We start from the raw sequence: 72,089 nt of genomic DNA on the forward strand, positions 1-72,089 counted from the left end.
ACTTAAATCCTACTTTCTGTATTTAATAAAATCACTTCTTACTTATTAATTAACTCAGAGTATGTGTGAATACCTGGGTGGGCAAAGAGCTGTGCATATCTCTCTGTCAGTGTTATAGAGGGCGAACAATTCAAGAGTTTACGCTGTATAAGCTTTGTGCAGGGTAAAACAGATTTATTTGGGTTTAGACCCCATTGGAAGCTGACTATCTGAATGTTAAAGACAAGAACACTTCTGTAAGCTGCTTTCAGGTAAGCCTACAGCTGTTAGAGGATGTGATTCAGACCTGGGTCTGTGTTGGAGCAGACGGGCGTGTCTGGCTCAGCAAGACAGGGTCCCGAGCTGGCAGGGAAAGCAGGGGCAAAGGTAGTCTTGGCACACCAGGTATCAGCTCCCAAAGGGGCTTCTGTGATCCAACCCATCACAATCCTAAAATGCAGATATCCATCTAAACTTTGTTCTTGGGCCTGAGTCAAAGGCTGACCTGTAAAAAGAGAAGGTAGATGTGCTCTTCCAAACTCTACTCATTGCAGATGCCAAAAGGAGAGGCTGCACTCTGCAGATTGCGCATATGTTCAAAGTTTGATCAGACATGGTCTCTGAGCCTCTTGGGTTTAGTTTCACTTTAGTGGGATTCAAATGCACCCAGAGGCTTTATCAGCCTCCTGGGCTTGGTTCTCTCTCAGGGTACTTCTATGCTGCACAGAGGTTTTAGTCTGACACCTCCACCCCCGACCATCCATATAAAAAAAAACCTGTGACCCAGCTTTAAGTTCAGGTTATCTTACCCCACTGGGGATGCAGGTTAGACTTCAGTCTAGAACCTGCCCCTTTGCAGTGAGAATGTGGTTAAATTACTCAAGTTCTGACAGTCCTCCAGTATCTTTCCCAGATTGGACAACTGACAACTAACTGGAAAAGAACTATAGAATATGCCTGTAGACACAAATTGGCCACTACAGTGGGGATACTCATGTCTGGGCTGAATTTATCTGGCTGCTCAGACCCAGGGACAAGTCAGGAGTTATTTAGCTGTGCAATGTAGACATAGCCTGGGTGGAATGTGAAATGTCCCCTTAGGCTCCTGGGTTTGGGCACCTTTTTGATTGGGGAAAATAATTAGTATGAGTACTCTCCCTCTTGTTGCCTGGCAACAAAATGAGCTGTTACTGGCAGTGAAATAGTTAAAGTTGACACTTAAAATATCCTCACTGGCATCTGAATTTTGAAATGAACGGGGCAATACACACTTCTGAGCTATCTTTTCAGGCACTCTGCAAATTCAGGTAGACATTGCTGCTTCACATATACTTGGTTTGTGTTTTCAAGGGATTTTGTTTTGTTTTGTTTTTTGCAAAGTAACAGCTAGAGGTTTATTTTTCTAAAATGGAAGCTGAGATTCTGTAGAACAAGAAGGCTTCCAGGAGATGTGCCAGTATGCCATACTACTGTATACCAGACCAAATCAATTCCTGAATGCATTACTTGCTAGAAAGTCTTTGCACACAATGATATAAATAGATCTTATTTAGAAGCTGCAGCTTTCATTTACTTGAATAGCTTTTAGTTGTGAGTTCCATCTTGGGAGTTTAATAAATAACCTCTGCCACTTGCATAATAAAGTTCCATGACTAAGCGAGGGCAGCTTCTATTGAAAGCTGCATGGAAAAGGCACAGCTACTTAAACGATTGCTATTACTAATGCAGGGCATTTTCTAGATAGTATACAGTAATCTCTCTATAAATATACAGAATACCAAACCATGATAATTTGTGTAAAGAAAATGGCATGCATTTCTATTTCTGACATTGCATTATTATACTTAATTCTGAGACTCAACATCAGTTTTTCATATTTGGATTTCATTTGCATGGTTTCAAGGTGTCAAGTATACATTCAAGGCATCTACGATTTATCTTCCTACACGTTCTTCTGAATTGTCTGAAGTTGGTTCATTATCTTCAGGTGATAAGAATGTCTTCAGCCTCTCCCATAACTTTCTAAAAACAAAACAAGAAAAAAAAACAAAACACACAATCAGTACACTAAGTGAGGAGAAAGCACAGGGTAACAGTGTCACAGAAAACATCTTTGACAGAAGAGCAACCCCTCTATGAACTCTTCCATTGTCAGCAATAAAAAAGGAAAGAAAGGTTATTTTCCTGTACAGTAACTGGAGTTCTTTGAGATATGTGGTCCCTATCTGTATTCCATTTAAGGTATGCATGTGCTCCATATACTGAGATGGAAGATCTTTGCTAGCAGTGTCCATTGGTCTGTGCTTGCATCCCTCTACTCCTCATGCTTTGAACTGAACACTTAAGTGGCAGTGTGGCCTCTCCAGTTACTTTTCTACTGTGAATGGCTGTAGGATAAGGCTCCACAGGAGAGGAGCAGGAGAATGGGTGGTGGAATACAAATAGGGACCACACATGCTGAAGAATTCCATTTACTGTAGAGATAAGGAGAGGTCATTTACCTTGTGTAGTAACTGGAGTTCTTTGAGATGTGTGGTCCCTATGAGTGCTCCACTTCAGAACATGCTTGCACCCATGCACGCTTGATCAGAGATTTTCATCAGTAGCGTCTGTGAATCTGTGCCTATGACCTGCATATCCTTGTGCTGCTGTGCAAGGATATACAGGGGAAGTGGACCTGCTGCTGCTCCAGTTCCTTCTCAACCAATAAGTCCAGAGAGAAAGACTTTGAGGCAGAAGGGAAAGAAGATAGGGAGTGGAGCACTCACAGGGGCAAAGTTTCTTGAAGAACTCCAGTTACTGTACAAGATATGTATCCTCTCCTCCTTCTTTGAGTTATTGTCCCTGTACGTGCCTCACTTGATTCCCATGCAGTACCTCAATACTGAGGAGGGTACTGAGGAGGTAGATTCCCTGCAGACTGTAGAACAGCATCACCGAAAGTTGTGTTGGCTCTGAAAGCAAGTGTGAGAGAGTAGTGCTGGAAAAAGATGTGCACTGAAGATCAGGTAGCAAATGCTTGAGATGGATGCTTTTTAGTAGGGCCACAAAGGTTCACTGGACCCTAGTAGAACAAGAAATCACTCTGGGAGAGGGATGCACCCTCAAGACATTGTAACAGGTAACAAAACCCACTTAGACAGTCTTTGAGTGGAGATCAGACCAGATTTTTTCTGTGATCAAGATGAAAAGTCTAGGACAAGCTCTAAAGTGCTTAGTCCTGTCAAGGTAAAAAGCAAGCGCTCTTCTGACACCTAGTGTATGAAGGGTTGCTTCTTCTCTCACAGAGAGAGGCTTGGGATAAAACACGATGAATGTCCTGGTGAATAAGGAATTCTGAAGAAATTTTAGGTATGAAATGAAGATAGGGATGCAATATCAGCTTGTCACAATAGAACACCATGCATGGTGGGTCAGCCATAAAGGCTCCCAGCTCTCCAACCCTCCTGGCTGAGGTAATGGCTGTTAGGAATGAGGTCTTGAGGGACAAACAAAGATGGGAACAACTGCCCAGAGGCTCAAACAGTGGTTTACTCATCCTATTAAGAATAAAATTGAGGCCCCATGGTGAGTAGGTTCTTTGACAGGAGAAAAAAGGTTGAACAGGCCTTTAGCAAACCTCATGGTAGTCAGATGAGCAAAGACTGAAAAATGTTCAATGAGGAGATGAAAAGCTGTAAAGGCAGCCCAGTGAACTTGGATTCAGCTCAGTGACAATCCTGTGGTTTTTAAATTCAGTAGGTAATTCAGAATATGTGATAGACAAGACTCAAGAGGAGGTGCAGACTGATGGCTGCACCAAACTTGAAACTGTTTCCACTTCTGCAGGCAGGTTTTCCTCATAGTAGATTTCCTGCTATAGAGCAGTACTGTTTATATCTCTGCTGAGCAAGCCTGTTCTGTGCCAGTGAGCCATCTAGTAGCCAAGCCTTGAGGTAAAGAACTGAGAGGCTGGGTTGGTGAAGAATCTCAACTCCTGGGTAACGAGATCCAATGAAGGTGGAGAGGTGGCTGCAGAGCCAGACAAATCAGCTCTGGGAACCACACCTGTCTTGGTACAACAGCGCTATGAGGATGGTTGCTAATTTCTCCTGTTTCAGCTTGTTCAGGACCTTGCTAAGAGATGGCTTTGGAGATCAGCATATAGCAATATATGAGGCCTAGAAGTGACTAGGGCATCTCCCATTGAGTTGCAGCCATGCCCCCACCACCAGCAGAGTCATCTGCACTTTGCATAGGACGGTGTTGGAAGAGATGTGTCTCCAAGTGACCCCAGGTAAGACATATCCTTCAGAATATCGCATTGTTCAGCTCCTGCTCATGGCTTAGGCAGAAATGCCTGCTCAGGGATTCCACTATTGTTGTCTGCAATCTTGGCAGATAAACCACAGAGATCAGGATGCGGTGAGATACGCACAAGTTCCATAGTGTTATGGACTCTGTGCATAAAGACTGGGGTCTTGCTCCTCCTCATTGATTGATATAATATATTGCTGCTCTGTTGTCCAGCATTATTCTGATTGGGTGGCTCCTGATATGGGAAGCGATGACAGTGAAATTGACTACTCTGAGCTCTAATACATTGATGTGGGGGTTGCCTCCTGGCGAGCCTATTTGTTGTGAGCTGTGAAGTCCTGAAAGAGTGCACCCCAGCCTAGTAGAGAGACGTCTGTGGTGATCTTTACAGGGGGGAAGCTGTGAGAACAGAACTCCCACATATACCTTTTGAGGATCTTTCCATCAACTGAGGGAGTTGAGGACCCGCTGAGGTATGGACACCTGCTTAAGTACGCAGTTACAGGTATAAACAGTTCTCAGCCAGGCTTGAAGACACTAAGAGTGTAGTTGCTCAGGATGTTACAAATGTATAAGCTGCCATATGGTCACGGGCCCAGGAGTTGCAGCCGACCTCTTACTGTAGTTTTTGGGTTTTGGTGTATTGTAGAGATGAGGCTGAACACAATGTTAAACCTGTGGGTGGGGAAGTATGCTTTGTGGTAATGGAGTCCAGAATAGCCCTGATGAAGTCTGTTCCTTGCATGGGTATGAATGCAGACTTCGGTGTGCTGAGGCAGAGGCACAAGAGACGGGGCTTTGCTGGTTGCTGCCTGCACCTCAAGAAATGAGCAACCCTTCAGAAGCCAGTCGTCCAAGAGGGAAAAAGAATTATTCCCATCTGACAGAGATGGGCTGCGCCTGCTGATAGGACTTTGGTAAAGTCCCTTGTGGCACTTGAGAGGCTGAAGGATGGGATGTGATATTAGTAGTAGTCCCTGCCAGCCAGGAAACATAGGAAATGTGTGTGAGGGGGGTGCATAGCTATGTGTAAATAACTGTCCTGAAGGTCAGGGGAGTTAAACCAATCTCCGGGGATCCAGAGAAGGAATTATCACTGGTAGGGTCACTATCCTGAAACACTGAAAGCAGACAAAGGTGTTCTAAGTCCCTAGATCCAGAATCAGTCTCCAAGAGATGTTTATCTTGGGCACCAGGAAGTATTGGAAATAGAACCCTTTCTCAATGAAATCCAGAGGAAGAGGTTTGATTCCAAGTCCTTGCATACAACTGAAATCAAACTAACAAGCCTGTAGCTTTGTGGATTACTTTTTCCCCCTTTCTTAAAAACAGGAACTATAGCAATTCTCCAGTCATAGGGTATAGCCCCGAGTTTAGATTAATTAACAATCCTTGCTATTGGTCTTGCAAGTTCAAGTGCCAGTTCCTTTAATATTCTTGGATGGAGATAATCTGGTCCTCTTGATTTAATCCCATTAAACTGTTTGAGTTTGACTTCCACCTAAGATGTAGTCATTTCTACTTCCGTATCCTCATTCCCATTAGCCACACTGCCACTACCCCTAAAATCTTAATTAGCCTTATTAAAAACTGAAGCAAAGTATTAGTTTCGGCATTGGGCCATCCTAGATTATCTTTAATTTCCACCCCATCCTCAGTGTTTAGCAGTCCCACTTCTTCTTTCCTTGTTTTCTTTATATGGCTATATAATCTTTTACTATTGGTTTTAATTTCCTTTGCAACGTCCATCTCTGGCTTTTGGCTGTTCTCACTTTATCCCTACACTTTCTGACCTCCAAGAGGTAGCTTTCCTTGCTGATCCGTCCAATGCTCCATTCTGTGTAGGCTTTATGCTTTCTCTTAATCACCTGTTTGAGATGCTTGCTCATCCAAGTTGGTCTGCAGCCTTTCGCTATGAATTTTCCCCCCTTGCTTGGGATGCAGGCTTCAGATCTTTTCTGCAACTTTGACTTAAAGTAATTCCAAGCATCCTCCACATTCAGATCCTTTAGTTTTTCAGTCCAGTCCACTTCCCTTACTAATTCCCTTAATTTTTTAAAGTCTGCACTTTTGAAATCAAGGACCTTCAGTACAGATCTATTTTTGTTTATTCCACAATTTAGTTTAAACTAAATTAGCTCATGATCCCTAGAACCAAGGTTATCCCCATAGCCATATTTTATATGAGGTCCTCACTACTCACCTATATCAAATCTAAAATGGCATCACCTCTCTTTGGTGTAGCAACTCTTTGGAGAAGAAATCAGTCAGCTATCACATCCAAGAAAATCTGGACCCTTCCATGTTGCTGTCATCCCAACAATATCTGGTTTCACATTCTGTACCAGTGGTTCTAGTTCCTCCATTTTGTTACCCAGCCTCCATAGCTGCTTCTGCTTGGCTTCGCCCACATTCCTACCCAATTGGATACAGTCATTCTACTGCCAGTATCACCTACCTGACTGTTAGCTCACTGATATTGGCACTATCTTTTTTCTTAACATCCATTCCCCTACCCACTGCTGTTCCTTTCTCCATTGTTGTATCCTTTCTTACCTGATTTTCCTCCCACTCAATCTTACTATCAGGTATGGAGATTATATGTGCATCACCCAGCTATCTTCCCTGAGTTCCTAGTTAAAGCTCTTTTAATCAGTTGTGCAAACCTTCATCCTATAAGTCTATTTCCCTCACTGCTCAGGTGGAGTCCATCTTATGAGACCACTCCTCTGTCCATGGATGTCTCCCAGTGGTCAAACATCCCAAAGCCCTCCTTATAACATCACTGCCTGAGCCATGTGTTGATCATCATAATCTTGTCTCACCTTTGTTCTCCTCCTCTAGGGACAGGGAGAAGAATCCCATTGAAGATCTATTTCCTTAACCATCTTCACCAGCCTGGCATAGTCTTCCCCAGCCTGGCAAGAATCTAGCTGTATCCTTTGTTCATCCAGCTGTATCATTTGTGAAGGACAATCAGTGGATTCGTTCCTACTGCCTCTGACTCAGGCGTACATCCCATATCTTAGCTCCTGGCAGCCAGTATACTCTTCTGTTCTCCAGATCCAAATAGTGCCAGCACTGGTGGCCAGTGAGAGCTCAGTAACTACATTGGTACCGGAAGCCAAGACTTCAGTGGAAGATAAATTGGTTATGGAGGATAGGTTAGTACTGGCTGAAAATCCCTCTCAGCACCACTAAACGGAGCTACTTCAAAAGGTCTGAGTGGAGCCAGAAACCACATCGGTACCAGAGGCTGAAACATCATTGCAAAGTGTGGTATGACCAGAGGGTCAATCGAATCTGGAAGGTAAGTCAATACCAGCAGGAAATGTGTCTTGATATCCCTCAGCAAAGATGAATGAGGTTCAATTAGGACTGAAGGTCCTCATGGGAAAGGAGCCTGGATGGTACCAGGGAGTCTGGATAGGGACTGGTCTCAAGTTGCAGTGGGGGAGGCTTAGGTTGGATATTAGGAAAAACGTTTTCACTAGGAGGGTGATGAAGCACTGGAATGGGTTACCTAGGGAGATGGTGGAATCTCCTTCCTTAGAGGTTTTTAATGTCAGGCTTGACAAAGCCCTGGCTGGGATGATTTAGTTGGGGATTGGGCCTGCTTTGAACAGGGGGTTGGACTAGATGACCTCCTGAGGTCCCTCCCAACCCTGATAATCTATGATTCTATGATCCTCAGAAGTCAGAACACTGTGGGTACTGAAGACTGTCCTGATGTGAGGTCCATGTGCTCAACCCAACAGCCTACAGAAGATAGTACTGAAAAATTTTTTGCCTTGATTTCAGAAAATCCTTGTGCTCTGAAGGCACTGAGTCCAGTGCTGATTCCGATGCTGTTTCAGGAGGACTGCTCTGCTGAAGGATGTGTCTGCTATAGAAGTTTGTATCATGACATAATGACAGTTTTACAAAACTCTGCATGGAGTCTCATGCTGCAGATCCCCAGAAGAGGGACATCTCAAATTAAGCTACAGATGCAGCCTGGTTTCTAGTCAAGAGGAGCCTCAAACCTTGTGGGAGAAAGGTCACTATTAGCTTACAACAAAGCAAGATGCAGCCCAAACTCCATTCGAAAAGTCTTTGTGTGGGGATTATTTCTCCTCTCTTACACTCAGCAAAGGAGACAAAGCGTTCAGGAGATTTCCTGAAGGGTTTTGTCCTTTGCAGGTAGAATGCCAGGGCTCAGTGGTGTAGTTTCCTGCCTTCTCTGGTAGCATGTGGCTTTGAATAGAAAATTGGTGAGTGTATGACCAGGTTTAAAGAAATTCTGAGATTATTTTTGAATGAATTTTGGGTGCAACCTCATGGAAACTTTATCCTTGTGGAATTCCACATTTAGGTCCACTATAAGGGCCCCCAGCTCACTTACTGTTCTGACTGAGGTGACTGCAACCAGAAAGTCAACCTTCATAGATAGATGAGCAAAGGCATACGATGCTAAAGGTCTGAATGGAGAGTTCATTAATGCCAATAGGTCAAGGTTGAGGTCCCGTATTGGGGTAAACATTAGTAGTGGAGGAAAGAGTCTGATAAGTCCCAACAGAAACTAGTAGTAGGATGGGCAAAGACCATATGGCTGTCCACTGGAGCGTGAAAGGCTGTAACAGCTGCCAAGTGCACCTGCGAGGAACTGAGAGACAACTCCAATATTTTTAGAAGGAGGAGGTAGTCTATAATAGTAGGGATCTCAGCATCCTCTGTAGGTATCCCACAATGCTGGCACCAGGTAGAAAATCTTTTCCGTGCTGTGTGAGATATATTTGAATGAATTGAGCAGAGGGTTGAATCTGTTTATGTGACTTTGCAGTTATAGTTTCTTAAGCAGTTGCTTATGTTGACTCTGTTGTTATATAGTGGTTACTATGTTTTTCTTCTCTCTCTGCAGTATAAGACTTAGTCAGCCATGATGGCTCAAACCATGTGTACATGGATGTGTTTCTAATTAGGGACTTGTGCTATATCTGCCATACAGAACAACTGGCGATGAAGATTTCAAGAACATTCTATGCATCAAATTAGCAAAACAATCTCTGACATTGCTTGCAGCCCCTGGGTGGGGAGAGGCGTCTGCTATTACTGAATACTCCAAAGTACTAAACTAACAGCAGCAAGGTCAAATGGAAGGCTGTATTGGAAATATGGAGGTCTTCAACACTGCCATGGAGGACTAGCTCACATATGGAGAGAGTCTGGAGCAGTAGTCTGAAGTAAATGAGCTTACACCAGAAAAACGTAGCAGCTTTACTGTGTGTGTTAAGAGGAAAAACGTAACAGTTTAATATGCAGTCTGATTGCCCCAGAGAAACCAGCAAGCAAAACCCCTTTAAAGAGATAATGCAAACTGTTCAAAAGCACTTGGAACCCAAGCCCCTGATTATAGCACAAAGGTTCAGGTTTCATAAGAGGAATCAACTTGAAGGTGAATCTATTTCTGCCTTTGTGAAAGAGTTAAAAAGATTATCACCACACAGTGCTTTTAAGGATGCGCTTAACGAAGCCCTAAGTGACATCTGTGTGTGGACTGCTTAATGAAAGCACACAGAAGAGGCTCTTAACTGAGGAAAATCTTATCTTTAAACATGAAGTAGAAATTGAAGTAACGCTGAAAACTGCAGCAAGGGATGCAATAGAATTGCATACCACAACTAAAACAGAAGTAGGAATGCATAAACTATCTGCAACCCAAGACAACATCTGGTCCACTCAGCAGACAGACATGTTACTGGTGCAGAAAAGGGTTTCACTCTCCTTGCTGATTCAAAGATGAATATTGCAGAAGCTGTAATATAAAAGATCCTATCCAAGCTGTTTGTCGCACTAAGATAAATATGGAAGAGACCAAAGATGGGAATTGAAATGGACTATCAATGTACAGTCTGTAGATAGAGGCAATAGTGACACAAAGTGAGAGTGGACTAGCCAGCCTAAATATATATAGTCTGATCAAAATGACAAGTCAGCAATCTGGTTGACACCCTGGGTGGTGGGAGAAATGCTCAAACAGGTTAGAGACACTGCGGCCATCTCACATTTGGAATATGGAAACTTTTAAAAATAGCAAACTGAAGGGGACATTAATGTTGCTGAAAAGATAGTGCCAACTGGAGTGATGCAAGTGAGTGTGGAGTACAACAATAAGCACTGTTTATTAGACTTATGTCATTGAGAAGGGGGGACCAGCCCTGTGAGGCTGTGAATGGTTACACAATGATTCCTCTGGATTGGAAATCTATAAAGATGCTGCAGTCACTTTCAGAAGACCTCACTAAAACAGCTGAACAACAGCTGGAAGGGATACTATGTCAGGCATTGGGAGCCTTCAAGAAGGCCATAGGAACTCAAACACGTGAAGGCTAAAATAATCCTAGCTGTGAAGTGCAGCCCAAGCTCGACCTGTCCCTTACAGCAATGGTTTTCAAGCTTTTTTCATTTGTGGACCCCTAAAAAATTTTGAATGGAGGTGAGAACCCCTTTGGAAATCTTAGACGTAGTCTGCGGACCCACAGGAGTCCACGGACCGCAGATTGAAAACTACTGTTCTATGGTAACGGCAACTTTTCACAGACCCCTTAAACAGTCTGAGGACCCCTTGGGGTTCGCTGACCACCAGTTGAACACCATTGCCTTACAGTACCTACTTGAAGGTAGATGCTGAATTGGAACATCTGGAAAGGGAGGGCATACTTTCAAAAGTGGCCTAGAGAGCAAGTAGAGAACTCCTATCGTTCCAAATGTAAAAAACATGATGCAGTAAGGGTATGTGGAGATTTTAAGGTCACCATAAACCCTGTACTGACCATGGAAAAATGCCCCCTGCCTTGAACTGACATTTTTGCTACACTGGCAGGGCAATTCTTTAGCAAAATGGGTTTGTCACAGGCCTGCCTATGAATGGAATTGAAGGAGAGTCTGAGGCAAACCTCACGATTAAAAGAGTATGTATCAGTACCACAGGCTATTGTTTGGTATTGCTTCAGCTCCTGCTATATGGCAATGGGCAATGGACCAGATTTTGCAAGCTATTCTGAGAACAGAGTGTATTTGGATGACATTACTGTGACCGGTGGAAGTGAAGATCATCATTTGGGAACCCTGAAAAGCATATTAAAACATCTAGAAGAATATGGATTGCAAGCCAATCACATAAAATGTGAATATTTCAAGGACTCGATAGCTTACAGTGAGCACGTCATTGATGCATAAGGCCTACATAAATCTCAGGAGATGATAAAAGCAGTTCTGAAAGCGCCACTGCCAAAGGATGTGTCACAACTTAGATCATTTCCAGGATTTATCAATTACTATAGCCATTTTGTACCAGACATAGCAACTGTATTGCATCTACTTAACTGTTTACTGCAAACTGGTCAAAAATGGGTATGGTCATGTCAGTGTCAAAAAAGCTTTCCTGGAAGCAAAGCAATAGGTCACTTGAGAAAGTGTGCTTACATACCTTAACCCATCCTTGCCTATCAAGTTAGCATGTGAAGCTTCATCCCATGGAATTGGGGTGGTTTTATCGCACTCCGTGCCAGATGGCAGTGAGAGATCCATAGCATTTGACTTAACATCTCTCCCAGCAGCAGAACATAACTATGCACAAATAGACACGGAGGATTTAAGTTTGGTATGGAGTGTGAAGAAATTCAACTAGTATCTATATGGGAGGAAATTCACCTTTGTCACCAACCACCGACCATTAATGGCAATCCTTCATCCGAGGAATGGAGCTTCTTTGACAACAGCAGCATGAATGCAATGCTGTGCTCTCTTCTTAGCTGGTTACGTCTACAACATCAAATTCAAAAGAAAAGAAGTGCACGCAAATACAGATGGGCTCCCCTGCCTGCCCATGCCAATTGAAGGGTGACCTGTAGTAGAGACAGAATCTATCAAATTTGTCAATTTGTTGCAGACCAAGTGCTCCTTAGTGTCTTGCAGAAACTAAGAGGGATCCCACACTAGGTCAGGTTTATGAAGCCAACTTTGAAGAGCTTTAAATATAGTGATTGCCGTAAGCTGGCACCCTTTTCCATACGCAAAGGTGAGCTTACCATACATCAAGGGTATGTCATGAGGGGAATTTGTGTTATTATTCCTAATAAATTGTGCACAAGAGTATTAGATGAGATTCATGTAGGTCTGTTAGGGGTAGTAAAAATGATGGCACTCACCAGTTTTGTATGGAGGCCAGGGATAGACCAAGAAATAGAGCAGTTTGCTAAAGAATGTTTGGGATGCCAACACGTACAGTGCATGCCTAAACCAGCACCACTACACCCTTGGGAATGGCTACCAGCTCCCTGGTAATGTCTTCATTTTGATTTTGCCACTCCATTTTTGGGTATGATGTATTTAGTAGTTGTAGATACCCATTCCGAATGGCTGGAAGTTTTTTCCATGAAAACCACCACAGCTGCACAGACAGTATAAAACTTCAACAGTTGTTTGCAAGAACTGGACCACCAGAACAAGTTGTGAGTGACAAGGGTCTTCTGCTTAGTTCAGAAGAATGTGCGCAGTTCATAAAGAAAAATGTTATTAGATATATTACCTCTCCACCTTACTATCCAGCTATAAATGGCTTTGTTGAAAGGTTTATATACATTTTTAAGCAAGCCCTGCAATCCATGGCAGATGAGAAGGGGTCACTACAGCGAAAGCTGGAACACGTTTTGGTAGCATATCAAGATGCAACATATGCCAATGCTGTTTATGGGCCAAAATCTCAGGTCACACTTGGGCTTATTAAAGTCAGATATAAGCCAGAAATAATCAAATAAGTCAAGAGATGGTGAGAGGGACCAGTGAACCTCATCAGCTACAAGTGGGTCAAACGGTACTGGTTCACAATTATTGGGGACCCAGTACATGGTTTTCATCAACTGTTAGTGCACAAGTGAATCCTTTGTCCTATACAGTACAAGTGGCACCAAATATGTTTTGGCACTGGCACACTAACCAATCGTGAGATTCGTGGGTGACTATGTCTGACAAAGAAAGCAAAATTCAGGGAGCTGCTGAATTTGTGTCCCAGCTTGATGCAACAACCAGTAACATGATACCAGAAAGCAGCTGTGCTGAACAATCAATATCATCTGAGGGACCATATGAGTCAGACATTGCTGCAGACACCCCACTTCCTCAAGGGAGTGTTCAAAATGTTGGCAGACATTATCCAGAAAGAAAACACACGCCACCTGAAAGATCTGATTTGTAATTGGACCTCAGGTTGTTCTGCCACAAGTACTTCTGACAGCATTGTGCCCATTATATTGTGGGGAGAAGACAGATGTGATATCTTTGAATGTATCAAGCAGATGTTGAATCTGCTTATGTGCATTTTGCAGTTATAGTTTATTAAGCAGTTGCTTATGTTGACTCTGTTGGTAGACAGTGGTTACTGTGTTTTTCTTCTCTCTCTCTCTGCAATACAAAAGTCAGCCAGCCATCATGGCTTCAGCCATGTGTACGGTATTCGTGCTACATCCACCATACACAACACTGTTAGATGGAGGGATGCTGGGTTGTGATATTTGCTTCTGTCTGAATCAGCCAGTCTGGGAAAAAACAAATATGGATGCACAAGGACATCTTGAGAATGCTTGGACACCAGAACTATCTGGGCCATTGGGGAACAATCAGGATCACCGACTCTCCATCTTGTTTGATCTTCTTCAGAACTTGAGGTAAGAGAAGGATCGGAGGAAACATGTACATCCTCTGTCCTGACCATCAAACTAGATATGTGTCCCTTCTGGAGTTGTGGCCTGGAGCAGTAGGTTGGGCATTTCTTGTTCTGTTGAGATGCAAAGAGATCCCAAGATGGGAGTGCCCACAGCAGAAAGATGCTCCTCACCACTAAGTCAGATAAATCCCACTCCTGGTCATTGGAGAACCATCTGCTAAGGATCTCTGCTATAATGTGTTGTGCATCCACGGAATGTGCGCTGCTAAACAAGTGATCTGGTAGCAAATGCACCAGTTTGAGATTGCACAGAAGCAGTACAAGAGTGATGGACCTTGTTCCCCCTTGTTTCTCGCCGTGGTCTTCGGTACTGATGACTTCTCACTCTGTGTTGGTACTGACAGCGTAGAAGATGCCTAATGCCTTTTTTCCTTTGCCAGTTAGAGCTGTTTTCAGGGTGCTGTTGCCCTTTGGTGCCAGGAAACCAGTACCATGTTCCTGGTGATCTCCTGACACACTCATACTGGGGTGCAGCGTCTCACCTGACTTAGTGGATGTCAGAGGTGAGGATCCCTTCTTGAATGTGGACATGCACAGGCTGCAGGAGGAGCTGAAAAGGGAAGCAGAGAGTAGCTCACCTGCAGCAGCCAGTGAAGATGAGCAGACCTGCACTCTGGAGCTCTGCAAAAGGAGAACTGTGAGAGGTCCAGCTGCCAGGGCCCGTGAATATCGATGGTCTACACATCTTTCCGTGCTAAGAGAAAAGGACTCTGGACAGATTCAATCAAGGTCAGATTCTTCTTCTTTGGCTTATTTTCTTTACCTGTCTTTGCTGTTTTCTCTTGCATGGGGAGACTGTTAGGAAGTGATCCAGGGAGGCAGTCGTATAACACTCCAGGGTGCAGGACTCAGCTGCCTGCCTCTGAGCCCTGAATCAGAACCTCATGGAGAGGGTGGGACCAGGTTCCCCTACCCATACACCCTGCTTCTGATAGGGCTGGAGGAAGACTCCCATATCCCACAGAGTCCTGACTCAGGGACTTTGGCCAGGTGAAGCCTGATGCCCCGAGCTGGGCTGCAAAACTATACTTCAGGGGACTCTTCACATACCCCAGAAGGCGTGGATGCAACTTATAGGCAACTCAGAGGACCAGCCAGTCACAGAACAGTGCCTGTCACCCTTCTCTGACCACTAGGTGGTGCCCTGTGGGTTTTAATGGGTAAGGCAATAGAGCAGGATGGGCAAACTACGGCCCGTGGGCTGGATCCAGCCCCTCAGAGCTTTGGATCCGGCCCATGGCACCACGTCCCTGCGGCCCCCGGATGGAGGGGCAGACGGCTCTGTGCGTTGCCTCCAGGCACTGCCCCCTGCAGCTCCCATTGGCCGGGAACAGGGAACCGCAGCCAATGGGAGCTTTGGGGAAGGTACCAGGAGGCGCAGCAAAGGCAGCACACGCAGAGCCCTCTGCCCCCAGGGGCCGCAGTGCTTCTGGGAGAAGCGCAGGGACAAGGACAGGGCAGGCATTCAGGGAGCCAGCCCTGGCCCCGGTGCACACCACTGTCACCCCAGAGCCACATTAGGCAAGCGGTGCTGGGCCAGAGCCCAAACCCCTCCTGCACTCCGCCCCCCAACTCCCTGCCCTGAGACCCTGCCTGCACCTCGCACCCCTCCTACACTCCAACTCCCTGCCCTGAGCCCCCCCATGCACCCTGCACCCCTACTGCACCCCAACTCCCTGCCCTGAGCTTCCTGTTGCACCCTGTACCCATGTGCACCCCAACCCCCTGCCTTGATCCCCCTGCTGCACCCTGCATCCCTATGCACCCCAACCCCCTGCCCTGAGCCCCCTGCTGCACCTCTCCTGCACCCCAACCTCCTGCCCTTAGCCCCCTGCTGCACCCCACACCCCTCCTCTGCCCCAATTCCTTGCCCTGAGCTGCTTCCTGAACACCACACCCCCTCCCACACCCCACACTCACACACCCTGAGCCCCCACCACACCCCGCACCACTCCTGCACCCCAACTCCCTGCCCTGAGTCCCCTTGTATACTCCACACCCCTATGTACCCCAACCCCCTGCCCTGAGCCCCCTGCCGCACTCTGCACCCCTCCTCTGCCCCAATCCCATGCCCTGAGCCCCTTCCTGCATACTGCACCCCCTCTCACACCCCGCACTCCATCCCGCACCCCAACTCCCTGCCCCGGCCCAGCATACAATTTCCCCATCCAGATGTGGCCCTCGGCCCAAAAAGTTTCCCCACCCTTGCAATAGAGGCATGAGTTGTGGTCATCGGTGATCAGAAAAGCCCCGGGGAGCAAGCCATGCACATTTTTAATCCAAGTCACATTTTTAATCCAGTTAGTTGCCAATAATTGTAAACCCATTTTTAATAGTCACAGATCTGTACATCCTTTATAATGCTAAATGCAGGCATCTTCACATCCTGCGTTTGGCTCTCTGCCCACAGCTACATGATGCTTTCCTATGGAAAGAGGAGTAAGCCATGGATCAGGTGTTAATGATGCAAGGAGCAGCATTAATTTATACTATTAACTGCCCTATGTGCTACTAGGGATGACTTTGAGGGCAGAACAATGCATGCAAATTTTCTTGTAAATATTCACATGTTTAAACACATTCACTTCAACCATCTTTGTGACTCATTTGGGACCATTTTCTACAAATATTTGAGAGATCTAGAACTGTGAGAATAGCTATGTTTTTCAGGTTGGTGTCCCAACTGAAAAAATGTTTAAGAAAGAAAGTAAGAAAGATTGTTTCAAGTCAAGTGACACAAGAGAGAGGTGGAAGGGCATTTAATTTTTAAGGAGGTTCTTTTCTATTTTTAAATAAAAGTGAAGTACAGTTCAAAACAAAATGTCATGTTGAATTGAAAAATCAAAAGGTTTTGATTTTTTCCCTAGTTTGTTTGGTGTGGGTAAGGTTATTGCCCCAAACAATTCAGTGAATTTGACACAAATTTTCAAAATGTTTCAATCTTCCTGAATCTGCATTTGTTTATTTTTTTTGGCAAAAGAAAGTTTCATCTGAAAAACTTCATCTAACTTTAAAGAAATCCAGTTTACTAGCATAAATGTTTTCAGAAAGCTAATTCTGAAGGGAATTTTTACTCCTAGTGCTGCAAGCCCATGCACACTCATCCAATCAGGGAAACAAACAATAGGATGTGACTTAATCTGTCCAATTACAACTAAACAACAGTATTTGAGTTTAGAATATTTGCAATTAATCAACAGAGCAAAGATACTGTAAAGCCATTCATCAAATGGAAAATAAATCTGAGGAAATCACAGTCATCTTGCAGAAAGCTGAATAAATGTCTGCAAAAGATTTTCTCAGGTCTCAGCACAGGCTGCATGTTTCATCCCTAATTCACTGAACAATCCCACAGCACCTTGGGGAAGCTGCTGCTGTAGACATTAAATAATTAAATTGTTAATCTATGCTTTGCCTGTAATTAAATTCCATATTAATAAAGTTATGTGCTTTAAGGGCAAAGGATGATAAAGCTCTGACATTAGACAATTAGATAGTCTCCTTCAATTGTGCCTCCAGACAGGCTTTGATTCAGAAATCTCATGCTTTTGCTAATGTTTTAGTTGTCCTGATCTATCCTGGATAGGAAGAGTAATGTCAGCTCCAGAATTGAGACTCATAATACTAGGAGGGCAGAATTTGGAAATATCATTTATAAAATGCCTTATTATGCAAATATCCTGAGGCACTGTACATTTTTAAAGGGTTTAAACTTCAGCTCTGCTGGAAGCAAAACTTAAGTCTTTATGTTACATTAAAAAACACTTAGTGAGGGCACTTAAGTACCTCAGGGCTAATTACTTTTAATAATTAACACCATAGAAATGAAACTAATTAACCTGGTATTCAAGTATATCTACTACTAATTGCCTTGATATTTTATTTCTAATAAGCTCTTGGCTAAGCAAGCACTGCATTTGAATGATTTTAAAACAATGCTACTGAATTTTTATTTTTTACAAAATAGTTCTCATTCTTTCAGATCCAGTGACATTCCATTTTCTTCCAAGTTTCCTTTGGTTCCATTGACTTTGGTTTGTGAGGTGCCACTCCTGCTCTCTGAGACATGCAGTTCTAATCTAAAATGTTGTTTTACCTCACAGAACCAAAGGAATATCAGAAACTAACATCACATGCAGTCCTGTAATTCTGACCCTCCCTCTAACCAGATCTGAGTTGTCACAGTTCCTAGGCTAACCCACACCGCTGACTTCTCCAGATGTTCCCACTTTGTATCAATAATCAGTGGGTCAGAGATTGACTCTATAGCCTGGTAGTCAGAGCACTCATCTGGCATTTGGGAGACCCAATTCTGAACTCCAAATCAGGCAAAGCAGGGATTTGAAAACAAGTCTCCCATCCTTCCCCCCAGATGAGTGCTCTAAACACCAGGCTCTTGGCTGTATTGACATGGGAGTGCCTTTCCTCCATCCCCACTGTCCTCTCCCCCCCCCCCTCCCCCGCCCACACCACACACTTTCTTCCCATGAGGAAAGTGCTGAGCTAATGCCAGAGAGGTTCACCAGCTATGAATTCTCAAGAGAGATAGGCACCTCTCCCCACCCTTGCATTAGGCAAGGGCAGATTGAGGCCCCCCTCTTGTTCCTTGGCATTTTCTATTGGGCCAGCTCAGTTAAGCTTCCCCACTACGATGCTTTTTCTATTGATTCCATTACCTGTAGCACCGACTTCTTCCCCATTATTTGGAGTCTGGGGTACTATCTACACTACGGATTTATTTCACGATTTTACATAAACCGGTTTTGTTAAAACAGCATGGTATAAAGTCAAGTCGCACGTGCCACACAAGCACAAAACTCAGTGGTGTGCATCTATGTACCAAGGCTAGCGTCGATTTCTGGGTGTTGCCATTGGTAGGCTATCCCGTAGCTATTCCATAGTTGCCCCCAAGTCTCCCCCACCCGATTGGATTCGTGGGCTGAGGATTTCCCAATGCACGATGTGCAAAAACCGTGTCGCGGGGTGATTCTGGGTAAATGTGTCACATACTTTCCTTCCTCTGGTGAGAGCAACGCGACCATCAGTTTTGCACCCTTTTGCCCTGGATTGCCCTGCAGGACGCCTAGCATGGGAAACCATGGAGCCCTTTTGCCTTTTGGTCCTTTACCGTATGTGTACTCTGCATGCTGCTGAAAGAGGCGGTTACTGGAGCGCTAACACAGCATTCATTTGCCCTTTGCAAGTAGGCAGAGGATGGTACCAGTCGTCTGTACCATCTGCTGTTGCCATTTAAACTGGGAGATGATGCGGTTTATTAGTCTTCTGTACCATCTGGCTCCTTAGCATGGTTGCTCCTGGCTACCTTCCTGAGGTCGGGGACCCATAAGACAAAAATGGATATGACCCCCCCGGGTCATCTTCCCTCCTTTATGTGTATCTAATAAATAGAGTTCAGTCCCTACCTAGAATATGGGTAGAGTACTAGAGGGATGTCCGTGTACCAGGAGAGCACAAGCCCGTCCGTGTTTCAGATCCCGCGAACTTGATGAGCTGCCATGCCCCATTCCTGGTGCAGTGGCTTGGCTCGAGGTGTCCCTACCAACAGCCCCCCGTTGCTCCCTTCCTCCCCCAAACCCTCCTGGGGCTACTGTTGCAGGGCTCCCCCCATTTGTGTAATGAAAGTAACGAAATGCAGGAAAAGAAAACACTGACTTTTTAGTGAGATCAAAATGAGGGGGAGGCGCCTTACAGCTGCTGTGATAGTCCAGGCAGGACATTAATGGGGCTGGGGAGAGGAGACCCAGCATCCCGCTGCCTATGATAGTCCAGAAGTAACAGAATTCTTTTCTTTAGACATGAAATGGGGGGCTGATTGGGAGCTTCAGCCCCCAGTTGCTATGAGATGAGGACGGTTACCCAGGCCAATTCGTTACCATCGTGCGGGAATAACTGGAAGTCATTCCTATTTTACCCACGGTGCCCCCGGGCCGACCCTCCACCTAGGCAGCCCCGGAGCACACGGGGATTGATGGACGAGAGACGCTAACCAGTCTCCGTGCACTGTTACTGTATGCCCCCACCGGGGAAGGGAGGGGAGAGGGGATCTGCTTTGTTCAGGGGCCGCAGGCCACCGTTATCTATCAGCAAGCATTGCAGTGACATACGGTACATTGACAAAAAGTCAAAGAAATGATTTTTTTTCCCTTTTCTTTCATGGAGAGGGGATATAAATGACGAGCTATTCCCTGAACCACCCAGACATGTGTTCTGACCCTACAGGCAACTGGGAGCTCATGCCAAGAATGCAAATACTTTTCGGAAGACTCAGCGGGGGGGGACCTGTGGGATAGCTGGTTGTCCTCAGCCCCACCTCCCTTCCTCCCATGATGCGTCTCATTTTGATTTCTTTGGCTTTTCGTTAATGCTTGTCACACAGCAGCTGTGCTTGTGGACTCTGGTTCATTAGCCTCGGAATTTTTCAAATGCTTTGGCATCTTTCATCTTCTGTAATGGAGCTCTGATAGAACAAGATTTGTCTTCCCTATGACAGCGATCAAGATCCTAGTATCTTCATTACGGTTCCATGGCTGGGAGCTCTTTGGATGTGGGACGTGCATGGCCACCCCATGGCTGACAGCAGAGCCAGCGCTGGGGCAAAAACAGGAAATGAAATTTCAAAAGTTGTACGGGGCTTTTCCTGTCTACCTGGTCGGTGCGTCGTCCGAGTTCAGATGTGCTTTTCCAGAAGGTGGTCACAGTGGTGCACTGTGGGATTACTGCCGGAGCCAATCCATCGATTTGCGGGCCACACTTAACCCTAAATTTCCCGATCTTATAGTGTATACGATCTTCCAGCGGCTACTCCTTTTCGTCGAGGAGGAGTACAGAAACCAGTTTTAAGAGCCCTTTATATCGATATAAAGGGCCTCGTTGTGTGGACGGGTGCAGCCTTAAATCGATTTAACACTACTAAAATCAGTTTAAACGCGTAGTGTAGACCAGGCCTGAGAGCCTAAATCAGGTTTGTTAATTCCATTGGGCAACAACTAATTCCCTTTGTGAATTTAGGCCTTTGTAACTGTTTATAGCCTTTTGATCTGTTTGTTCCCAGCTCTGGCAAAGCAGCTTTGCAACTTAGGCTGGAAAGTAGGTCATTGTCTGAGGTAATTATTTGTTGAGAGACTGCTTATCTAGATCCATTGTGTTGCTTTCCTGCCTATTTTTCCAACAGTCTCCTATCAAGCTAGTTTAATACATTCATACAGGAAAGTCTAATAACCCAAAATACAGCAACTTCACTTTACTGACCTGGTCACATAAGCATTCATAGCATTACTACAGATCAGTATTCTTAGGTAATTACATAGCAGCTGTGTGTGTCCCCTAGGAATTGTGAGCCACTTGACAATATGGTCCTCCCAAGATAAAAACCACGGTGATACCAGGTGCTGACAATCCACAAATGAGTAAAAGAGCATGAAGCAGATTCTGAAATCTTCTCTTAAGTTTAACACTGAACTGAAAAGCTTTTTACATGCCAGGATTTGAGATTGCAGTTCTCTATTTGCTACAAGACTTCATTAAAATACCTAAAAGAGGGATGTGACTTTTCTACATTCCAATTGTCGATTTAAAAGTTAGTGATTCTGTCAATGGCAGCAAATAAAACAGAGACCTCCTTTAAATGCAGGACTTGGCAGGTGAGAAGAGAGGAAAACAGTGTTCCACTAATTAGTATTAATATGTCATTTTAATTTGAGTCTACACTTATAGATTCAGATTTGCACCATTAGTCACATAATTGCATGTGTACATTTGGGAATGTTGCAGACCATGACCCTGTATCTACCAGCACCATTGTTGTCTGCGGGGATTGAACATGGGACTTTCACCACCAAAAGCGTACATACCTCCCATCTGAGGTCAGGGAATGATGTCTGTAGCTATGGTTAAATAGCATAGTGTTAAAATACTATAGGGACAGATACTGAAAGGAGATAGGCACTCAATGTCTCAGATCATTAAGTCAATGACAGGCTTTTCTTTCAGGGTGCACTCGATCAGACCCTATACCAGTATATGATGTGTGTCTAACTGGTATGTGAAAAAAAATCTGGCCCAAATATTATCACTGAAATGGACTCTTAAAACTTTTTATGCATCTTTCAGTCGACTGTTAACCTCTTTCTGCTACAGAAGTTTGCAAGTTAGGTTTTCATAAAACTAAATTGCAGACCTGTAATACATACCCAAATCTAATGTTATGCTACACTAATTTGAATACAGACTATTAAGAGAGAGAGCAGTATGCGGTTAGCTGAAAACCTCATCTTTGGACAGAATAAACAAAGTCGGGCTAAATTTTTTCACATAATTGAAACCAAAACAATACCTACATTCCTTACTTACCTCTGAAATAAGCATAGATGTCAAAAGTGTACTCTTTATGATCAGGAGCGGCGCCAGGGTTTCTGACGCCCTAGGCGGACAGCCGTTTCGCCGCCCCCCGGAGCTCCAGTGGAGCTGCCGCAGTCATGCCGCCGGGCGGTCCGCTGGTCTAAAGGCTCCGGTGGACCTGCCACGGGCATGACTGTGGTAGGTCCACTGGAGCCTTTAGACCAGCACACTGTCCGCCAGCATGACTGCAGCACCTCCACCGGAGCCGCCACAGCAGTGGACCGTCCGCCGGCATGACTGCGGTAGGTCCACCGGAGCCTTTAGACCAGCACACTGTCCACCGGCATGACTGTGGCACCTCCACCGGAGCCGCCACAGCAGTGGACCGTCCGCCGGCATGACTGCGGTAGGTCCCCCGGAGCCGCGTGCCGCCCCCCCGGCAAAATAGCGCCCCCCAAAAAATTCTGGCGCCCTAGGCCATTGCCTAGGTCGCCTAAATGGTAGCACTGGCCCTGTTTATGATGCAGACTTAGCTGCCTGCTGTCTCTTTTTTCTTTCATTCCATCTTGATACTAATAAGATGTACTGTAGGAAGGTGAGGAGGACGCCCGAGGGGAGTGGTAATGGAGTGTACAGTCTTCTGCCCCGGCAACCAATTCAGATCCAGCCCAGCTCAGTAGTGACTAAAACTTTCTAACTCATTACTTTACAAAGCACTCTACTTAAATCCAGAGTGCCACAGACAATAAAGAAGCTCTGTGTGTGAAATAAGGTCTCAATTTGGTTCCTATGGACATGAGGCCACATAATAAAAAACACTTCACACTTGGCATTGAACTGCAGCCTCAGAACAGAAGCCAAGGACTGGATGGGCATGGAGACTGTGCTACCATCTCATGCCTAGAGGTCACCTCTCTGGGGCAAGTCTGAAGCATATCAGCAGGGCTGTGGGCAGAAGCTTAAACAGCCTCTGCAATATTTCTGCTCTGTAGCTGAATAGACAACTGCAGCAAGTGCAGGTGTCAAGCAAACTCCGTGCATAAGCGCTCAGATTCACATTATTTTTTCTTAGCTTATTCCAGACTACAGGGCCTTATTTAAATTGAGTCCTTACCTTAATCCCTAAAATGCTACTGTGTATGTTGTACTAAGTAATACTTAAACCTAGCAGCTATAAATGACTGATCTTTCTTTCTCATCTCTGGGAAGTTTTTATAATAGGGGCTTCAATCATCATTCTGTAACATGTAACATTTATAATATACATGTAAAACAATATAGTAAATCCAAAATATGTACTAACATTCAAAACTCACCGCTGACTTTCCTGGGTGACCTTCTGTCTATTTAAGATGTCTGTGATGTTGTATTGAACTTCCTAAAAAAACACCAAAACAAAAAAAACTCATCTATGTATAAATGCAGAGAAATATTTGTCAGGGATTAAGAAAAAAATTGTTTGTGATATTAATTGGCAATATCTATGATAAGTACTTGGTGGTGCTGAAGTCTTTTTTAACTTCATAACCATAATTTATGGGAAAGGGATACTGTGGTTCCTGTGCTATAAAAGGTTAAACTTCAGCAGGAAGGTGGGGGGAGCGGTGCTTCTGAGCGAGAGCAGCATGTGGAGACTCCTGGCCCCTCTACCTAGGAACTGGATCTGCTGGCCATTTCCAGGGCACAGTGCGGAGCCAGGAAAGGCAGGGAGCCTGCCTTAGACCCACTGGCCATTGACTGGGAGCCGCCCGAGGTAAGCCTACGCCCCAACCCTGAGCCCCAGCCCCCTGCTCCACCCCAGAGCCCCCTCCTGCACCCTGAAGCCCTCATCCCCAGCCTCACCCCAGAGCTACCAACCCAGAGCCTGTACCCCCTCTTGCACCCCAACCCCCTGTCTTAACCCGCAGCCCCCCTCCCAGATTTGGAATCCCTCACCCCCACCAAACCCAGAGCCTCCTCCTGTACCCCAAACCCCTCATCCCCAGCCCCATCCCAGAGCCTACACCCCCATCTAGAGTCCACACCCCTTCCTGCACCCCAAATCCCTGCCCCAGCCTGGAACCCCCTCCTATACCTTGAACCCCCATTTCTGGCCCCACACCCCAGCCCACACCCCCAGTTAGAGCCCTCACCCCAACCCCTTGCCTCAGCCCAGTGAATGAGGGTAGGGAAGAGCGAGCCACCTAGGGAGGGGGAATGCAGTGAACGGAGGGCAGGGCCTTAGGGAAGGGGCAGTGCTAGGGTGTTTGGTTTTGTGCAATTAGGAAGTTGGCAACCGTACTCTGTTCTGAGTTACGCATTTTGTGCGTATGTTAAATCCACCTAGCATAGGAATCCGTCCTTCATGCTAGTTCCCTAATTAGACTAGCAGCTTTAGCATCCTCAGCTGAGTTATGGATTTTGAAGCTTTGACAAGTTCTTGTAAAAAATAATTCAAATGGTGATCAGGAGAAGTTTGCTTCTCATCAAAATACCATAATAGCTCTCCTAAACAGTGAACAATAGAGTAGAGGGACAACCAACAGCTTTCTACTCTCGAGCAGGTGGTTCACCTTGGGCTCATGCAGAGCCCACAGTAGCCAATGGGAGTCTTTCCAATGACTTCAATAGGCTCTGGATCAGACTTAGTGAAGACAACTGGAGCAAACAGGTTTCTAATGGGGCTTTGGACCATATCACAGTTCTAAAAAAGGAACTTACTTTGATTTGGTGTTGAAGGAAGTTGTTGGCTGAGTTGAGTTTGAGAGCTTCCGCCTGTAAAAGCAATAACGCAGCTTTGTTAAACTGTAGCACAACATTTCCAAAAAAGCAAACAATTGAACTGACCTATTTTAAAAATTCCATATATGTGCACAGTACATGTCCTGCCATCTTAGCATTATGAAATCACAGTGTTAGGAGAAATACGAAGATGGGCTAGTTCAATTAGCTTGCTCTTCTTAAATGATAGCATACTTGCCCTTTGTCTAACTATCCAGTGGGTGCAAGGTTTAGATTATAGCTTTATTATTATGGATAACAATTTGAAATCATATACACCTTACACATACAGACCCAGATCAACTAACCAGCCATTTGCTGGGGGAGCTAATGTCTCAGACTGTGTAGAGCAGTGGTTCTCAACCAGGGGTATACTTACTCCTGGGAATACGCAGACGTCTTCCAGGGGGTACATCAACTCATCTAGACATTTGCCTAGTTTTACAACAGGCTACATAAAAAGCACTAGCAAAGTCAGTGCAAACAAAAATAGGGTAAAGACAATGACTTGTTTATACTGCTCTATATACTGTACACTGAAATGCAAGTACAGTATTTATATTCCAAAGGATTTATTTTATAATTATATGGTAAAAATGAGAAAGCAAGCAATTTTTCAGTCATAGCTGCTGTGATTTCATTTCTGATTTTGTAAGCAAATCATTTTGAAGTCAGGGTATGCAACTTGGGGGATGCCAGACTGATCAGACTTCTGAAAGAGGTACAGTAATCTGGAAAGGTTGAGAGCCACGGGTATAGAGGGTCTATTCATTCCCAGAGTTCATATACTTGTTGAGAGTGCCTGGAGTGGCTGCAAATGAAGCATTGGGCTGGCCTGCCTCAGGCAGCTGCTGCCTCTCTCAGGCTGAGAGCGCTGTGCAATATTGCCCTCTGCTGGCTGCTCTTCCTCATTCCAGCTCAGGTAAAGTTGGTCAAAAAATAAAACAAATGAAAATGACATGAACAAAGTTAAAACCATATAAGGAACTTCTGGATACTCATATCCCTTTTAATAGGCGTCTCTGGAGCAGAGAAAAGAATTTGTTCTCTTAATGTGCTTCACATTGTGTCCAGAAATTAATTGTTTATTTAGCTGTGAGGGGCATAACTCATGCATTGTTAATAAGTTTGCAAAATAAACTTTTCAGAAAACATCTTGGGCTTATACCTTTTCTATGCTAGTACAAATAAGGAAGACTTTAGTGGCTTATAGTTGTTATTCTCTGATCTAATATATTGACACTCTATACATTCATCTGAGTCAAGACTTTCTCTCCAAATGAGTGTTTGTCATTTGTGGGTAGCAGGTTTTTGTTTTTTGTTTTTAAAGTGAACTACAGTTTTCTGTCTTGTACAGTTCGATAAGAGGACAAGATTGAAAAAACTGGCAGGCAAGACAAAGAATTGGAATGCAGCCAGTCACTTTAAAGACACCCAAGTGAAACCCAGCAAACACAATGATGGTCTGTGTGTTTGGTCTGGAAAAGACAAGAGTGGAGTGTGCATGATTTTTGGTCTGTGTCTTTGTTTTCATATTTTTTCCTGGATGCTACATAATTGCATGGCTGCTCTGTTTTACTACCAGTACAACAAACTGAATGGATCTGATGTCCTGAAGGAAGGTTAAATTCAGCCTCAGAGGATAAAAGGTTGGGAGAAATATTTGTATGTTTTTTTTTTAATTTTATAGAACTGGAAGGGAATTGAGTCCAATCCCCTGCCTTCACAGCAGGACCAAGTACATCCCTGACAGATTTTTGCCACAGATCCCTAACTGGCCCTCTCAAGGATTGAACTCATAACCTTGAGTTTAGCAGGCCAATATCCAAACCACTGAGTTTTCCCTCCCCCTATGTTAGAGGTATATTTCAATTATGTCTAGCCATCATTAACTGTGCCACATTTCATTTTCTGCATGAGCAGAGAATATTCAGCTTTTATTTGATTTCAGGAAATTACTTCACTTAAGACACCTGGGATTCCTATTCACCTGATCAGGGACAGGGAAAGCATGGCTCTGTTGAGTGCTTGTGGTACTGCTAGCGGCACAATTTCCAAAATAAAGAGAATGCTGTTTTTAATGTGTTAGGCGCCAGTCCTGCAGATGCTTACACACATTAGACTTTTCATACCGTCAGTGGTCCCAAGACTTCAGTGGGACCAGTCACAGAGCTAAAGTTAGGCCCTTAAGTCTCTGCGAGATCAGAGCCTTAGATTGCACGCTCTGGAGCAGGGGCTGTCTCTGATGCCCAACACAGTGAGGCCCCCAAGCCTGACTGGGACCTCTGAATGTTACTGGAATACAAACAAATAGATGATAATTTTTGTAACAAATATTATCATCATATATTTGTTAGTTTTATTCCTCTGCTGGTAGGATTTTTAAAAAGTGCTCAGTGCTGGCCCAACCATGCTCCCTTTAAAGCCCAAGGAAGTTTTACCATTGTCTTCAATAGGAGAAGAGTTAGGCCAGAGTGCTTTTGAAAATCCCACCTGTTATGACCTTATCGGTGCACACAGTTATTACCACCCACCAAGTGCAGGAGCAAAAGGAGAGAACATCAATTAAAAAAAAACAATCAGACCCTGCACCTATATCACTTATATATTTTAACATATGTACTTTAAATAACATATGATGACTCTAAAGCCTCAATCCTGCAATGTGGTGTGTGCAGACAGACCCCTATGTCTGCAGAGCTCATTTACTTTAACGTGGGGGTCCACCCATATGCATCACATTGCAGAATCAGAGCCTAAACACCATGGTGTTTGGGGCCATATAAGTACAAGGAGTAGAGATGTATGTTCTCAGAGGAGAAAATATAGGCAACTGAGTCACTATCTGTCTCTTCTAAAGAGCCTCTCACCAAAGTAACTAGGCACCAATAAACTCGATAGAAGCTGTTTAGAAATAATTGTCATGCCTCTATGTCTTTAACCGTCTTCTCTATAGTATTTGCCATCCCAGCATGAGTCATGGTTTCTCGAATCTCTTTCTCTATCGCTTGCATTTCCTCCCACTTAGCAAGAACTTGGCACCTCATAGATTCAATCTGTTCAGCAAGGGAGAGATGTTTCTCTTCAGGCAGTTTCATAGCATGGTCACCGGAGGTCTCTGGAACTATAAAAAGGCAGGCATGGTTAATAGCACAGTGTTGCCAGAGAGTTATTTGGCTATTTTGAGCTAAACTGTTGCAATCTCAGTTTGAGCCCAGTGAAAATGGCAAAATGTCTACAGAGAGGCCAATGAGAAATTAGATCACATGCTCTTTTCTCAGAAATTGCCAGATGACGAATCAGCTTGCAGGCATGTATGGTACCTAGGAATTACATCTAGTCTGGCAGCGCAATGAGTATGATAGTGTCTGGTTCATTCCTAGTAGATAATAATGTTGATTGGGTGTTTTAACAAAAGAATGAAAAATCTGCCCAGTTAGTGAGTGAAGTATCACTGCTTAGTATCTGCTAAACTATTTAGAAATAACCCTTAATAAATTATACACTGGTTTGTTATGGTGATGCTCTAATGTTCTTTTCAAACCAAGGATTCTTCTCTAGCCAGACGACCCTCCCCAACTGCACATGTGCTTGCCATCCCCTGCAGCTACCTGCGTTTCTAACTTAGGCTACGTCTACACCACGCACGTTTTAGCGACACAGCTGTGCCGCTAGAGCCGGGCCACTAAAAGGTGCGCAGTGTAGCCGCTCTTTGTCTCTGGAAAGCTCGACAAAGCACTGTTCACATCGGTGCTTTTTGTCAGTAACACTTTAGTCGTTCTGGGGGCGGGAGGGGTTCTATGTTTTTTTCACACCCCTCCCTGAATGATAAAATTTTACCAATGGAAGTCCAGTGTATACAGTGTAAATTTCCTGTTCCAAGCAGTGAGCATCATCTTCTTCCAATCAGCCCCCACCAGGAAACAGGCGGCATCACATTTCTGCCTTTGGTTTCAATAGACCTGCCAGTGATCATACTTGGTATAATTAAACAGCAGTCACAGCATACCCACCTGTCCACTGTAGGTAGGCCTCACAGCAGAGGTGAGTTCTGAGGAGGGGTTTGCTAAAAACAATGCAGTAATTTGTAATGTTTGTAAAGGTTTTGAAGGCACAAACTGCTAAAGATTATCATTATGGTTAAGGTTCTATACTCAGGAGACCTGAATTCCATTCTTGCCTATGCCACAGACTTCCTGTGTGACCTTTGCCAAATATCTTAATCTCTCTGTGCTTCAGTTCTCCATCTGTAAAATGGGAATAATAGTAGTATCGCCTTTTCTGTCTTGTCCATTTAGACTATAAGCATACAGAACAAGGACTGTCTCTTACTGTGTGTTTGTATAGTGACTAGCACATTTGGGCCTCAATCTCATTGGGTTTTTATGCATAGTATTCAGCCCTTTCTGATTTTGTTCTTTGCAATTCCTTTTCATCTGAAGCTTTCCACATACAGTTGTCTAATATCTTGAAAATGTTGGGGAGGAGAGCTTGGGATTAATTGGACCAGCATTTCTGAGATGCAAGACTTTGAAAAGGGAAGTGTTTTCACAAAGTTCATAAGTCTTTTAACTCATTTCCTGCACAGCCATCCCTGAGAAATGTCTTGGCCTAGAAACTTCAAATTCATTAGTTCTGTCAGAGATCTAGAGCCAATGATCATTTCTGAGAGGGCAGCTGTAAAACTTTGGAGTTCAAAGCCTGTGCCAAGCTGTAGAATCAAACATACCAAGACAAATGCAGCCCCAGCTAAGTCCACTGAAGTGCATGGAGTTACATCAGAGAGGAATTTGGGCCAGCACATTTCCCGAGTGATGAAAGAGCAAAAGTTGGTTTGATTATATGGCATTTTTCATATGCAACATGCGTTCATAATAATGAGTAAGATACTGATAGTAGCACTAAAATACAGCACTGATAACAGATCACATGCAGCCTTGGGTATGATGCTGTATTTAATTGAGAAGGAGAGTATGGGCCAAAACAGAGATATAGCCTCCCTTTCAGAAGCTGCCATGTAGTATTTAACATATGTGTGGAGCAGCTATCAGAGACAGTCAGAAAACATCTCACCTTAACAACTCATGTGGCTATTTATTCTATTTCCAGTGTAGAAGCTTAACATGTTATATGGTCACATGCTATGTGAAGAAGCCATGTTTTGCATTTGCCATAAATACAGAAGTTTAACAAATGCATGAAATATAGATGCACTATACAGTCAGTCTTGGCATACTGAATTCTGCCCTGATGACATTTTACAGAAATTCAGAAATGGCCCAATTCATCAGAAAATAGTCTCCTTCCTTTTTGCCCTTTCATGAGCTTCCAGATCTACATACTCTTTTTTTTAATTGAATCAGCTGAAAACTCTGATCCAATGCTCACTGAAGGCAAATTCAAAACTGATCAAAGGAGATAATTATTCATGCAGCACAGAATTAGACTGTGGAACTCATTGACACAGGATGTTGTTGAGGCTGAGAATTTAGCAAGTGTCAAAGAGGGATCAGACATTTATATAAATAACAAGATTGTCCAGAGTTATAATAGCTGATGCTTAAAAGAGTTTATGAAAGGACTACAAAAGCTCATGCTGCACAACTTAACCTGCCCTCTGACTGTTAGAGATAAGGACAAGACCTTCATGAAGTGTCAGATTATCTCACATCTTAGGCATCTCCTGCTGGCTATAACATCCTTAACCAGCTAGACCACAGGTCTTATCTGGTATGGCACATGCCCTGTGTTCTTTAATAAATGCAAATTCTCCTGTTGATTTCAGTGGGCTTTATCAGGCCCAGAACGAAAGGCAAAAAAAAATATTATCCCACAAGATGCTCAGCACCACTGAGAGAGATATTTCTTTGCTTTTCGTTAGAAGCTGTTTAGTTTTAGTGTGTTTTGGTACCCTGATTCACAATATTTGTGCGTTGGGGTGTGTTCGTTTGTTTCTTGCAAGACACCCTTTCTGTAAATCCACACTGTATTATTACCTACCGGTTTTACTCTCAGGAGACTGGCTCACCCACAGCTGAATTTCTAATTCATTTCTGAGTCTAGAGTGGAACAAGAGAGAACACTGTGTTAATGTGATCACAGCCATATTTTGAGTATCACTCTGCGGGTTAGGCATGAGCCAAGGCAATTCATGTAATCCTGCAGCTCTTATACATGTGAGGATTCCCACTGACATTCATAGGCCAAATTCTGAGCTCAGGTATACTTGTGTAAATGCAGAGTAATGGTAAATTCAGTTAAGCGACTGGAGTTACTCTGGATTTGAGTGATATAAATCAGAGAAGAATTTGGTCCATGATCCCTGCTCTGAGAAACTTGCAGGCTCGAAGCACCCTCACATTAAGCCCTTGTTTCATGAAGGAAGTAGCATTAAAATGGCAACAGAGAGAAAATAGCTACACATTATTTAAACACATGCTAGGATACACTCATAGCCCAGAAACATATGTGGAGTGCTATCCATGTAATCTATTGCAGACTCATGTGATGATCAGTTGATCACGTACTTGGCCCTCCTCACCTGCTCTCTGCTGATTAATCCATGTCCTCTGGATTCATTTTAAAATTGCAAGCAGCTTCAAACAAATGCCATTTTTAAAAAGATATCAGCCAAGAAACAATTCCTTCTTCTCCCCCTCCTCCACCACCACCAATTACGTGATTCCAAGCAAAATTCAGACCTCCACCAGTAATATCTTTGGTCAACTTAAAAATATTACAGCTTTAAATTCAGATTACTAGTGGCAGAAATGAAGATACTGTTGGGACAGGGAAATCCTCAGTTTCTCTTGCAACACAGACTCCCTTCTAGTCCTGGAAGATTTTGTGATAATGGACTTCTACCCCTAACATTTTCACAAATTTGAAGAACTATTTTAGTTCATATTTGGATGTTTGTGTTATTCCCTCTGAGTCCAACACACTTGGATTCATGGTAACTAAGGCAGCTGAGTTTGCTACTGGAAGAATACAGAAAACAGTAAAAATAGCATTTTTCTTAAAATCTAACCATTGGTAAGATATGGTGCATATACAGAATCCATGAAGTTGTGAGATGTTATAAAAGTTTTACAACACACTCCAAACACAACACACAAAACCATTCTCTGAAGTGTCCCTTGCCACTGTTTGCCAGAACCTGGGAATGGGTGACAGAGGATGGATCACTTGATGATTACTTTTTCTGTTCACTCCCTCTGAAGCATCTGGCACTGGTCACTGTCAGAAGACAGGATATTGAGCTAAATGGACCATTGGTCTGAACTGGTATGACCGTTCTTATGAGCCATCCCAAACTCATATCAATAAAACCCTTCTCCCATACCACTTTGTCACACAATCTGTCTCTGTAGACACCTACACATATGTATAATTGTTTGGCCACTGTTATTTAGCTACTTGCTTTTGCTGCAGTTTCCTTTGGTGTAAACAAGGCTTTGTCACACACTTTACTATCATAATGATCATAGAATCATACATAATAAGTTTGGAAAGCACAGTGTTAATGCTGTTATTTACACAGTTTTGATCAAATAAAAATAACTACACAACAAAATAAACAGACCTATTCGATCATCTAATCTAGGTAGCTCATGCATCTAATCTAGGTAGCTCACGCACAATCTAACCCAGTTGACTTTTGCAAAAGGGGGCAAAAGTCAACTAGGTTAGATTGTGACTGGTTAGTTCTTGACTTTGATGGAAGGGGTGTTGAAGGCAGGAGCATGTGATTGAATGAGTGTAGGTGTAATAATATTGTAAGAGTGTATTTGAAACAAAAAATGGTTTGTCTCCAATGCATGTGAATGGGTCACCAGCAAGATTTCAACAGTCCAGTATGGACTTAACAACTTGAGCTAGGAATAACTCCATTTATTTTGCAGTAGTAACAGACTCACATCCTCTATGCATACTAGGCACTAGAGTGAGATAACACATCTGGTTTGCATGTCCCTTACACTTATGGCACTTACTCTTCATTTCTCTCCAAGACACTTTTGGCTTTTTTCACAAGGGTCTGTACTTCTCGCCTGATCGCTTCTATTTCTTGTGCCTTCACGGGTCTTTTCCCCATACCTTTCACCTGAGCCATCAGTGTCTGAGATTAAATAAACAGGAGTGAAATACGAGGACATGCATGTTTATAATGGGCATATGGAAGAAACATGCAAGAACTTGTACAATTTTTCTTCACTGAATATGCAGGACCTAGCACAATATATATATATATATATATGTGTGTGTATATATATATATGTGTATATATATATATATATATATGTATATATATTTTTAGGTGAAAAATCAATTCTGAGGGAAGCTTCTGAATGAGGATAAGTGCTAATGCTAACACTTCCACGGATGAACCAGAAAAACACTCATCTCTGTAAACAGACAATTCATTCTAATTCCACAGAGACATTGGAAAGGTAAAGTAAAGGTGGTTACCAACAGAGAAAGGACTGACAAGGCTGTGTCTGTCCCAGCCGATTGTCTCTCCATTCCTACCCAGCTAAAGGCTTTGCTGCTTGTGGGATACACAGTAGAGAAGCAACGAGAGGGATTAATGGGCTAGTTATGCCAGAGCAGGGGTAGGCAACCTAAGGCAAGCGTGCCACAGGCGGCACGCGAGCTGATTTTCAATGGCACTCACGCTGTCCTGGTCCTGGCCACAGGTTCGGGGCCTCTGCATTTTAATTTAATTTTAAATGAAGCTTCTTAAACATTTTTAAAAACCTTATTTACTTTACATACAACAATAGTTTAGTTATATATTATAGACTTATAGAAAGAGACCTTCTAAAAAGGTAAAAATATATTGCTGGCATGCAAAACCTTAAATTAGAGTGAATAAATGAAGACTCGGCACACCCCTTCTGGAAGGTTGCCGAACCCTGTGCTAGAGAAAGCACACTTCCACTGCTGTCAGCTGTGCCAGGTTCATCATTACCTTCCACCGTGATTTGAACAGATCATCATAGTAATACAGCAGCACCGGGACCCCAGCACAGAGTGCCATTAAGGAAGGGAGTTGGTACCTAGGGTGAAATCCTCACCCCATTGAAGTCAATGGTAAACTTCCATTGGATTTTACTCCCACAGGATTTTCACCTTGAGCCTACAACAAAATCATGTACTTGTGGTTGGCAGGAGACCATTGACCTAAATGATTACTTTTATATTTCACAGTAAAAGCAAAATGAAAGTATAAAATGTCACCCAGTATCCTTGTGTTACAAGCTTCATCACAGCAATATATAACACAGCAGAAAACAAAACAATTGCCAGAGAGAATAAGATATGTCAACATAGCAATTGGGAGCATGCTTCCCCGTGCAGGTTGACGAATGTGCCCTAGCTCTCCTTGAGCAAGAGTGCTAAAACTAGCAGTGTGGTCACTGCAGCATGTGTGGCGGTTTGGGCTAGCCCCCCTGAGAACAAACACACCAGATTACCTGACTCCCTGGGTCTGTAGTCACACAACTATTTTTAGTGGGCTAGCTCAAGTGGAGTTAGTATGCGTCTGTCTACCCACTCTGGGAAGCATGTTCCCAGCTACTCTGGATCCATACCCTTAACGAGACAGTTTCTGCTACCTGATTCAAAGCTACCCAGTCCCTGGCCCAAAGGGCTACATGCTGCTGGAGAATAAGTTGAATCATGGCAAGTCCCCCTCCCTGTCCTGCCTGCACTGCACCCCAGAACACTCCTGACATGTCTTTTTCTTCCCTTTATGCTAAAAGGAAGGAAGGGGAGAGGGACGAGGAGCTGATGTAGAAGGTGCAGGGAGCTAACTTTACTAGTTTCATTCCAGTGGTGAGTTCCCGTGCACAGGAGGAATTGTCTTCCTGCTTTAAGGGAACAATACACCACAAAATTGCCTTCGACAAGAGTTTCTGGCTTGAAATGTTTACACAGCTCTGTGTAATTTTCAGTACAAATACCGAAGTTTAAATTCAGATTTTGTGCTCCCCACAAAACCACTGTGCAGAACATTTCTTGGAGGCACCCTCCCCACTCTCTTAGCTTTAAACATCTGGCTGTGCAAACATATTTTTATGTAACGTGTCTACACATAGCTGGATATTGCAGTTTGGCACTTATTCAGAATGCTTTCTTTCCCATTTGTGTCGGTGGTATTTTATGACGCAGATATAAGTCCACTAGGAATTGGAGTGAGACCGCTAGCTCACTCAACAGAGATCAACAAAACAGATGTCAGTGGTAGTGACTAAAAGTCACTATCATTCTGTGGGTGCTTCAACCACTGACTTGGAGATAAATAATACTGAATTTAAATTACGAATCCCCAAGCCATTCGTTCTACTCAAATTCCCCCTTTGGACCACAGAAGAAAATGGAACATATCTTAAAACAGAATGAACAGTGTGCAGATGCAGTATGCATCAATGAAGTCAAAGTCTCCAACAATACATATACTGCACAACCAGAGTTCTTGGTTGGGTGAACTGCTTCAACACATTTAATTCATGCTGTTTCTGCCAACTCTGTTTTTATGCCTGAAATCTGCTTCCACCTTAACCTTTTGCTGTTGGTGCTCCTGCAGAAGTCCTCATGAGCAGTGAAATCATGGACAGACTTTGGATCTTTGTATCAAAGATAAGTGCACATCACTTTCAGTGGTCCTAAATGTGTCTAAAGCACAGGACAAAATAATCCAGGGCTGTTCAGTTTCATGTAACTTGTGTCTGCGTGCGCTCATGTGTGCATTAGTCTGTTTGCCTGTGTCCAAAGGAAGTTTTAACTTATGCATTTGGCTCTGCCTGCTGTTTTCTAAGCTTTGAATGCAAGTAACGTTGACCTTGTGACCTCATTCTGTGCTGCCACTGGCAACTGCCTATTACCTGGTATTGTGTTGTAGGCAGAGAATCCAAAAGTATCACCATGTAGAGCTCATATTCATTCTAAACAAACAAAGAGGAATGAAGAACATTACAGAACAATTATCAACAGTGTTCAGAGATTATACAGACTGGATTCACTTCACATACTGTATGTGCTCTACAAGAACCTTTTCTGATAGGGATAGGAATGAGTGTGGTCTTGATCTCACTGAAGTCATTTGAAAGAGTTGGATCATGTCATTTGTTAGTAAATATACCGATCTGAAGTGCATTCTTTCCACCCCCTCGAGCTTCCTTTAATGTAGACTGTCTTTGTTCTCCAATCCTCTTCCAACCCGCCATTCCTTCCTTCTCGCTGCCATTCATCCTAGGTAGTACTCTATTTCCTGCCTTTTGCCATTACCCACTGCCAACTATTGGAAGGCATTGGGGTGTGTTCACTTTCTTAACAAGTGTGAAATGTTGCCATTTCTCTCCCTCTCAAATATCAGATGGTATGTCAACCTGGCACTGTCTAATGGCAATGGCATGACTCGACTATGCACAGAACAAAAAGAGTGAAACTCAATTTTCGTCACTGAATTTTTAGGTTCTGTTCCATGTTAGAGTCACTATCACCAAGGTACCGTTGGAGGGACAAATAGATTTGATGTCCAGAGAGTTTTAAATGTTATCTTTCAACCTGAAGACAGTTCAGAAACAGAGGGGGGATAACAAACACTGGCTAATGCAGCTAGATGATAATACTGTCATCAGTATTTTTCATAGGCAGATCTCTAAGGCCTGATCTACACTGGGGGTGGGGGAGAATCGATCTAAGTTACGCAACTTCAGCTATGTGAATAACATAGCCGAAGTCAATGTACTTAGACGTACTCACCACGGTGTCTTCACTGCAGGGAGTCGACTGCTGCCGCTTCCCCGTCAACTCTGCCTGCGCCTTTAGTGGTGGTGGAGTACAGGAATCAACGGGAGAGCACTTGGGGGTCGATTTATCATGTCTAGACTAGACGCAATAAATCAATCCCTGCTGGATCGATCACTGCCTGCCGATCCAGCGGGTAGCACAGACATACCTTTAGAGCTTTACACGGGAAAGTATTATCATCTCCATTTTACAGAGAGGGAAATTAAGGCACTGAAAGGTTAACCCTGAACGACAAAAGTTTTGCCAATGAAAAGTGCTGGTATGAACAGCACTTTGTCTGCAGAGCGCTCTCCTGCCAGCAAAGCTGCCACCGCTTATTGGGGGTGGAAGTATTTTGCTGGCAGTGTAGTCTCTCTTTCCAACAAAGAGTGACTACACTGTGCGCCTTTTAGCAGCACAGCTGGAGCTGTGCAGACGTGTCACTAAAAGGTGCATAGTGTAGACAAACCCTTAGAAACTGGAGAACAGCAGCCTAAATGAAGATGAAACGCAAATACTGAAAATATAAGGAAAGATAGAATCTGTGGCATTAATAAAGTCACAGTTAAAGACCTTGTGAAACTCAGGATTTAGTACCTTTTAATGGCATGTGCTCTGTGCCTATTGAGGTTGAAGATTTTGTCAAATTATGTTAAGAGACCTAGTTAATTGCTATAAACTTTCAAATGTAACGTTTGATTTATGCATTTCCAATTCGCAGTTTAAAAATGAGGGAAAAAAACAAACTGAATTTTTTAAGGCTTGAACCTGCAGAGTGGCTATAAATAATTTAATTTAGTGAAGGACTATGAATGGCACATTAAGTGATAACATTAAAAACTTTATTTAATATAAAATAGTTAAGAAAATAGTCATTAAAATATAACCATACGCTGCATTTATACTTACATTTTAAGGTGAAATGAGGCATTTTTAAAGGTGTTTAGTCCCTAAATGAAGAAAATGAGTATAATCTTTTCTAGTGGTTCCTTGATGGTGGATGGGCATGCCTAAGCTAAAAGTAGCGGGCTACCCTTTTTATAATCAGTTATAACATCCCTTAAATAATTAAAATTAAACATACCTTTTACCATTCCTATATTTCCGCTACCATGATTAAATATATTTTTACTTTTTCATTGGCTATTTAACATTAAATATGATTTTAATTAGCATTTGTGTAAATGCCATACCACTAACATTTTCCAAAACATTAACAATATATTTAAAACACTTGTAAAAACCAGTTAAGAACAAACCATGTTAAAATGACAGCACTGCAGCTTAAGTTGGGGGGTGCAGTGACCATTTTGGCTAGGACAGTGCCCTTTTTAAGCCCTGTCCTGACTTTTTTTTGGCAAAAGTGGGCATTTGTCCCATTTGCTCTTGCTGACTTGATCAGTTGGCAAGAGCAAACGAGACAAATGCCCACTTTTGTCAAAAAAGTGGGGTGCAGGGGAATGTACAGGGTGGGAGGGCAACAATGGTAGCCCATGCCAGGGGGGCACTCGGGTGAGCGACTCATGCCAGCTCTGTGGGGGAGCGGGGTGACTCAGGCTAGCCCCACATGGTGTCCCATTTTCCCTTTGGAAAATATGGTCACCCTAGGAGGGGGAGGGCATTGTCTGGCTTGCCAGAGGAGGGAGAATAGTGATTTACAAGCAGGAAGTGAGAGAAGGGCTCAGAAGCTGCTGTAAGAGTGGATGTGGGAAGGATTTTGGAACTGCGTGATGGATACTGGCAGAGGCAAGAAGTGATGGTCAATGACTGATCAAGGAGGCAGGGGTGAATCTGTTATTCTACAGGTGGGTGATCAGGCTGAGGTCTGCCCTATGGACGCTTTGAGGGTATACATGATGATACAACTAGAGAGGGGTGGGCCTCTCTTTATGTATGGTGATGGGAGTCCCCTCGCAATGTACCAGTTAGTTACAGTGTTGAGACAGGGACTGACAAGGCTGGTACTGCCAACCCAGGAATTTGATTCCCATTCATTCAGGATTGGGGTGTCACCAGCAGCAGCACTGCTGAGCATGGGGGCAGAAGCAATTCAGGCAATCGGATATTGGCATTCAGAAGCCGACAGAACGTATGTGAGATCCCAGGTAGTGAGTCAGTGTTAATTTATTTTATTTTCATTCCAGATGTTGGATGACCAGCCATGCAGATGGTGGTGTGGATCTGCAGGCACAGTTTTTTTGAGCGCATAGGTAGGCATCCAAGTTGCCTGAGGGTTCTCAGCTGGGATTCAGTGATGAAGCAATCCTGAGATGGCACAGAAAGAGGGGTATGTTATGCAACCAGTAGATACCACAGCTGTATGCTGTGAGGGTTTATCAGCGGTCACCAGATATAATTGTGGTGCACCTGGGGGAAAACAATTTGGGAATGTGTGAAGGGGTGGACTTAATGGAGAACTTTTTCCAGGAGTAAAAGTTGTGTGGTTAGATATGCTTCAATGTAGAATCTGCCAGGAAGCTGTGAAGCCTCCCCCCCACCCCCCCCGAGGTGGACAAGGTAAGGAGGTATGTGAACAGGGAGGTGGCCAAATTCCTTGGAGCCATAGAAGGGGCGGTAATTTTGCATTCTGGTATAGCATATGGGGCACCAGAGTTATTTCAGGAGGATGGAGTCCACCTGTCAAACTTGGGCACAGACACATTTTTGGCCAATATAACAGGGGCATTAGGAGATGTCTGGAAACCTGACTGGATGGTAATTACTGGCACCTCCTTGTGGCAGGTGTCCAGTTCAGGGAAAGGATAAGGTGACCAAAAAATGGCTTGGTGAAAGTCTTAAAAAGGAGGTGTTTTTTAAAGAAGCGGAAGTGGAGGTGGGGATTCGGGGCTCCTATGACTGGCATGGCAGGAAGCCAACCCCTCTTTCTTATAGTCCACCTTCAGCCTCGTTCAAGGGGTGGTGGATGGCAAGGTCCCAGCAACAGGTTGGGAGGGGAAAAAAGGGTGGGAGGGGTGCTGGTGGAATTTCCTGGGTAGATATTGAATGATCATGGAGTTTCCTGCACTGTACACTTTTATCTGCCAGGTAGTCCCAAACATCCAATAATAAGGTTGCCGTCTGATTAAAACCATATCAGGTGTTCCCTGTCCTTCTTTTGGTATAACCAGATAACATGACTCGGGGTTATGCACCAACTTATTTCCAGCTTGCTTCTGAACTGTTTTACTTAACTTGCCTTATATTTTACTAGGCCTCACTTGGCTATTGTCAAGCCTTTTGGGGCCTACTTACATTGCAATATATTTTTATATGAATATAAGCAAACATTATCTTTATAGGCTATGCAAGCCCCCACCTCCAACAGTGTGCATGTTCACAGCTTGGGCAATGCTGCCATCCCCTTAATGGATCTGTGGAAGACCCTCTCTCTGTTAGCAAAGTAATACCTGGTGATGGTAGGGGTGCAGAGCCAGCTTTTGTCACCTCAAATTGCTGGGCATGCAGGCGGACTGATTTTTTCTACAGTTGCTCTCTCACTCAACACTTCTCTGCTCTTGTATGTTTAGCAAAAAAGAGCGGAGGAGCCAGGAGAGAGCATAAATGAAGACAGAATCATCCAGTCCCTGTGGGAGCATAGCAATTACATACAAATTAGGAGGTTCTTTGAGGATATCAGGAGTGCAGGAAGACTTAACAGGTGTGTGTGATTTTATTGTGTGGCCAAGAGATCAGGGAGGAATAAAAGGAAAGTATAAATGTGGACATGCTGGTTGCATAGAATAGTGTTAGCTGATTCATTGACATTTTGTGAACAGTCGCTAAGGTGCATAGGGCACAACACTGGTAAAACAAAACAGGAGTTAGAGAACCTTTAGATCACAATATGCTAAGCCTGACTGGTATCTCTTACCTTAACTTCCTTCAGAATATCACCAAATATCAAAGAGCTGTTGCAAATATCTTCAAACACATCCCCAAAGACCTGCAACCGTTTGAAATGGGGACGGTTGCAATCACAGATCTTCTGGAGCTCCTGCAATGAAAATCAGAATTAACAACTGCACGCATTGTGTGTTGGATGCATCATCCCCACTCAGCTCTAGGATGTACAGACAACACAGCACAGGCTTGAGACTCAGGGATATACTTTAAAGCAGTGATTCTCAAACAGCAGTCCTTCAACCCTCTGTTGATCTGTGGAGCCCTTTCTGAAAGATTGAAGGACTAGGCAGAGATCACTCAAGGAAAGATTCTCTCTCACTCATATAACATGGTTCACAGGATGAAAAATACATTTGGAGAACCCTGCTCACCAATAAGAAGAAAGGCTCAGATTGGAAATGAAAAGTAAGTGTTGTTTGTAATAGCCAAGAGAAAATAAACAGAAGCTTGAGGAAGAGTGTTATAGGCAGCGATTAGTATATTATGCCTGAATATATTGTTAAATATCACTGCTTAGACATTTAAGGCCAATTCCTCAGCTGTTATAAATCAGTGTAACACCACAGGCTTCCACACATCTATGCCTGTTTACAACAGATAAGGATGTTGCCCTTAGAATCCATCATCTCATTTCTTAGAGAAAACTGTTAGCATGGAGAGTGAGAAAAATAAGGAAATCTTGGACAAGGTACGCAACATTTATAACCTCATGGCTCAGGTCCTACCAAATTCCCGGCCATGAAAAATGCATCTCAGACTGTGAAATCTGGTTTCCTGCCATGAAATCTGGTCTTTTGTGTGCTTTTACCCTATACTATACAGATTTCATGGGGGAAACCAGCCTCTTTCAAACTGAGGGTCCTGACTCAAAAGAGATTTGCAGGAGGGTCGCAATTTTAGGGGGGTTGCGGTGCCACCCTTACATCTGTGCTGCCTTGAGAGCTGGGTGCACGGAGACCAGCGGCTGCTGGCCAGGAGCCCAGTTCTGAAGGCAGAGTCGCTGCCAGCAGCAGCACAGAAGTAAGGATGGCCTGATATGGTGTTGCCACCCATACATCCTGCTGCCTTCAGAGCTGGGAGGTTGGAGAGCGGCAATTGCTGACTGAGGGCCCAGCTCTGCAGGCAGCAGCACAGAAGTAAGGGTGGCAACACCATACCAGGCCATCCTTACTTCTGCGCTGCTGCTGGCAGTGGCACTGCCTTCAGAGCTGGGATCTCGGCCAGCAGCCACTGCTCTCCAGCTGCCTAGCTCTGAAGGCAGGGCCACCACCAGCAGCAGTGCAGAAGGGTAGCAGTACCGCAACCTCCCCTACAATAACCTTGCACCCACCTCCCCCACACACACAGACGCACTTCTTTTTTGGATCAGGACCCCCTACCATTACAACACTGTGAAACTTCAGATTTAAATAGCTGAAATCATGAAATTTACAATTTTTAAAATCCTATGACCATGAAATTGACCAAAATGGACGATGAATTTGGTAGGGCCTTACTCAGGGTGTTGTGACTGTTCATATAGGCCTCTCTTCTGATTACAAAATCTTAGGCATTAGAGACAGAAGAGCTATGTCAGGTCATCTGCTCCATCCCCATCCACTGCAACATTTGCTCTATAGTGCTTCTAGTGCTCTGTCCATCTTCAATATCATACCTGTTTCAGGGAGATGTCTTTATTCAGGTGATGAGACGTTGCACAGTTTCACTTTGTGAACATTCATATTTCCCAACAGAGGCAGAAAGGAAAATTTGCAGATTCGATCAAAGGTCAGAGGTTGCCATTGCTGCTGGCTAACAGCTTTAACTGTAGTCAACTTTCACAAAGTCACAAAAAAATGTGATGGACTCAAACTTGTCCTGGAGGAAATATTCTCTTCATTTTTGTAGAGAAATGTCAATGTTTTTGCACCAAAACAGTTGTGGGTTTTTTTTAATTAAGGCTACATTGCTCTTTTATTCTAATAGTAAGATTCGATTTTCCCGCTTATGATCATGAACAGCATACAATCCCTTCATTTCAAATTGTGGCAAACCTCGCTCCTCTGATTCTGATTCACAACGATGTACCTTCTCTAGCTCATTCTACTGACAGCATGACCATATTTTCTTCCCAGTGAAGAAAAGTCTCTCTTGATTTGTTATCGCCTGTAACTGAGTCTCTCAGATGAAGAATTACTAAATGCAAGGTTGGCCTATAAACTCTTGGTTTTCTGGGCATCTTTAATGCAACGTCAAGTCTACAATCAGGCAGTTCCTGGAAGGTCTCTCTCAGGCAGTGGTTCATTCCTTTGCCTACTCTCCTCTTGTTCTCCCTGATGCACCCTGGGAACAAATGGAGAGATATTCCTCTAGGGCAGTGGTTCCCAAACTTTAACAACCCACAAACTCCTTTCACCTAAATGTGAAGGCTTGTGAACCCCCTGCTAAAAATGAATATTTCCAAGGATTTTCTCCCTTACCTCAGCATAAATTACACTGCTCTACAGCCAAAATGCTTCTGAAATAAATGTAGTCAAACTTTACTAATTCTGGGTCACTGAGAACGAAAATTATGCTTAAAATTGTTGATTGGCTCTAGTTTAGCTGTTGGGCTCCAGACTACAGCAGCGGAATCTCCTGGCAGGTGATGTTAGGGTTTCCATGTTCCGTGACCATCAAAAGGATCTTGTCCCATTCTTCTTCATGGAAGGTGATCTTGTAGCCTGCAACAACATCGATGGTGTGATGGCAGCCCTCAACATCGTTCACGATCCAGATGAGTGGAGACTGTTCATTGATTCATCGAAGACGAGTCTTAAAGCTGTTTTGCTGCATAATGGCAATGTTTTGCCATCAATTCCAGTTGGTCATGCAGTCCATATGAAGGAAACCTATGACAACATGAAACAACTTTTGAGGTGCATAAACTATGACCAACATCAGTGGCAGCTTTGTGGCGATTTGAAGGTTGTTGCTCTCTTGCTTGGTCTGCAGACTGGATACACAAAGTACTGCTGTTTTCTCTGCGAATGGGATAGTCGTGCAAGAGATTCCCACTACATCAAGAAAGATTGGCCACTCCGACAGTCATTGGAGCCTGGGAGGAAAAGTGTTCAGCATCCACCACTTGTTGAATCAAGGAAGATTTTGTTACCACCCTTACACATCAAGCTGGGTCTGATGAAGAACTTTGTCAAGGCCATTGACAAAACACAAGCAGCTTTCAAGTACCTCCGTGGAAAATTTCCAAGGTTAAGTGAAGCTAAGATAAAGGAAGGTGTCTTTGTTGGTCCTCAGATTTGTGAACTTCTTCGAGATGATGCATTTGACCATGCACTGCGTGGCAAGGAAAAGACGGCATGGAAAGCCTTCCAGTTAGTGGCAATAAATTTTCTCGGAAACAACAAGGCAGACAACTACAGGTTGTTGGTGGAAAACCTCCTCAAGGCATACAAAAGCCTTGGTTGCAACATGTCACTAAAGATACATTTTTTGCACTCTCATCTAGATTTTTTTCCACCGAACTGCGGAGCAGTGAGCGACGAGCACGGCGAGCGATTTCACCAGGACATTGCAACAATGGAGAAACGCTATCAGGGCAAATGGAGCCCATCAATGCTTGCAGACTATTGCTGGACAGTGACAAGAGATGCTCCATTTAATGAATACAAGAGACAAGCCAAGAAGCACCGAGTAGACACTGAATAGGACTAAACTATGTACATAATAGTTTTTTGCCTTTTGTTTCATAATAAATTTTATTTATATAACCCTTTTGCTGATTTTTAAAGTGTTACATAAACAGGACAGGTGAAATATTATCATGTAAAGCAACCATAAACACATGAAAAGACCTAGGTTTACAATTTATGATTAAAACTCTACTATCTACACAATATACATAGACATAAAATGTAAAAACTTAAATATCTTAGAAACAGTAGCCAATCAGTTGTTTTAATTGTCATATTTGAATTCAGCACATCAAAATACATAATAAATACCACATTTTATCTCTGAAGCAGACGACTTCTCAAAAATTGTAGACCAGTGTTATAAAAGCAATGATCTTGTAAACATAAAACTTGTTTTTATGACATGCTTATTACACACTCTTTATTATTATTTATCATGACAGAATTTTTATTACATTATGAAAATAGCAACAGTCTTCCAAGATCTCACTTTTGTAGCTTGTAGCAATTTTGATTAAGCCTGTTACAAGACAAGGCTCCTATCAGAGGTGCCAGTAGAAAAAAGGGGTGTGAGGGCAAAGCCCCTACGCAACCCGGGGCCTGGGAGGGCACTGCTGGAAAAGGGGGGCACAGGGGCTGCTGGAAAAAAAGGGGAGGGACCCACAGTGTGGTGCCAACTTGGGGGCTGCAAATGACCCTAGTCACCCCACCATACTAGCGCCTTTGGCTCCTATGTTTCATCAAGGAGTATCAGATGTGAAACGGCATGAAGGTACTTAAGAAGCCAACTCAAAGAGTTCCTCCAACACATGCATTCAGGTCTTGAGCAGTCCAGGCAAACAGTGCACGTTACAACAAAGCTTAAACTTGTTCTTCATAATAATTTAAAAACAACACTAGCTGCCTATTTAATTTTAAAAACAGCAAAAAATATCCAGCTCCCTTTCTATTTCATATAAGGAGTCTTGAAGTTTAAATCTCCTCAGTGTGACAGATACGCTTGCTTTGATCTGCTTAGCTCTTGGAAGTCCCCAAGGCTCCGAGCTGCTGGCCCCCATGGCTCTGTTCGCCATTAGGGAATTTTTTCCCTAAGAACCCTCTGTAACATTTCATGAATCCCCATGGGTTCACGAACCCCAGTTTAGGAACCACTGCTCTAGGAACATGAATTGCAGGTGGAAGTAACCAACTTCTTAGCCAATTGTCTCAGCATTACAGCTTGTATCTCAGAGGAGCCAAAGGTCTGGTGGTGGTTATCCATCCTCAAGCATTTGGCCCTCTTAGCAGAAATGTACACTTTGTCCTAGTGCAGCTGCTGCAGTAGGTTGGAGGCGTCCAGGAAGTGGGAGCACTCCTTTCCTTAGCTGTTCATCACCCATTTCATTGCCAACATGCGGTTTGCCCAATGCTCTCACTGCTGCCTCTTTCAAGCCTGGACTATCAGTCTCCCTCTCTGCCAAGCAGCCATTACTACTCACTGGCCTGTTAAGTTCAACGCCCTGTCTGCAAATACTGCTGATCACCTATCTGTGATACTCTTATAAAATAGCTAGTGTGTAAATTGGGGGAGGGGGAGCTTTGCCTCTTGCACAGTCACAGGATAACATTTTAAAAACCTTGTATGCTGCAGTCAGACAGATTTCTATTTCTTCCATAGTACTTTTAGCTCTCTAGTTATCTCCCTACCTACTGCATCATTCCCAAGGCTTCTGAATACCACGGTGACCTAGGCAGACAAAGCTGACAGAGAAGACAATTAGGAACCATCGTATCAATCACCAAGGACAACTAAGCTATCTAAAGTCCCCCTGGCCCATCAATAGAGTGGCCAATCAGCAAAACAGCATCCCTCCTTAGAGTCCGCTGCAACCTGGTGGGTTCCAAGAATACACAACAATTAGTGTTGGTGACTTGAATGCTGCAGTGCAAGCAGGGATTCTATGGTGCACCAGAGAACCTCTGCTAGTACCATCTTCATCCCATTCTGAGATTCACATCCAAGCTGGACCCCCTTAATCAAGGCCAGTTTTAGAGTGGGAGACCACTTTCATTGAAGTGTGGATGCAAAAAGCTTGGCTACATCACCTCCCAAACTCTCTCTTGATTCAAGCTGAAGAGAGTGCCCAGCTGGAGTCAGCCAGTATGCAAAGCCCAAAGCCTGATCACAAATCAAATCATAGTTAGTAATCACTGGTAGCCTTTATTATTAAACAACAGCAGGAACTCAAGAGCAAGATCAGGATTAGCCAATACCCTGTGCTTTTGAGAAAGACCCCATGCTATCTATGGTCAGTGGGACCAATACTGACACACTGTCAGCCTGTGCTATGACTCCTCCTTGGCCTAGAACAAATTTGTACCCACCCTCACACCCCTGCGCACCATGAAAAGGATCAAGGGACACAAGCCCTTGTAAAAATTATTCTCTCACATGCCCAGACAGAAATACATTTCCCTGCTCACAGCAGTATTAATCAGCTGTTAGGTGACCCAGCATTGCAGTTCAGTGCCCAAATGAGAACTTAACAAGTCTTTTCTGTCTCTGACTACTACCAAATGAATTTCTTACTTTAACTCCTTGGCTACGAGTGGGGCTGTCATATAGCAATGATCAGATTTATCATTTCTTACCCTGTCCAGTTTAGAAGGTTTGTAGGATCTGGGGGGAGGTGGAGGTGATGGGGGGGAAGGATGTGTTGTTTTTGTAATAATTATTGAGATGCTTTTCCTTACCTGAGCCAGCTTCCTTTCATGCCGCTCTGATGCTTTGCTCCCAATGATGTCATTCTCTAGCAGATCATGCTTGGCAATGAAATCCCTCTGAAAATGTAAAAACTTGTTAAACTGATCAGTTTTAGTCACTCCAGCCAAATATGAAGGCATAAACTGGTACTCATCCTTAGCAACTTCAGCAGCACAACGTCGGCTGTTCTTAACTGGCTTGTACTTCAACACCTTCATCTCTGGCACATCTAACTCTTCTCTTTTAAGTGGCTTTTTGAGTCTGTCTGTTTCCTCCTCTATTTTCTTTTTAAGCTCTTTCAGCTGCTTTTCCAAAGGAGTAGAAGTTAATGGGCCATTCACGGGGTGATCAACACTGGCCATGAGTGTCTGAGAGTGTCTATAGATAGAAGACGCAGATTTGGCAAGTACTGGAACCAGTGTGGTGCTGGGGGTGAAATCAGGCAAACTATTTTTCATCTTCTTGGCTGTCTCCTTGCATATATTTTGAGCTGTGAGTTGCTTTCTTGCTGTCATGAAACTTGCTGGTTTCTTGGCGCTGTCCCAGTATCCTGGTTTTACATTCTCTCGGGGCTTATAAAGATTGTTATGGTTTAAGTGCCCTGAGGTGTAAAGTTGAACATCGGCTCTGTGAGCCTTTTCCAAGCCATCTAAAAGATGAGTCAGGCTCCTCTCTTGCTTGCTTTCCGCCATAGTAAAACTGATGATTATATCACAGAAAACAAGAAAAAGTAGTATAGTTTTAGTTGAGAAAAACATTGAACATATGCCTCAGCTCTTCTAGCTTCATAATAAAATATTTTAAGTGAAATTACTGGATGGATTCTCAGCCTTGGATAGCCAAGCCCATGAACTATGAAATCAAACAGCATAGGAAGCAGCCGTGTCAAATTCAACATGACTTCCTCACAATGTGCCCCATTCAGCATTCCTCAGTCTTGAGCTGGGAGTACCACCTGTAGGGCTAAAAGTTTAAATCCATGCTCCATGCCCAATAAATTGCTGATCTCATCCCTACAACCATACCTGTAGGTGCCAGTTGTGCTGGGAATTTTTGTAGGACCCTTGAATGACTTTAGACTCTACAATGAGATAGACTGCAAACACAGTGATCTGGGGAAAACTATAAGAAAGACTTCCAAGAGTTGCCAAAAATATTAGTGACATGGAAAACTGTGAGGGGAATTTCCTGATTTTTTGCAGAGGAATTGAGGGTTTTTTGTTTGTTTTTTTTAAAAAAGGCTTTTGTAACATCTGATTGTCACTCACATTCTGTTTCAAAGTTACATCTTAAATCAGATCACTGTCCTGTCGCGGTCTCTTTGAGGTCACTCAGGAAAATGCCATTTCTGCAAAGTATCTGACAGAAGATGTCTGTGTAGTTTCATCAGGAAGCAATGTGGGAGAGCTGTGCATAAAGCCCTAATCCTACACCTATTTATGCCTTTGCTTAACTTTAAACACAAGAGTAGTCCCACTGATTTCAATGAGATTACTCATGTGCTTACAGTTAAACATGTGTATGCATAAAAGCTTGCAGGATCAGGACCTTAGTACTACACCCAGTGTGTGATTCAGTCTACAGTAGCTAAACAACCAAGTGTAACTAAGGTGCTTAAGTTTAAACTCAGTTGCAGCAAAAAGTTCATCTAATACAGTTTGGGCAGCCAAGCTAGACATGTTAGAAGGAGAAATATTTTGCATATGCAGGAGCCTAAGCTACTCAACGTGGTTTTGAGTATAGCTCTAACATAGTTTGACTCCATGCACAGCAGCCAGTTATCACAGCTTTTTCGTTACTATATGTAGGTTGGTATTTACCCAACAAATCTGTTGGACAAAGCAGGCTTTGCAGAAGTATGCGCTGGCCCCCCCCATCTTTGCTGGCCATAGGACAAAGTTTGAAAATCAGATTTAAACATGGTTCAATCACTGCTCCATCTAACATAACATGACATGACACATAGGTGTTCTCTGTGGCCACCCCTTGTTTGGGGCTAGGCCTGGCAGAGTGTGGGACACATTTTTTAAAAAGGAGATTTGCCAAGGCTTGGTTACAATTTTCCTTGATAGTAAATTGATATGAGAAAGTGACAAACCACCCAGTACTCCCCCTGCCCTCCCACCCCCTCAAGGTTTACATTCATCTTTTCTTTTTAAAAAGCCAATTCTAATTCACTTCTAATTCTAAAACAGCTCAATTGTTATCTGGACAGACTTGTGTGGAGGGATTGAACTGAATGTTCTTATAAGGTCATGATTTTGTTGTAAAAGCACATGAGAGAGAAAAGAGCACACTGCAAGGTTTAAGGAAGGGGAGAAGCTATGACAGCTGGAAATGAAGAATTAATGGGGTTATCTGTCATCAGTTAAATCCCAGCTTGTTTCTTTAAATAAACAAAACAAAACCCCTTTTTATTATCTCCTGCAGCACAATAGAATGACCAGTAGAATGGGTGCATGTAGGAGGCAGAAAAGGTCTGGCAGCATCTAGCCATTGCAGTGCAGTACTCCCGTGTGCAGTCAGCTGAGGGCCCGAGCAGAGTATAGAGCTGGGCTGAGATCAGAGCATGCTCACAAAAGTTTGTCTTTTTAGTTCCCTGTGGGGCAGAGTCATGGTAGCCCACAGTTCTCCTGTGACTTTGGAGACTGAACTAACCCTAAGGTCATCTCCTCCAGGTCAGATTTGAGGCGCAATAGTAGGGCAGTGTGGAGAAATGTTCATTACTGCTGCCTATGCTGCACCCGGTATGTGGATTTTTTTAAAAAAAAGGAACTTCAGTTTTTCAGGATCACTAAATTCACACAATTAAAACCAGAAGAGAAGTCCTGGCATATTTAACCAATCCAGCACTTTGATTAAATTAACACCCGGTTTTATACTAAATATAGCAATGAAATCCACTCATTGGACAAGAGTCACAGGTAAGTAAAAAAGTCTAGAGGGAGGGTAAATGGAAGCAAACCTATGCTTTCATACAGATCCCTCAAAGTTTATGATATGCCAACTTAGATTCCCTCTCAACTCTTTCTAAACTTATTTATGTAGACTCACAGGGCACATTCAGTCAGAAATGTAAATTAGATTCCCTTACACTAAACAGGGCAGCCATAGAGCTACATACACCCGCTCGCCTGGTGTCTGGAGTGTGCGCTATTGTAATTTGCACCGCAAAGAGTTAAAAGATGTTCATTAATTAGCTCCTCTCTTACTTTGGTTTACACCTTTTACATCTCATTCCAGGCTCCGTGGTATACATGGTACATCAATGTATAATCCTTTAGACATCAGTGTGTACAAATAGCTTAAAGGGAACCTAAACTAGAGAAAGGGGATCTAACTTACACATCCCATCTGAACTTAGCCCATTGCATTTTGTCATAAGGAGACAAGTTGAGATTCTAATCTGATTTTAGATTGTAAATGCTCTGGAGCAGGAACTGTGTCTTTGAATGTGCTTGTACAAAACGTAGCACAAAGGGGTCCAGATCGGACCTCTGGGCATTGTTATAATATAGGAAATTACATACAACAAACTATGTTAAAGAACATTATTAAGGTTGCAAATTCAAGCACGCAAAAGTTAAGATTAAGAAATGCCAGAATTAAGTTAGGACTATCTGTGCAAACTTAATTCACTCCCCCCTTGTGAGTCCGTCCTGTATACTGATTGAGGTAGGGGCCCTATGGGAAAATATACTATAGTATTAAAGGTGGGTGGGAGCATGGCTCATCTCCCTTGCCCCTCCCTACTTTGGAATTCAGGGAGCTCCTGCCCAGATCCTGTCCCAGAGGATATAGGCTGCTAAGACCATGCGCAGGGTCGAGGGCAGATTTACAGGGGAACATGAGAACGGCCGTACTGGGTCAGACCAATGGTCCATCTAGCCCAGTATCCTGTCTTCTGACAGTGGCCAGTGCCAGGTGCCCCGGAGGGAATGAACAGAACAGGTAATCATCAAGTGATCCATCTCCTGTCACCCATTCCCAGCTCCTGGCAAACAGAGGAGCCTGGGCTGACTCTCTGTTACTCACCCAGAAGCTGGGGCTATGTGCTAACCCAGGGGTGAAAGGAAAGAAGAAGGGGTTGTCCAGGCAGCCCAGCCAGGCTCTTTTCATTCCCCTACCCACAGTGCTGCTACTACTCTGGCAGGTCATGGGTATTCCTAGTGCAGTAGGAGTGACAAGGCTGAGCTCTTCCGAATATTTAGTGATTTGAGCCAAAACATTTGGCAAAATGTTCCGGAGGAGAGATATGAGAGGAGGGAAATGGTGATTTTTAACACTCGGAGCTTGTCTACAAAAACAATTATTGTAGTTGTTCATGGCAAGCAGGGGCGTGAGTGTGCACTGTACTAGCCTGCTGGGGTCTCATTGTCTGTCAGCATCCTGCTGATGTGTGTTAGCAGCTCAGCAGAGTGCTTTGAGCTAGTCCTCTTTGAAATGGGACTAGCTCAAAACACATCGTCAAAAACCGGGGAATGCGCATCAGCACAGTGCTGAGGGACAGTCAGAACACAGCAGGCTAGTGCAGAGCAGATTGACACCCCAGCTTGCCACAAACTCATTGTTCTTGTGGACAAGTCCTTAGCTAAATCTCAATAGACTGTCACCAGACACAGAAAAGGCACTTTTGTAGCATGAGAGGATCTCCCCATCCTGAATGTCAAACAATGGAGGTGCTAATGCTTCTTAGAGAAAAGGTCCCCAGAATCCATTATAATGGACAGTATTAGGAAACAAATATAGGGGCTTGCTACTACCTCACCCTATAATTAAAAAAGAACAAGCAACAGTGTAAATCAATGTGTTTTATAATATTCTACAGTATTTGTCCAAAATAGTACATTGTACAACAGTACATTATAATACAGTACTACATTGTAGCTCCAGACTGCAGAGCCTGGGGCCTTTCCTGTGCAAAACTTGACTAGTTCTTTTACAAGGTTACTTATGCCTGTTCCCAGCCTGCCCTTGAGAGCCTCTGAGTGATCTCAACCCCCAAGTGCTCCTCAGAGCCTTGTCGGATCATGCTCTGACACTGTAAGCTCACAGGGCAGAGAACTTGAGTTCAGTTCTGGTCCTATTTATGCTGGTGTAAATAGAATTATTGGAGTCTTCGGAGTTACTCCATACAGGGCCGGCTTTAGGGTGATTCCTCTAATTCCCGGAAATAGGACCCGGGCCTAAGAGGGCCCCGCAGCGTCCAGAAGAGGGGCCCCACACCCTCTGCTGAAGTGCTGCCAGAAACAGCAGCAACCGATTGAGCTGCTGCCGAATTGCCGCCGTCTTTGGCAGCATTTTGGTGACAGCTCTTTCGAATCAGTCCCCGCATATCCTAAAGCTGGCCCTGACTCCGTATTTATAGCAGCAAAGCTAGGAGCGGGTTGGGACCCTGCATCTGCCATTATGCTTTACGTAGCACCATCCACATGGCTGGTATTGAATAATGAAAGGTAGTAGTCCTGCTTTGCTTCTTGGGCTTGAATAAACTGAAAGCACAGTTCATTTTCAGACATGCCAAACCTGCGAAAAAAAACGCAGACATTGAGTTTGCTTTTGGCTTAATTGGTTTGTGAGAGTTGCTTGTTGGCTAGTTTTTGGCTTGTAGCTTGTTGCAGCTTGTGGCTTCTGTTTTTTTATCGGCCCCCAGCAAGCACGGGCAAGGAGTGGGCGGGACAAAGTCAGGGATGCACAGTAGGCCCACCACAGTTCCAGACTGCATGCTGGGGGCAGGGGGTCAGATTAATGCAGTGGCTTTAGGGGGCTGCATCCCAGGGCCTTGGACTAAGGGGTGGCCCCGCAGGCCTATGGGCTGGATGGGGCCTGCTGCTTCTTTTCATCCAGTCAGCGGCAAGTTTCCACACTGAGGGCCAGTCACTAGTCCCTGAGCCTCGGCACCCTGCCACCCCCGCTCATGGGCAAGGGGCGTTCAGGGGCACGGACAGGGAAGGGGATGCACACACACACTTAGCACCACTGCCACGCACAGTCAGGCATGCAGGGAGACACGCACACACGCTGTAGCTGGACTGGAGCCATAAACACCTGATTCAAGCTATCATTCTGATTGGCCGGGAGTAGGGGCGGGCCAGGGCTGGGAGCCAAACAAGAAACTCCAAGGTACTGTAAAAGCCCTGAAAGCCAAAAAGCTAGCCACCATGCAACACACGAGCCAACTCAGTGTAAAACAAGCCCAATTTCCACTTAGTTTCTGTGGATTTGGCAACTCTGGGGGATCCTGCCTTAGCCCCGCTGCGCTGCCGACCAGGAGCCGCCCGAGATAAGCACCTCCTGGCCAGAGCTTGTACCCCACACATCCTCTCCTGCACCCCAACCCCTTACCCCAGCCCAGAGCCCCCTTCTGCACCCAAACTCCCTCCCAGACCGCACACCTCCACCCCAACCCTGTGTCTCAGCCCTAAGCCCCCTCCCACACCCAAACTCCCACCCAGAGCCTGCACCCCAAACCTCCTGCTGCACCCCAACCCCTGGTCCCATCCCTAGCCCCACCCCCCAGCTGGAGCTGCACCCTCTTCCGGACCTCAATCCCCTGCCCCAGGCCTGAGCCCCCTCCTGCACTCCAACCCCCCAGGAGCCCCATAAAATCGAATAGCCCTAGGCCCACAGGAGAGTTAACTTGGCCCTGGCCAGGGGGATCTAGTCACATGGAGTGTTGGGGCTCTTAGGGATTGGCATGTTTTGGCCTTGTTTTGAAATGGGATTAGCTTGATTTTTGGCTGATGGTGAAAGTCATGGTGCTTATTTACAGTGTGAAAGTTGGCTACTGTGTTGGTTTTCTGTAGCGCCCTTTCATTGCACCTTCTCGTGGTAACTCGCTCATTCCGCTCGGCCTCCAGGACCGACCCAGGCACCTGCGTTGCTTTTTAAAAACGATTTGCTAACCACTTTCCCACAGAACCCAGCCACGAGAGACACATTGCAGCAGGGGCCCAAATGGCGGAACAATAACTTACGTCAAGGCTCCGTCGTCCGCTCGCACTGGCTCTGCTGTGTACCCAGCATAACTGCTTCCCTTCGACCGGGTGCTGTTTCCAAGGAAACCAGCTAAACATTCTGCCTTCCACCCACCTCGCTCCTGCTGCTGCTGCTGAGCAACCATGCACGCTGCTGCAAAGGGAACCTCAGAAGGGAAGGGTATTTCCCCGTGGAGCCCAGCAAGCTTGTGGAATCAAAATCGCCTCCCTTGTGGGAATCCTTTTTCACCTCAAGATTGCCAATTAAGGACTGGTATTTTAAATTCCAACCTGATTGTTTTTTGTTTGGAAATACTGATCTGTTAAAACACACTGGACAGTTGGACACATTCCTAGGAGCTATTCTGAATCCCAAGGAGTGATAGCCTGTCTTTCTTTGTATACTGAATACACTTAACACCTTGTGCAAAGCCTATTTCTCCCTGCTGTCACAGTTCAATATTTGCAAACAGAAACAACCCTGAAAATTACACTCTCAATCATTTAAACTCTTCGGACCAAAGACTGTCTTTGTTTTTGAGTCTGATACAGCATCTAGCATATCAAAAATAATCATTAAATAATAACTTAGTGCTCATGTAATGGAGGGCTATTAGGCCTGGCTTGAGCCAGGCATTGTGCAGGCAGATGCATTGCAAACTTTTATGTAATATGACTCAATGACAGCACAGTACAAGTTCAGTTTTGGCACACTGATATACTGTGTCAGAAATACGTTGGTAATATAACAGGGGTTTATATTTACAGATGTGTGGAGCACAGCAAGGGCCCTGGTCCCATGGTGTACTTCCTGTGTAAAGTATTCTTGATAGATATCACAACACAATGGCATCACAATGGTTAAACTTAACACCCACCTTCTGCTTACTCTGTACACATGATACCATATATCAGAGGTTAATATCTGCTGCTTTGGGAAGGGGTGCTTCCATGGTGGGCTCATTCCAGCCACATTTCTAAACGCATTATTAATATATAATTATTAAGCTTTCCACCTAAGACATCAGATACTATAGCACTGGAGGACACAAATTCTTAGTAGATCAATAAATAACTAAGGTAGAAGTATTTAACTGCTATAAAAGTACCACTTATTATTGATCATCTTACTACTACAATACAAAAGGCATCATGATTATAAGGTATTTATTTTACAGAATGCTTCTGGAAGGCACAACAATGCATTATGAACACAAGGAGCACCACAAAACAGAATTTAAAGAGATCCAGGCCACCAACAAATATTACAAAATAAGAATAGGAATGGGGAAGAACTAAGAATGGGCTCAGGCCTGCGAAGATGAATGTGCAGAACCTTGCAGAACCAGGCGCAGTGTTTGGGGAAGAAGCTGAGGCTAGGGGTGAAAGCCTAGTCCCATTGATTTCAATGACAAAAACCTGCTTGACTTCAATTGGGCCAGGATTTCACCCTAAAAGTTTTAGAAGACATCTGAAAGTCCATGTACAGAAATAATATATTACATAGCAGAAAAGAATCTATAGATAGAGTTTGTTACATCAAAGAGAAGCAAAAAATAGAAAATGGATGGAATCAGGAACTTAATGGAAGAGCAGTGTGCAGTGGCTAGCAAAAGAAAGGTTTAGATTTAGGTACTAGGTTTGGAAAGCATGGAAACAAGATGGGCCAAGCAAAAGTGTTGAATCAAAATTGTGAACTCCTTGTAAATTTGACTCAATAACCTGACGAAGCAGTGAGAGAACAGGCAAAATAGGATGGGCTGTAGAATCCATTACACATAAGGTAAGAATGACACAATCTGTTTAGTCTCAGTTTTCCCATAACAATTATAGTTGCTTGAACATCTGTATGTGTTCATGGCAAGGGTAGAAACAAGGTGACATAGCGACAATGTTAATACCTGTGTATTAATTCTCTGAGCATGTTCAGAAGCCTGAGCAAAGTCAGTCTGGTCCAGTGCTCATGGTGTTAACATAAACATTGTGCTGCCTTCTCCTGACAAACCAGATGACTGAGTGCTTACTGAACACTACACCCAGCACTGACTTTTCTTCTCTACCTCAGGAGAACAGGCATATGGCTGTTCTCATTGGCAATACCATTTCTACAATTTGGCACAAAGCAGCCCAGATTCCCTTTCCAAGGAATTGTAGTATTTGCATGCATGGGATCCATGAGGCAGTTGGATCTGGTAATAGTTTGGAATAAACATGAAACTGTCCGTCTGTGCCCAGAATTGATGTTTCCCAGCTGGTAATGCTGTATGTGGCCACAAAGCCAGCTAAAGCAACATCATTTTTTTAATCATGATCAACTTAAGCACTGACCAATATCCTTCGGCTAATTCCCTATTCCTCAAACTATGTTTGTTTAAAGAGCAAAGCAGCCGAAGCAGTCTTTTTAGAGCTATTGTTAGTGCCACAAGACTTTTGTTTGCAGCAACCACCACATTGGGCTGCCAGGAAACCAGACCCACTGTTACATATTTTATAGATATTATCATTCCAGAACATGTTCATGATGCACATTTCTAATGTTGAACGTCATGTTTAAAACAGAAGTTCACATAGCTAGTCCCACCTGCTTTACTTTCACTCTGTTATTGAATAATATGTATTCATAGTAAGGTAAATTCACCCTACCACAGAGGATCCATACACATCATATAAGCCCTGAAGGCATAATTCAGGGATTCAGAGCTGTCGAAGTATCAGCATAGATGGGAGGAGTGAATCTTCCCTCTAAGCTATAGAGCTGTTCCATGGAGGCTGCTTTAGCCCAATGGCACAAAACTCCATGGCACCAGTGTCTCCACATCCTGGAGTGAAGGATGTGCATGCAAGTGGAGCCTCTGGCCCTACCCCTGTCCACAGCCCCACTGCTCCCCTACCCAGCCAAATTCAGCCCCAGGTTGGCTGCTAAAGCATGGTTGGAATGTGGGGACTGGTATCTGAATGTCTTACCCAGATTATTTTTAGCCATCACTGTGGTATCTGACCACTATGGATTGATGTTTTCCTTTGGGGCTGAAGTAGGATGTCAGTGGATGTTATGCCTTTTCAAAATCAGGTGCAATTTGGCCCAGATTTCCTTTTATTAAGTCAAACAAAATGGAATGAGACCCCATGTTTACACAATTCTGCCTATAAGTCTATTGAAAGAAATAAGAATACAATTCTTAGGTCATTAATAAGCTTCTGATCATTTAAAACTGCTAGAGACCATCTCAGGGATCTTTCATAGAAGAACAGCTAAGAACCTCCTTCAGCAGGTGCTTACTGTCAGGGGTAGCTATGTTATCTAAAGGCCAGATTGGCCCTTGTGCAACTGCATGGGAGAGAGCTGAAACCTCCTCCTTGTGTGGCCCACAGAAAGGCCAGGCACAAATGCAGTCCTTAGGCTCAGGGAAGGATGGAGCGCTTTGCAGGGCTAGACTCTAGGATCACACCTGTGAAGGAAAGCTCAACCTGCCTGTTTATAGTGCAAGTATTTGCAATTCTCATTGTTTTAATGGAGCTTTTGCTATGGAAGCCTCAGCTGGGGCAGCAGTGGAGGAGGGGCTGTATTAGGTGCAAAGTGCCTAGTTATTGCAAAAGCAATCATAGAGTATCAGGGTTGGAAGGGACCTCAGAAGGTCAGCTAGTCCAACCCCTGCTCAAAGCAGGACCAATCCCCAGACAGATTTTTGCCCCAGATCCCTAAATGGCCCCCTTAAGGATTGAACTCTCAACTCTGGGTTTAGTAGGCCAATGCGCAACCCACTGAGCTACTTGCCTCAGAATTAGAAAAAGTTTGCTGATTCATGAAATTGTCCCAGGAGGACTTGAGCACTTTGGACAACATTTCTACATGGAGTGGGACCAGCAGGGGCTGCAGAAGTATACGGCACTCTATAAAGGTGAAGTATCAAGTGGTAACATAAGTTCTCCATTGGTTCTGAGCTTTAGCGTGCAAACTATGCTTGTTAATTTGTGTATTAAAATTGCAAAAAGTCATGGTCTTTGAGTTATGTACAGTAGGTGGGGCTTAAATATAGCTCATATTTTCTTAGAAATTGTAAAGTCACTGTTTAAATTATAAAAAGTGTGTGTGTGGGGGGGGGTCTGTTACATACTACGCTTGCAAGTTTACCTTGACTGTGGCCCCAAAGGGTGGGATTTTAGCAATATCACTGGCAGTAGAGCTAGGCCAATGGTGAGTGCCTTCAAAAATTCTATCCTAAATTATTTTTTATGTAATAACTCAGGTAGTTGGGTCTGTTGCCTATTATTCTGATGATTGGGGTTATTTGCTGTTTTTTTGAGATATGAAATGGCATATGAACATCATCCTACCAAGTTCTGAGCACTTCTTGCAAATAATACCGAGTGCTTCCCTTTGCTTCCACTGAAATCAGAGAAATTGATGTGCTGATCATTAAAACTCCCTGTTAGCAGCCCCTGTTCAACACTTCTGAAAGTTGCAACCCCTGGACTAGTTAGATCACAATGGTCCCTGTGCTCCTTAGAGGCTCTGAATGTAAGAGCTCAATCTGCAAGGGATTTCTCCAGGTGAAGGAGGAGCAAATACAGCATCTGTGGGTAAGTGACTGTCTGTAGTGTGGTGTGTGTTTGTGTTTGGGGGTTACTTGCTGTGTGCTGGCTTGTGTTTGTCAGTCTGTTTGGTTGTTTGAGACCCTTGTGTGGCTGGCAGTTGGAGGCCCTGAGCTTCAAAGAAAGGTTTTGAAAGCTCAAAGCTCTGGTAATTGGCTGAGCGCTTAATCAGTGGCGCGACATAACTCTAGGCCAGGGCTTTATAAAGCGCGCACCAAGCGGCCAGGGGCTGCTAACAGGGAGTTTTGTAAGGGAGTGTGGACAGGGAGGGGCGTCCCTTGTCAGTCTATCTGTTCCCGTAGTTCCCTTAAAACCTATAATCCATATCATATTCCAAACCCCTTTCTTTAACCACCCTTTCATTAACTAGGAGACAATGCAGGGCAGAAGCCCAGTAGCAGAGTGGAGCTATCCAGCTTATTGCGCTGAGTGTAGTATGATATGTTGATTACCTGCCTTGTGGGTGGATGGCCTGTGTGTGCAGTTGGTGCAAGGAGCTCCTGGCCCTCAGAGACCATGTACGGACTTTGGAGGAGAGGTGGCGGAACTGGAGGAGCTAAGAGGCAGAGAGGTATGTTGATGAGGCTGTTCCGGGACCACTGTAGAATTGTCCCACCTCTGCCTCAGACAGCCTCTGTGCTGTTGAGGAAGAAGAAAAGCCCAGAGGCAGAGCAGTCAATGGGAGCAGAGGGAACCCCATAGTTGGACCCTCCTTCCAGATGGTGTTGGCGGTTGCCTCTTGCACTGAGGTTATCTCTTCGGGGGAGGGGACTCTATGTTGCTAGGAAAAAGGCAGGTGTTAGTAATGGAGATTCGATCATTAGAAACATAGATAGCTGGGTTTGTGATGACCAGGAGACCGTTATGTGACTTGCCTGCCTGGTGCGAAGGTTGCGGATCTCTCGGGCATCTAGACAGACTTATGCTGTAGTGGGGGAGAGCTGGTGGTCTGGTACATGTAGGTACAATGACATAGGGAGGGTAGAGAGAGATGTCCTAGAAGCAAATTTAAGCTACTGGGGAAGAGACTGAAATCCAGACCTCTATGGTGGCACTCTCAGAATGATCCCAGTTCCTGCGGAGGGCCAGGTAGGCAGCAGAGTTCAGTCAAGTCTCAATGCCGTGGATGAGACCATGGTAGGAGGATGGGTTTAATTCATTAGGAACGGGGGAAACTTTTGGCGATGGGGGAGCCTATACAGGAGAGATGGGCTCCACCTAAACCGAAGTTGGAACCAGACTGCTGCACTAAACATTAAAAAGGTTGCAGAGCATAACTTTTTAAACTGGAGATGGGGAAAGTCAACTGCTGCGAGGAGCATGTGGCTCAGACACAGACTTCTCTTAGGAGAGTCTGATGATAGGGAATCTTCAGGTTATAGTCAGGAACCGAGGACAGAGAGGATAATGTAAGGCCGATCACATAAAGAATCTGGCACCTCAGATAAGGGCAGACAATAAACAGGGACAAGTTTTTAAGTGCTTGTACACAAATGCTAGAAGTCTAAATAATAAGATGGGTTAACAGAGTGCCTTGTGATAAAGGAGGATGTTGATATAAAGGTATCTCAGAAACCTGGTGGACTGAGGACAATCAATGGGACACAATCATTCCGGGGTACAAAATATATCAGAAGGACAGAACAGGTCGTGCAGGGGGTAGTGGACACTGTATGTGAAAGAAAATGTAGATTCAAATGAAGTAAAAATCTTAGCAAATCCACATATTCCATAGAATTGCTATGGATAGAAATTTCATGCTCCAATAAAAATATAACATTAGAGATTCATATCAACCACCTGATCAGGACAGTGATAGTGATGATGAAATGCTAAGAGAAATTAGAGAGACTATCAAAATTAAGAACCCAATAATAGCGGGGATTTCAATATTCCCCATATTGACTGGGAACATTTCACTTCAGGACGAAATGCAGAGATAAAAATTTCTCGATACTTTAAAATGACTGCTTCATGGAGCAGCTGGTACGGGAACCCACAAGGGGAGAGGCAACTCTAGATTTAATCCCGAGTGGAGCGCAGGAGCTGGTCCAAGAGGTAACTATAGCAGAACCGCTTGGAAATAGTGGACATCTATCTAGCATTCAACATCCCTGTGGGGGGAAGAACACCTCAACAGCCCACACTGTGGCATTTAATTTCAAAATGAGGACTATACAAAAATGAGGGTTGTTAAAAAGAAGTTTAAAGGTACAGTGATAAAGTGAATCCTTGCCAGTTGCATGGCCCTTTTTAAAGACACCATAATAGAGGCCCAACTTCAATGTATACGCGCAAATTCACCGTAAGGACTAAAAAAAAGCCACCTCTCTTCTCTCTATAATATATAACTAAACTATTGTTGTATGTAAAGTAAATAAGGTTTTTAAAATGTTTAAGAAGCTTCATTTAAAATTAAATTAAAATGCAGAGCTCCCCAGACTAGATGCCAGGACCTGGGCAGTGTGAGTGCCACTGAAAATCAGTTCATATGCCACCTTCGGCACGCATGCCATAGGTTGCCTACCCCTGAGCTAGTGTGACCTCTTATATAACACAGGCCATAGAACTGCCTCCAAAATAATTCCTAGACCTTATCTCTTAGAAAAAACATGCAATCTTGATTTAAAAATGATCAGTCTTGAAGACTTCATCATGAACCTTGGTACATTGTGCCAACGATTAATTACTCTCACCATTAAAAAAACTACACCTTATGTCCAATCAGGGGTAGCCTTGTTATCTAAGGCTATGGCTACACTTGAAACTTCAAAGCGCTGCTGTGGCAGCACTTTGAAGTGTGAGTGTGGTTGCAGCGCCAGCGCTGGGAGAGAGCTCTCCCAGCGCTGCGTGTAGTCCACATCCTCTACGAGTGTAGCTTGCAGCACTGGGAGCTGTGCTCCCAGCGCTGTGGCACTGATTACACTGAGGTTTTACAGCGCTGTATCTTGCAGCGCTCAGGGAGGTGTTTTTTTCACACCCCTGAGCACGAAAGTTGCAGCGCTGTAAAGCACCAGTGTAGCCATGGCCTAAGTGTTACATCGCTAAACTGTTTGAGGTTCTGTAGTGTTCAAACGTACATGCTATCTCTTCCTGCTATTTCAGTTGGAGATCCTTCACTTCCTATCCTACACTACTGTGCAATATGTCTGGTCCTCTTAAACTACCATGGTCAACCCCAGACAGCTTTACGTCATCGATGGATCAAGTAATCCCTGTATATAATCTCTAAGAATGTCACATGGTCTCTCTGTATGAACAAAGACACTCTATATAAAACAGCTGGAACTCTCAGGGTGAGATTCTGTGCTGTGCCTCTAAGGGGTGCAACACATAATTCACAACTCAGCACTGAGGCACTTTTGAAAATCACTTAAGCACCGAACTCCCATTAATTTCAGTGGGAGTTAGGGATCCTGCCACTTTTGAAAATCCCACTAGGTGCCTATCTGCATCTTTAGGTGCCTGAATATCTTTAAAAATCTGACCCTTGGTGACTTGTCCAAGGCCACTTAAACCCAGATCTCTCAAGCACTTAACTCCAAATCAAAATGAAAGCATCAAACAGGATTCTTCACAAAATCCCATCATTTTTATGACAACTATCTTGTGCGCACAGTTTGTCACCTATTCCTTTCCCAAACTGATCCATACTGCTAACAATAATTGTCAAGCAAAGTGATTCTGTACTGTTTAAGAGTAACTAAACTTTAGTACTTTTACAACAGGCACAATACAGGACTTTACCAATCCTTAAAAGTGGGAATGAGAGAAGGGTGGTATCTCCTTGGGAACTAGGCAAATCACATTCAAGTTCCACTTTACTTTCATTAAGATCAATCTGTTGGTCTGTGGTATTTATGAACTACCTATTCCCCACAGTATTTGGACACTTATGGTAATTTCAAAAGTGACTAGCAGATGCTTGAAGTCCTTAAGGTACTAGTGAAAATTTTACCCCAAGACTTGGAAACTAGGGCTCTTTTCTGGACCCATAATTTTCATTTATTGGTGCAAGATGCTGTTAGTTTAAGAACAGTGTAATTAGAGGTAGTTCTCTGAACAATGTACTGGATCAACAGCCATTTTTGCTGTATTCTCTCACTGGTGTTCAAGGCCCTAAATAAAATTCCTTAACAAAACAGGTCAAATATTTAACAGGTGCTGTGACTGCAAAAATCACCTAGACCTTCCAGTAATCTTAGAACATAAAGGAAAATTACTTACCTGCTGTAATTCAGCTTTTCCAAAGGTATCGTTTGACTGGATTCTTATTGTTGGGTTTCAAGTTTCCAGTGTGATACAAGAGGGCACTCTTGTTGCTCTCAACAGACTTTTGACTTTCAAGCACCAAGTGGTGCTCTGTGTATATACCAGAAACCAGGGCCTTCTAACATGTATCCCTTGGGATTCTTCATGAGCAGGAAGCAAAGAGCTCCCTCATCTCCCAAACAGCATTTATGCGCGATATAAACTTTCCTAAGACCAAATGAGCAGAAAGTTGCTGAAAAAGCTTCAGTTTCCCAACGCTGAGGGGAATGCAGGTGTGGGTGAACAGTCAAATGATATCTTCAGTGAAGCTCTCCAAAGATAACGAGGGAAATCCTGGCTCCACTGAAGTCACTGGTAATTTTGTCACAGACTTCAATGGCACCAAGATTTCATCCAACATATTGACCTGAATACCTATATTGGAGCCTGATCCCAAGTTCATTATAGGTCATGAAATGATCCTCCAGCAGCTTCAATGGGCTTTGGATCAGGGCCTTGGAAACTAAAGTGTTCAAAGGACATACCCACAAAGCAGTACATTCTTTAATTTATAAGTTGGCAAGAAAAATTCAGAGGCATTTTTTAAGTCTTGAGAAACACCTTTCATCAAACAGAAGGTAAAAGAGTTGGAGAAAATATTACTGACTTGGTAGCAAACAGCTACTGGCGTGCAATATTCTCTGCAGTGTAAGAGCAACTACACTGCCTGGACTGCAAGAAGAAAAACATGAAGAGAGCAAAGGACATGTGCTCTATTGCCACCAATTTGAGAAGCTGGATCAAATAGTAATGAATTGGTCCAGAACACTAGTTCTTATCAACAATATAAAAGTTGGTGGAAAGGACCAGCTTAATAAAAAAAATTGCAGAAACACTGTCCTTGTGCAAACATGTTATGATGGGGGAAAATGCCAAACTAGGATGAAAAAAACCTTTGTCCTACACACAGTCAAATCTCAGCACAGACAATGTATTAGAGGTTGAAACAATCCAGTTAGATAAAAGAAGCTGAGTCTAGAAGGAAAAGGGAAGGGGTTTGTTTCCCTAGAGTGTTCTGAAGTTTGTTTCTGAATTCCTTAAGTGAAGGTGGGAAAAGACAAATAGCCTCTGAAATATCTCTGAAGGAGGCACTCAGCTCCAGCACAGCATCAAAACTAACTGCATTGGTGAGAAAGACAATGCTCTCCCCTCAGAAGAGCTGAAGCTGTTGATGTGCTAGGGATTGAGGAGTCCCACATGCCATATAGACACACCATAGCTGACAGAGAACCGAAATTCCCTATCAACATCAATTTCAAAGTTCTAGTCCATTATGAAGTTGAAGGGTAAGAAAGAGATCAGTTCTCCAAGGAATCTACTGGGAACAGGGCACTGAAAAAAGGATACAAAGCACTGTCCAAGTGGAACTGAGGTCTGCAGAACTGGATCCGGCCTCTATGGCGGCAATTCCAACAAGTAGCTCCTTTGACCAAGTCAGTTAAAAAAAAAAAAAAAAAAAAAAAGGAACTGCAGGGGAACATTACACAGTTGGGATTTTCGTGCTTTTTAAGTGTGTGGACCCAAATCATAATAGACATTGTTTCATGGATCATCTCCCCTTGATTCATGACATCATGGATCTCTCTTCCCCCTCCACATACTGTCAATTGCATAAAATTTTTGTGGCAACTACAGCAATTGCTTACTTGGAAAAGTAACATAAGGAGATAATGTATGTGTTTGTATTAGTCATCTAATGCAAGGCAGGAGCTGAAAACAGAGGGAGCCAACAGCATGTCACCAGCCAGTTCTCCACTGATCACTAGTGAGTGCCCTGTGTTCAGTGGGTAGTATTTTGAAAACTGTTCAGGAAGGCATTGAGGCACCTAGTAATGTCTTGAAGGGTCAAAAACCATTGAGACAGATGAGAGTTCCTGCCATTCATGCTGGAACTTTGATACGTAAAAGTAAGAGTCCAGTCACCACAGTATCTTTAGATGTATTTTTATTATAGTGATCACCATTAAAAAGTCAACGTTTCCCCATAGCTACCCACCATTCTATACCCGAAATAACACATTTCCCTGCACAAACAACAAGAAATCTCAGTTACTATGGGCGAATGTTGATTTTTAATGGCAGCTACGGATAAAGCTCTTGTTTTGACAGAAGCATATATAAAATCACCTGTTGTATTGAAATTAACTCATCCATGTTATTTTCTACAATTGCCAATACTACCTCACATGATCACATGCTAACCCAACAGAGGGCTCTTTGGAGCAAGGATTTGTTTGTATAGCATCAAGCAGAATCCCTGTCTGGAATGTCTGAGTGCTACTGTTATATAAACCCTAATAAAAGGAGGAGTGGCAGAATTATAAGTACTGAAATAAGGTGCATTCATATTGTCTTTTTTTAAAATCTGTAATTTTGTCTAGCCATTTCTACTGTGAGGTTTGTCTTAGCACACCTTGCTCTTTCTGGGAACAAACCTTTTATCTCAAAGTCAGCTGTATCTGGGTGGGTCATGAAAAACAGGGTTTGGAGCATAAGAGTTCTGAAGGAAAGCCATGTAAAGAAACTATTCTAACAATACTAATTTTTTGCCCTCTTTCCTCCTTGTCACTGTGCCTAGACAAAAAGGGGCCACAAATCTTTTCCAGCAACATATATGTAGTTCCAAGATGCTGGAAACAGATGGATTGTAAATCTATTCAATTAAATGTAATTGTGAACTAAAAGGGTAGCCCAGATCCTCAGCACAGAAGTCAATGTAGCTCTGGCAATTTACATCAGCTGAGGAGCTGATTGTAATTTGAGTATTTAATATACAATAAGACATGTTTGTTATAGAAAATACCTGCAACAGCAGATGTTTGGAAAAATTCACCTCAACTGATAAGTTGTCACATGTACAGAAAATCAAATGTTGATCTTTTGCATGGATTCCATTGCCTTTCGTTCTTATTTTTCCTTGTATTTTACTTGCAGGATATCAACACACACACAAACACAGGTCCACAAGAAGTCCCCATTCCTCTCCCTCACTCACAATAACACCAAAAAATGAACATAGAAAATATTTAAAAACTCTGTATTCAGTAATATTCACACCAAAGTGTATGGATATATATATCCATTAAAATTATGAACATTTCTAAATATATTTTATGTATCATACATATATTTATATGTATAATTACATATCCACAGAAGTTGTCTTGCTGTGCTAAACCCAGCAATTAAAGCAGAAACAGGTTTCACAACAGGACACCCATATATGCATATGTACTGGCTGTTTGGTTTTGTTAATTTATTTACAATTTAACTATATCATAATAAATGATTACTGCTCTATTGTACAAACATAATAGTAAAGGTTTAGGTTTTGTTTTTAAATACAAAGACTGCAAATGAATACATGAAAAAATACACACCATGTACAGTATTTATAATTTATAAATGCAAAGGTAAGACCTCTTTAAATTATTGCACTTGCATTTCTTTTTACAAAGAAGATAGTTTGTGTGTCTCATATACATAAAATAAATTTTTCAGCTTACTAGATGTCATAAAGTTGAATGCTGTTATCTTGAAGTACTTTCTTCACAGAACTGCCCCCTCTGAATTTTGAATATACATGGATCTACTCTACAAACCAGTTTGATCTACCCTGCAAACCAGTTCATTACTAACTTTTTCAGTTTTTGACAGAGCATACACCCAAATTACAATCAAGCACAGTTTTTGGTTAGCAAGCAGACAAAAGATCTTTGTAATGTGCCTTTGCTAGACTAGGATACATAACCTAAAATTTGAGTATGAGTATCCTTATAGAAGAGTGTAGAAAGTCACTTACCCTCCTTATGATGAACAATTTACTGCACCATTTCACAGAATGGCAACTATGTCACAGTGTTTTAGGCAAATGAATTTCTTCAGGAAGGTTGCAATTGTTTGAACAGGTAACGGACTTGGGTATTTCTTTTAAATAAATAATGCTATATGTTGCCCTTACAATTTTAACACTAAGTGGCCTGAACACAGTAACAGCAAGAGACTGACTAGCTAGTACAAATATTTCTACTTCTAAATTTGCAATCCATGCTGATTATTGAAAACACACCTAAGTACTCTGTACTGCGTGCCATATGAAAATATAAGTGCCACACTGCATGCCTCCGAGGATCTAATTAACATATTTGAAAACGTTCTTCCATTTAAAAAAAACCCAGTACATTATTCTAATATATTGCTTCTGCAGTGCTACAATTTATAATAATGTAGCTGCAATGTGCTGAACCATTACAGTAGAATATTGCACTATCTTACAAAAATTCTTGATTACCACAGTAATGGAGTTTCCAGCAAAGCTTTTATAGAATACATAGTATATTAAGTGAGAGCTAAAATGGCTAATACCATCCTGTGCCATCCACTTTTCACAGGTTGGATACATTTTCCTCATTCATTATGTTCCTGGCATTGTTTCAAGATGCATCAGCAGGAGCTATGGCTGAATATGCATCTTTCTCAAATTCAGCTTCTTTTACCTACTCAACAGAATGCTCAAATATAAAGTACCAGTAGTCTCTTTTTTCTATTGTTTTGTTTAGAAGGGAAAAGGTCATTAAAACTTTAATAAAGAATACTTTTTTGGAAATAAAAACTATACATTTTATAAGACTTCTAGAAAAAAATGTCTGCCAATTGTTAAAAAGTTCTTATTCATTTTGTGTGGCTACATTTTTAAAGGGACAAAATCTCAGCTGACATTTGACCACAAAAATGGTTGTCTCAGATGTTTAGTTGTTCTATTTGCCAGTGCAAATATAAATTTTTGGACAACCAAATATTCAATATGGACCTTGAGTCATGACATTCAAATGCAGACTCAAACTACTACTTAGATTAGGGTTTTCAGTTCTGGGATACTGATTTGGGTTTACTTCTGTCAAACACCTGGATGCCTAAAACTGTACTCACTAAATTAGTCTATAGGACAAATTGATGCAACTTAAAAAAAATTTCCCACTAAAATTATTGTCTACCTATATTTTAGGCAACAACGGAAACTTTATCCATATGGTTTTACTCCTTTCCCCTGTCTTACTCCAGAGGAGAAGAAAGGGCGTGGGCAGGGGGAACTGTATTAACTCTAATGGAAATTTAACTATAACAAATTGTTTAGAGTGGTTCAGGTTACTCAAAATGTCAAGTACCAATATGGTTGTCTCATCACATTAATAGAACTATTTACTGCAACTTTGCTTAATTTGTTAGGGAAATATATAAAGCACCTATATGATACTGCCAAGCATTTTCAGTGACGACTCATGATCTAGCTAACTTAGATTTTACAGACTGGAAATCAGAGAAACTTTCTGTGAAATGAATATAGCCTGTGACAAGGAATATTTTGCAACACTGACAAGATCAGCAAATAGAGGGAGAAGGGGATGGGAATAACAGACATGCTTGAGCCATGGAAGAGATTTTCAATGAGTTGTTTTGGGTATCTCACAGATATAACAGACAGACTGCATTTGGGGCCACCACAGATCTGTGAAGTTTCCACATAACTCCGTAACTCTGGGTCGTGTCCCAAGTTCTTTGCTTGCAGTAACACAGGCTGCATATGAATTGTATTATTTAAACCAGAACTGATAAGGAATAAAGTAGAGGGCACCACTTATGCTGATCTTGTTTGTTCAGTTTGATAAAATTGCATCCTTATAATTTTTTTTCACTTCAAAAAAATTCACTGGTGACTATGCAGAGAATAAAATCATTTAGTATTGGCAAAGCAAACTAAGTGCTTGCATGGATGCTGCTAGACATCCTTGGTCCCCTGTATGATTCAAATCTGAACTTCATATAAAAAGATTTGATCAAGATATCCCAAACCTAACCCTACATGGTATTTTATGTGCTGCAAAGGGTTATGTATAAATTACGGGATTATAGATCACATAATGTATATGCATACAAACAAACTGGTTTGTGCGCGACCAGAACAGAAGGCAAATCTCTTCAGGGACCCAAACATTTAAATAATAATAAAAAAATAAGATGCATACTTATTAGATCAATACAGTTCAGTAAACAAGCAGAATGGGAAAACAGATACTACCTATTGTCTTTAAACTGCTGACTGTAGTACTTGTTGTTTTTACACTACATGGTAGTGTTGCCACTAAACCACTTCAAGACTCGCCTATCTGCAAGCAGGTAAGAAGAGTTGTATAATATAACGTAGGCTCGGCAGTGCAGACTAAACAAATGCAGTGTTGCTAACGACCGGGGTACAGAAAAGATGTACTATATCTATGCTGAAATTTTATTTGATTTTTAAAAAGAAAGATTCAGGGTCAAATTTTGTATATTGAATTACACCCTTTGCAACCACATTACAATCAAAAGGGTTGCATTGAGCATAGGGCCCCAAAAGTCAAACAGTTATACATGCGCTTAATGTTAAGCATGTGCATAATAGTTTGCAGGATCCAAGCCCTACATCAGCACAGAATTTCTTCCAGTTTCAGTTTTCTGAATCAGCTGTTTTTCTGCTTAGTTAGGTAGCTCTAAACTTGGAAATATTTGCTGAACTAGAAAAAAAGCAAAACATAAAAAAGGTAAATGGTTTCCCTTTTTTTTTTTTTGGTAGTAGAAAACATACAGTACTGGTGACCAACATAAAAACTAGTCAAAGGAAAATATTTTCCTGTTATTGTGAAGGTACCGCATTTATGCCTTGTATATCTGATTTTGCTGACAAGGCTCCTATTTCCAGCAGAAAGTATTGTATGTTAAACGTGTCTTTCTAATATTTTCTAAAATATGACTCGCCACGAAAAATATTAGCATGACCACTTACATACAGCTAGCTAGGCCAGCATACAGCTAGCTATTACATTCAAACTTTAGCCTGTCATTTTAGTCAATGTTGATAAAAAGGTCCAGTCTGAAATTATGCCTGCATCTTTCCTTACTGGAGATAAATATCTAGTACTTCCAGTGTATGAATGGATGAGCTCTCTAGCATTTCACATAATTACAAAGAACCAAACACCACAGCCAGTGCTTTCAACATTTAACTTGAGAAATAAAACAGTTGCTCTGCGATAACCAATAGAGTTTTTGGAGCCTTGAACCTAAAAGTTGATTTTCCTTCTACCTGCAGCAAGATAATTCAAGTACTGTAACTTCAGGAAAAGTTACAGCCCCAGAGGTTTTCTGCTAAATTTCAAACTGATTACAAGTAGATCACACAAACATTCACAATAGCAATGTGTAAAATGTTCTATTTATAGCCAAGAACTCCCCAAGTGACACTGGTGTTAAATCCAGCCACAGTACAATATAATAAAAGTACCACTGAAACCCTTACTAGAAAGATACAATTTTAAAAGTACCCCCTAATATTTTTCCCTTCAGTTTTGAATTAAGGCCTCAGCAATGTAGCCCATGAGAAAAGGCCACTCTTTTATATTCACATGTCATAAGTTTGCTTTGATAGCCGATTCTGAAGCAACCGAGTTGTCAGTCTCTCTCTGATTTATGTTGTGTCACTGAAGTTAGACAGGAGACTGGCAGACAGTCGCCTAGCTGAGGTAACTCTGTAGGTATTACCTCCACAGGCAGATCTGCTTCTCAGCATTTGTAGCTTTTTTTTTTTTCCTTTCCAAAAAATAAAAAACCCAAACCAAACCAAACCAAAAAAAAAAAAAGGAGAGATGCCTTAGAGTTAAACCAATTTGTCACGGCCGTTTAGTCATCAATCTTCACAGGAAGTGAATCCGAGGTCTGGGGATCATGTGGTTGAGACGGAATCCATAATGAAGTTTCCTCTCCTTTCGTCAATTTTTCCCATTGTTTGAGATTTTCCCTGGAGATGCAAAAAGAGCAATAAAATAATTTAATATTTTGTTCATAATAAATTTCTGCTATATTATACCAACAGAAGTAGCTTTATGGCGTACATAACACTGATTGATAATAACATTTTTCTTACTACTGTATTATTTCATCTTATTTCTTTCTGTCAACTCCATATTTTAACCTAAATAGGGGAAGTATATGCTGGCTATTGCCAGGATCCTGTTTGTTCTGCAATTCAACAGCTGCCGATTTGCCACAGAATTCACCCCTTGCTAAAGAATTCTGCTAAGGAGTCTAATCCTCATGATTGCAGATATGTCTTTGAAAGCATGACCTAATGCAGTGATGCCTGCTCAAGGCTGCAGAGAAACTGAAACAATAGCTCTTGAGAGATGTGACCTGTCCCATACCTCACTCAGGGCATCATGGACTCTGTGGCAACCTAATTTGTCGTTTTTCCAGGATACCACAGAATTCAGCATTTTTGCCATGCCATTTGCCTCTCCGGAAGCCATGGCAACTCATATTATCTCAGATTTGGCTGCTTTGGTATGCACTGTGTGTATTCCATTTCCAAAACAATAATGGAAGTGACACCATACAAATACAATACTGCACAAATTCAGTAAGAAAGTAAACTTATTGTTCAGAACAGATTTATTAAAACAGAAATGTGGAGCAAAATATCAGATAAATTAACCTTTCAGATTCTTCGGTAATATCTTATTCCAACAAGATGAATGATGGTGTCTTTTTAAAAGGTACAGCTGGTATGATTCATATGCCTTTCTGCTCACCAGCAAAGCTCTGGCTCTGAAGTGCCTGGAATAAAGGCCCACAGTCTCTCAAAGTTAAAACCTTTGATGCTGACAGGATGTCCTGGCTGCTTGTGTTGCTATTACTTTGCAGCATTTGTCTGCATTCCAAAGAATTCAAGGACATAACATCTTAAACACCGCATTCTAGAAACTAATATTATGGGTATAAGGGTGACCTCAAAATGTATTTAGTCAGCAACTGAAGCAGTATTGAATGCATCTCTTCACTGTGATGAAAGCCATTTGCCTCTCACTAAAAGGGCCATATGCAGCACACCCTAGTTATCTGAGGGTATG

The 72,089-nt window shown here is 43.0% G+C and overlaps 2 protein-coding genes across 7 annotated transcripts in view; both read right to left on the bottom strand.

Annotated features, from left to right (window-relative positions):
• Positions 1 to 1,337: 1,337 nt before the first annotated feature.
• C3H6orf118 (chromosome 3 C6orf118 homolog) lies at positions 1,338 to 54,468 on the bottom strand. 5 transcript variants are annotated; one of them, XM_032790923.2, is made up of 10 exons: positions 54,247 to 54,468; positions 47,260 to 47,968; positions 40,821 to 40,943; positions 36,043 to 36,102; positions 33,151 to 33,275; positions 31,157 to 31,215; positions 28,084 to 28,280; positions 25,097 to 25,150; positions 23,713 to 23,774; positions 1,338 to 2,001 (listed from the first exon to the last, which is right to left on the bottom strand). In XM_032790923.2, exons 1-10 carry the CDS (start codon positions 54,390 to 54,392, stop codon positions 1,914 to 1,916), a joined length of 1,623 nt encoding a protein of 540 aa, XP_032646814.1. In that variant the 5' UTR covers positions 54,393 to 54,468; the 3' UTR covers positions 1,338 to 1,913. The 5 variants fall into 5 exon arrangements, with proteins under 5 accessions (XP_032646814.1, XP_032646816.1, XP_032646813.1 ...); XM_032790922.2 differs by lacking the exon at positions 1,338 to 2,001 and adding an exon at positions 11,762 to 11,883; XM_032790925.2 differs by lacking the exon at positions 28,084 to 28,280 and having other exon boundaries at positions 1,914 to 2,001.
• A 10,646-nt stretch (positions 54,469 to 65,114) lies between these two features.
• The window catches only part of PDE10A (phosphodiesterase 10A), a 309,321-nt gene continuing 302,346 nt past the window's right edge, over positions 65,115 to 72,089 (bottom strand). For both annotated transcript variants that reach the window (XM_075064099.1, XM_032790920.2), the window contains one exon: positions 65,115 to 70,981. In XM_075064099.1, coding sequence (XP_074920200.1) covers positions 70,864 to 70,981 — 118 coding nt within the window. In that variant the 3' untranslated portion in view covers positions 65,115 to 70,863. The remainder of the gene's footprint in view (positions 70,982 to 72,089) is intronic.

This window comes from Chelonoidis abingdonii, chromosome 3 (assembly GCF_003597395.2).
Source record: "Chelonoidis abingdonii isolate Lonesome George chromosome 3, CheloAbing_2.0, whole genome shotgun sequence".
Lineage (NCBI taxonomy): Eukaryota > Metazoa > Chordata > Testudines > Testudinidae > Chelonoidis > Chelonoidis abingdonii.

Bases quoted from the DNA above. Each gene is read 5' to 3' on its own strand.
- C3H6orf118 (XM_032790922.2), bottom strand. From the start codon at position 54,392: ATGGTTGCTCAGCAGCAGCAGCAGGAGCGAGGTGGGTGGAAGGCAGAA. The intron at 36,103-40,820 runs GTAAGAGATACC...TTGTTTGTTTAG, and splicing joins ATATTCTGAAGGAAGTTAAG to AATGAATATGAGCTCTACAT. The intron at 23,775-25,096 runs GTAAGTTCCTTT...GTGTTTTTTTAG, and splicing joins TCCTTCAACACCAAATCAAA to GAAGTTCAATACAACATCAC.